Below are 72,089 nucleotides of genomic sequence, written 5' to 3' on the forward strand. Positions count from 1 at the left end.
AAATATAATGAAACATGCAGAATTCACAAATATGTAAGATTTTTATGCTGGATTTCATTGTTGTCCTATGATGCTTTGTTGATGCTTCTCTGATGTCTTCAGCTTTTTCAACATGGAGTACTCATAAGGCTTCCATTAATTCAGCTGTTTATAACTTTGTACATATTTTCTTCTGCTAAACCCACAGAAATCGCAAAAAAAATCAATTTAGATTCATGATGATCATTTGATTTTACTGGATTATATCTAAAAGGACTCTTCATTACATAAAACCCAGTGTATAATTATCGTTTATACAGACTTCTTTGCATAGATAATCAAAAAGGCATTGGCTTTAGTGACATTTCATATACAAAGAAACTAGACTTGCTTTTATTACCTTTTTTTTTGTTAGGGTGTATAATTTATTATCATTGAAGGATCTTTTGCTGCCTCCCGAGAAATATTTGTAAAAAGCAATTTGAAGTTGGAATGTTCTACAAAGGGAAGAACTGGGTTGTCCACTGTGTAACATTTTCACATCAAAACAAAAAGCCATTCTGTAAAACTTAATGTAGTTAGTGGGCTCTAGACAGAAGGAAAAAAATAATTCTATAGCTAGAAAAACACAGAAGGTTGTCTCTTGCAGCTGTAGTTAAGATAGTATTGGGACCAAACATATAGCATATATTGCATATAATGTGTATTTTGGCTATGTTAGGTAAGTTATCCAGTAGTTCTTATAAAAAATGATTTAAAATGATTTAAAAATGAAGTTAACTTAGAGGAGATAGCATTTTCATGATTAGCACTTCAGTGGCTTTTTAGCATCTGAGCAACTTATATGTTTTTAAAATATAAATTATGGTCAAATCCATTCCTTTTTTTACTTAGATCCATCTTTACGTTCAAAAATCTCTTTGCAACTGCTAAAGTTTTCAGGCATTTTGCAAAACTGCTCAATTCTTGATGCTGACAAATACTCGGGCAATTACAGTGAAATGGTTCCCAGACCTTTTTTTAGCCATGACTCAGCTAAGAAAATTGTCAGTGTTGCTTTACACTAAGTACATGTTCTCAGCCTTTCCTCTTTACGTCCATTCACACTAACTCACTGTCTCATGAAAGCTGCACTTAGACACACCTGAGGCAGCTGTGTGCAGTGCCAGGAAAACTAAGGCTCAACTTGACACATTTCATGAGGGAACTATGGCTTCTTCCTTTCTAAATCCCTGGACTGACCAGTGGATGGAACAGAGCATATCCCTCTGAACACACTGGGGTATGTGGCAGAGCACAAAAGTACCCTTCAGGTGCTACTTCTCAGGAAAGAATAGAGATGCATTGATGTATGGAAGATGCTGAGGGGAAAAATAAAAGGAATTAAAACCCACATTTTGTGTATTTCCCTTAAAATTAAATTAGGGAGGTCTTTGTCTTTCCTTCCCTGACAGCTTACTGGAGGTTCTCTGTCAGAGACTTCCTTTTTGCCATAAATTACACCTCAAGTTATTTTCGTTAGAAAGAACCACTTCATGAACATTTGAGCAGCTGTCACTTGGTCTGTTCAGTCTGGAGTAGACTGAGGCAAGACCTCATTGCAGTCTACAACTTCCTCCTGAGGGGAAGAAGAGGGACAGGAACTGATCTCTTCTCTGCGTGACCAGCGACAGGACCCAAGGGAATGGCCTGAAGTTGTGTCAGGGGGAGGTTTATGTTAAATATTAGAGAAAGGTTTTTCACCCAGAGGATAGCTGGGCACTGGAACAGGCTCCCCAGGGAAGTGGTCACAGCCCCAAGCCTGACAGAGTTCAAGAAGTGTTTGTATGATAGTCTCAGTCACATGGTGTGACTCTTGGGGATGGTCCTGTGCAAGGCTAAGGGTTGGACTCAATGATCCTTGTGGGTCCCTTCCAACTCAGCAGATTCTGCGATTCTGTCATATGTCTGTATGTGTGCATATGTATATATGTAATTTATAACTCAAGAATAGCATGTGTGTTTATTTAGTATACTACAACTATTCCCATATAATACAATAAAAGTATTACTTTTTTACTATTAGTATGTGTACTTTCAGAATTTAAAAATTAACCTCTAAAACCAAAGTTTCTGGATATTTTTCTCTTTGTTTCTGTGAATCAATATCCATCAAAGTTTAGACTGTGTATGTGTATGTATATAAGTAAACATATTTTATTAGTTGTTTTAACATATGCAAGGGCAATGTACAGATAGATGGAACCATTAAAATAATTGCAAACTATATTTCTTTTAACCTATATCGATTTGTATTAATATTTTAGTAGTAGATAGAAAAGAAAGTTGGAGGTGATTTGCACAGGAGTCTGTTTTTGCAGATTTTCCCTGTAGCATTGGAAAAGTTTTGTGTTGCATCATTTTATCCAATAAAAAGCTGAAATACGCAGAATGACAAAGAATGGCGGACTTAAGAATTAAACACGTTTGGGTTTTTTTCTTGGTTTTTTTTCCTGTTTTTGTAGCACACGTATTTGTTAGAGGAGTAAGGAAAACTTCCCTTTACCTATTATTGCAGAAATTCCAAAATAAACCACAGTTAGGGAGTGTGACTAGGTTAACTGTTACAAGAAGTTCCATGCAGGAGTTTTCTCACAGCTGATGAAAAAGTAAGCCTTTAAGTAATACCTACTCTTTCAACAGCATGTCTTCTTTACACTGAAATCTTTCAGAATTCCTTCTCAAGACTTTCATCCATAGTGAAATAAAATTCTTCTTATATCCATCTATTTAGAACATAAGCTACTTAATGTGTACAAACTGAGAGGGATCACAATAGTGATAACAAATATTCTCAGTTCTGGTATGGTGTTTGATGTTGCATACAGTGAAAACCAAAAAATATCTCTGTTTTAAGACACATGAACTAGAGAACATGAAAGCACAAAATGCACTTGTGTACATACGAGGGAGGGGTTAGAGAGGAAAACATTTCAATAGCTTTTTATTCTTTCAAAGCAGATTTTGGTTTAATATTAAGAGAGCTTCTCCCTCCCCCCAGCTGAGATCACTGCAGGGTATCTCTCTGACTGAAGTGTGCTACTCCTAGTTTGCAGGAGATCAACATTTGTCTTTTGCACACAGACATCAAAGGGTCTTCAAATGCAGGCAGTAGGTAGAGGGAGAAAGGTAAAATAACTGCCAACTCAGGACATGTTTTCTGAGAAGAAGAAAAACCTAGGCACTGTAAGGGGAGTGTACAGATATGAGAGTCAACAAACCAGAATAAAGTACACAGAGCAGGTCTGAATGTCCGTACTTATTGTTTGCTTATATTGTAGAAACAACACTACAAAAATACACTGCTGAGCTGGGACTTAGCTGGTGTGTTTGGTTCCAGGAAACTTACCTCTCCAACTCCAGAGGAATGGGATTTTAATTTTAAGCTTGTTTGCCATGCAGTAATTTAGACTGTTTGGTTTCTTTCCTTTTTGAATGATTTAATACAGTACTTTTCACTGGCCCTCAGCTCCAAAAGAAAATAAAAGGCTTCCCTGACCCACTTTTTCATGCTATATATCGAAAACATACGGCATATATTTATCGGTTAGCTTTACCGTTAGAACCATGTCCAGTGTGGACTTTGAGGAATTCTAAGGACAAATCTGCTTAATTACTAAGAGGTGGACAGAGATTCATTGTGTGAAGACACTAAGAGAAAACTGCAGGCATACTAAGGTCTTTGACATATCACCAGTAAATATGACTAGATAAGTACAAAATCTGTTTGTTTTTCAAAATTTTCAACGGTTTCTTCAACATCTAATTTTTAGTTTATTTTTTTTACATATTTCCAGGTTATTCTTTTAAATTTAGGAATTAAAAATACCAAATTATGTAAAATTTCTACTTAAAGACTTTCAAATAAATCTTCCTTCTTTCCTATATTTTGACTCATTACTTCCATGGTTTTTTTCTGTTTAGTCAAACAGAAAGAACAGGCAATGGAAGAAAAGAGGAGAGAAAATGAAAAGTGAAGAAGAGTCATTGAATTTTCCTGCATGCACATATTGATAAAAACACAAATTAATATAAAGACATTATTTTAAAGTCCATAACTTTAACTGAAAATACTTTTTAGTTACTTTTAGACCCCTTCTTAGGCATGGAATAAATGCATACTTCTCGATCAAATATTAGTGTTAAAAACTCTTCTGCTTTCCAGACATTATTTGATTAAAATTTTATTTTGCTGGATAAACTGCCACCTTTATACAAGAAGATAGCATGCTCAAAATCTGTGCATTTTGTAACACAAGGATCTTGTCCATCCTTCACTAATAGTGATCTCTTCCCTGCTCATTGACAATCTTAAAAAAGCTGGAAACTCTTAGTGATTGCTTCTTGTTATTTCCAGCTTTTCTGCAAGAGTTTAACCATATACTTATACTAACAGCACAGAGGGAGGAGTCAATAAAGATGCTAATACTACACAATAACAAGAGCGTTACCTTTAGCAACAGAAATGAATACTAGACTATGTAATATTTGGAGAGGGTATTGATACAAAAATATATATTATAATTAAAACATGCTATAGAGGTAAAAAAAAAAAAAACTTGACTAGTAAGAGTAAAAGCATTGAAGTAAAATCTCAAATCCTTTAAAATTGATGAGTCTGGCCTCAGTTATTAACTCCGATAGGATCAGTGTTTCATTCTGTTTCTTTAAAAACTGTTGCTCCCCCTTCTCCTGCCCACCCACAGGGGGTTATGGCTTTACCTACCAGTAAAGGATGTTGCAGACACCAGCTGAAGGATTCAAATGGTAAGGAAACGTATTAACATGATTGTATTGTATAAAGAATTAGCCATGTGCCAGTATCTAATGTCGAATCATAACACCAACACAGCTGTAGAGGGGTTAGAGATTCTGACTCTTCTTTCCGCAATGTTAATTCCCACCTTACCAACACTCCTGAAAATGCTCATGGATGCCCATGAGCTTTTAGCGATGTATCAGTGGCCTGCAAACCTTTTCCCACATAATTCTTTCCTGAAAGATGGACTTTAACTCTCATCCAGCAACAGATACATAAGATGCTGTTGTATTTTGTGTAAAAAATCTGTATATATCCTGTCTGAGACCTCTGCCCAAGGATGCTAAAAGGTGGTTCTAGTTCATTTTCACCCTCCTATGAAATTCCTTCTTGATTCATTAAAATATCAAGGAGTGAGATACTCACATCTACTTTACCAATAGGTAGCAGAATGTGTAGCAATTTGCAATGGTTCCACAAAGAAAATACATTATCTTCTCGTGGTCCTACTTCATGAGCCACTTTTTTTCCACCTCTGTTGTCCATTTTCCCAGGATTTTCCCTTGCACAAAGAGACAGTGAAGGGGCATTGATTTTCATGGGCAGTTGTTCTATAACCAGTACATACACCAGTCCAGATCTTCGCGTGGCTAACACCCATAGAGGTAAGTTCATGAGGGAGATTTGGTTTGCTTTTCTTTTTTTTTTTATTTTCCTTTCTCCCACTTTTCCTTAAAAGAAAGAAAAGCAAGCAAAGCCTTGCTTATACAACAAACATCCAAAAACATGAAAGTAAGGCATGCAACTTTTAAGGATTCTTGACCCTCATTCAGTCCTGAAAAAGCAGAACACAATGAGATCTTAGCGATCATTGTGTTTGGATTTGGTTCTAAAGCCAGGAAGAGTCTTCATACATTTAAAGTACTTCTACCTAACATTGTTATTATACAACTGATAGTTTTTACTTGAGCTATGAAACCCATTATCTCTCACCAGTGGGGAATCCTTAGCTTTTCGTCTTTATGTATTTTATATTTTAGGGTGTGTAGTATAATTCACTATTTCAAGTGCTATGAAGCAAAATGCTTTATAGATTTCAAACTGTGGAAGATGAAATCTGCAGCCATCATAAATATCCATAATCTTAATCTTTTTCTTTTTATAGTAACATCCACATTCAATTCTGTATTGTACACAAAATAAGAGAATGCAGCAGTTTGATTTGGCAATGCGATCTTCTGATCTTTGTTGGTTTACATAGTTAGCTACTTTATCTGAAACTCCTGTATAGATGTAAGCTAAGGTTATGTAAACCAGAGGTCTTGTTTGTTTTGTGTAATTTTAACTTTTTTAGAAGAAACAAGGGGCACTCTCAAAATCTTTAAAGTATATCTGGACATTTCCACAGGCATTAGTAAAAGAAATTATTTGGTAGATAAACATACTTTGCTTGCAGCTCATTTTCCTTATCGGTAATAGAGAAGTTTTAAATGGCTTTATTGTGCTGTCCTAGATTGCTTTAACCTAGATTTTTCACACACATAAGTGTGCTTTTTCTCCTGACAAGAAATACCTGTGGAACATGTGTTCAGATGGAACAACAATTGATGATGAAGAGAGGACCTGTTTCTGCATCTCTCTAACAGACTCATCACACAATTATAGCACAATGTAGTGGGTTTCTGTGGCTGGGTTTTGGTAGCAGGGGGGGTTACAGGGGTGGCTTCTGTTAGAAGCTGCTAGAAGCTTCCCCTGTCCCGTGGAGCCAATCCCAGCCAGCTCCAGGACAGACTTCCTGCCGCTGGCCAAGGTCAAGCCAATCAGGAGTGATAGTAATGCCTCTGTGATAACACATTTAAGAACAGAAGATTGTTGCGCAGAAGAAATTCCATCCCGGGAAGAACGGAGTGAGAACATGGGAATAACAACGTAGACACCAAGGTCAGTGCAGAAGGAGAAGGAGGAGGTGCTCCAGGTGCTAGAGCTGAGGCCCCTGCAGCCCGTGGTGCAAACCATGGTGGAGCAGTTGTGCCCCTGCAGCCCATGGAGGACCATCGGGGTGCAGAGACCCACCTGAAGCCCATGGAGGAGCCCATGCTGGAGCAGGTGGATGCACGAAGGAGGCTGTGACCCCTGTGAGAGGCCCATGATGGAGCAGGGTCCCCCCGAGGAACCTGTGGCCCATGGAGAGGGAAGCCCACACTGGAGCAGATTTTTTCCGGGTAGGACTTGCAGCCCCTGTGGGGGACCCATGTCGGTACAGCTCATTCATGAAGGACTGCACCCCATGGAGGAGTGACCCACGGGACAGCAGTTTGGGAAGAACTGCTGCCCGAAGGATGGACTCACGTTGGAGAGATCCATCAAGGACTGTCTCCTGTGGGAGGGACCCCATGGGAGCAGGGGAAGGACTCCTCTCTCTGAGCAGCGGCAGAAACAATTGACTGCAAATCCCCATCCCCCGTCCCCCTGCACTGCTGTTGGGGAGGAAGGAGAACATGGAAGGAAGGAGGGGTGGGGGGAAGGTGTTTTTAAGACTGTTTTATTTCTCACTCTTTTGCTCTTATCCTATTAGTAAAAAATATAAGTAATATCCCCACTTTGAGTCTTGTTTTCCCTGACCTCTCCCAGCTCTTATCCCTAACCATGAATTCTTAGCTGGTTTTTTTCTCTCTTCTCTGTCCAGTTAGAGAGGGAGAGTGAGAGAACATCTTTAGTGGGTAGCTGGTATCTGGCCAGGGTCAACCCACTACACACATCTAGCACCAATATACTCACTGACTCATATGCTTTTTTAATCTAGATATTTTCTTGTTCATAATGTAGATTTAAGAATTCTATCAATTTCTTCCCATTTCACAATGGTGTAGACAAAGATTTGGTGCTGCTGAATAAGCAGACAGTTTCTCTTTGCTTTCTTTGTCCTTTCAAGAAGAAGTCCAGCAACCTGTAGGGGCCAGGCACCTCTAGACCTTTATTTCTGAACCTACCCTGTGACTGCAGGAATCACAGGCTGTGGTGAAGACTGTGGATGGGATGCCTTGCACATTCCTTATTTGCCCACTAGCAGAGTGAAGGAAATTAATCCTCTGAAATTTATATACATTTGCTCTTGGAAAGGTTCACCTGAGCCAAAATTTGGCATTTAGGTTTGCAAGGTGCATGGCATGGGCCCACTGAGAACGTGCCTGGGAAAGCCTCATGAAATTATTACAAAGAAATAGGAAGACCTGCCACAATTGAATTCATTATTTAGTGTTACTTCTAACTTTATTCTAAGTAAAGTAAAAGAACTGCATAAAGCACATCAAATAAAGTAAAAACAACAAGGATTTCACAGCTACTTTAAGACAGAGAGCATTGTGAGTCTGCCCCCTGCCAAGAAACTAAAATTATATATTACCAAGGTCCGGGGGAGAGGGGAGTGGGACCGCAACACTGCACAAAGGGTCCAAGTCAAGGTTGAAGGTGCAATGGTGATTTACTGAGAGTGCGAGAGGGTTTATATAAGCTCCAGTGTAGAAAGGGCCAGAAAATGGGGTGGAGCATGAGACAGACAACCAGGGGAACGAATAGGAGTAGGGACTCAGGAGAAGAGGGAGGCACTGGGGAGGAACTGGGGGAGAAAAGAACCAATGGTATCTCTCCCCACACTGCAGCTTTTTCAGCCAATCAGAGGGAGAAGCAGGGAACAGACAACTCAAGGCATGCCTGGGCATGCCTCGGCAGTACAACTGTAGGGGTAACATACAATGCACTATTTGAAGCCACATAAGAACTGTAAAATCCAATAAAGTCCTTTTTCAATTGTTGTATATCTTTTTCCATGCCTGGAACCGTTCCCACTCTGATTCCTGCTCCTCCACAATATATTGATGTACGCATCCCTGATTTTGCAGGAGTAGGATTTTGATGAGCTAAAACCATCAGTAGCAGTGAACTGTGTAGGTAGGATGACAGTGTGTTATTTTTAAATTTTTCTCAGTAAACAACTACATATGCTTACCTCTGTTGTACAGGTGAAAACAAGTTCCCATGTCTAAGATATAGAGGAAACCTTCTGTGGAAGCAGAAACAGGCTCATCACAATTGCATAATTATTTTTAAAAAGTTAAATTACTTTTTTACTTACAAGATGGAAGGACAATAAGGAATCTCACAAACTGTTACTTTTTAAAGAAATTACATCTGAGGAATCATCAAGTGGAACTTTTTTTTAAATTTGTATTAATTCCACATTGAAATCTTGTACATCCAGTTTTAACCTAGTGCACATTTTTACAGCTGAATGTACAACTGGAACTTCTGGAAATGAGAGCTTTTATTATGGAAATGCTGGCATAGTTTTAGCTGGGGTCGGCACACACAGTATAGTGTAATGTGCTTTAAAACTTGAGATGGAGACCAGAAGTCTGAGACTCAACAGTAGCAAACCCTGTATGTATGAAAGACAAGACTTCCAAAAAATTCACACAAAACTGCTGCTTCTGGCATAACTCTCATTGCTTTAAAGGTCCAAATGAGCTTCACTGTGTTTGTTTAAAAAGAAGATGGTAACAATGTTCTTTGCACACACAAGCAGAAATCCTCAAAATAATAAAAGATACGGAAGAGCATGACAATCTTCTCTGATATGTATGAAACTAAGTGACTGTAAAAGAAAGTTTTCTTATGTTAAAATGGATAAATGTTAGTATTTTGAAACCACTGTTTTGGTTACTGACAATCATAAGCATATTCCTCAGCTAAAAAAACGAATACTGGAGTGTCAAAGCACTTTAATTTATCCATCTGTATAATTTTAAACTAACAGGTGAGACAGAAGCAGTGCTATAACAGTCTGGTCAGGATGAAACAATGGACTGATACTGCAGCAAATGATCTGAGAAAATGAATTCTCTTTGGCAAGGGTCATAAGGCAGTAGTAAAACAGCCTGATCATCTCACTAATATGGGTTTAAAATGAGAGTTCAGGATTATGAATATAAAAAGTGTTGATTATCTGATAAATGGAATCAGATGGACAATGACGTCCTCTCTAATTTTTACTGTGCTTAATGGCAAGTGGCTTGGCACATGTTTAGTACATATGAATACAGTCCTTTCATTTTCTACCCTTTCTTATTTCTCACTTCATTCCTTATCTCCCTATTCTTCATTCAGCTTCTCCTATGCTTCTAAGCTCAATACAGCTATTCATTACATCTCACTCTCCTGGTCATTTCAGACAGGATAAATTCACACTCTAAGCTGTACAATAACCTGCAGATGCAAAAATGCTTGCCTAGCTGGGGCTGTGTAAAACACTAGTGCCAGTGTAGATGTGGACTAAATCTAGGAGGATAATCGTCAATCTGTCACACAGCTGTTACTGATGGAGAGATGCATTTTCTTGTAATTCTGATGATGTTTGTTGCAACTGATTACTGCACAGAACCGTGGAGTGTCCGCTTCCAAATGGAGGCATGTGCATCATGAAAATATGAAAAGAAATGCAGAATAAATTTTGTGGAACTCTCCCATGTATGTTAAGTGAGGTATTCAGTCTGAGGAGTAAGTCACAGTCTATGTCCACATAGACACCATGTAAGCTTCATTAACTTATCCTTATCTTTATTCTGCTCTGGTTTCATCCTGTTCTTAAAGATGTTTATGATTTTTCCATGTGGGGAAATTCAGGCCCTTTGGATTCTTCCAATGCTACCCTTCTTTTACTCCTCTCCTTCTTCATTCATGCTTGTTTTATCTATTTGTTTTTTTGTTCCTTCCTTTCTTGGCTATGTAGACAACTGCTAGCTCAGCTTTCATCCACAAAAAAAAATTTAAAAATTAATGGTATACAGGATTTTAACTCATTTCTTGCTAAGAATATAACCATTGTCCTTAATTAGAACTGGAGAAAAGGGAGTTATTGAGAATATCTAATGGATTTAAAAGTTCTTTATATGATGTTGATGATTTTCTGTAGTCTGCCAGTGTCTTCCTAAAAAGATTTTTTGATACTTTCTTCAGAGTAAATGCAATTATGAGATCACTGTCAAAATAACAGTAGTACCATTAATACTCATGTCATTAGTGCAGACCAAGCTTTTTTAAATGGACGGATGTCTTCTAGGAGCCTCGAAGTTTCCAGGTAGACTGAAGATTACTGAAATTTGAATATCTGAAAAAAAACCCCTTCATTATTTTGAAAATTACAGCTCTTTTGACTGTTAAGGAAGAAGAATTAGAAATAAGGTGGGCTCAGATATACACTTTTTGAGCAAACTGTGGTGATACCTTTGACAACACCTGCAATAAAAACTCCAGATGTGGCTATCTTTCTGGTTTTAGGAGTGCACTGTGTAATGATTGTACAATTACTTACTGGTGGTGACCTGATCACAGCCATACTTCCTGTGACCAGGAAACTGAGGAATTCAGCATTTTTTTTATCCTGTCTTGTGAGTTTTACAGCAGGCAGCAGCACAGTGATTAAGAGAAAGGAAAACAAGACAGCATTGTCCTTTTCCTTTGGTGGCCCCCAAGAAAATAGAATATGTTTCTTCAGAAAAAAAATAAAACCAAACACATTTTGAATGAACCCATGACCTGAAGTATTCATGGTTTGATTCACCTCTATTTCATTTTATTACACTTCTTTCAGACACAAATCACCACTCAATAATTGGATGTGACTCTGAGCAACCTTGTAGAATTGAAGATGTCTCTGCTCATTGCAGGCGGGTTGGACTAGGTTGTGTTTGGAGGTCCCTTCCAAAGCAAACTATATTATGATTCTATGTTTCTGTGTTTCTATGAATCTATAATTCAATTATTCATCAGTTCTGATTCTAATTTGGGTTCCTTTCTATTAGCAATTGCAACATCGTCTTCTAATTCTTGATTATGGCGTATATTTTAAAGTTCTGATAAATTTTCTGAAATTATTTAAGAATACAAATCTCAAAACATTCTTAAAGGAAAATAAACTGTCATTACTCAACATTGTTGCTATCTTTGTAAAATAAAGGTGTGTTGATGAATTTTTAATTTTTCCTCCTCAAAGTTATACCTAAAAATAGAGAGCAAATCACTACAAGGCAGCTGAAGCCAAAACCTCAGAGGGTATCAGTAGGTTTGATAACAGTTAAAGTTCTGTCAAGGCTGGATGTACTTCATGTGAAAAATTGATTCTGTACCACTGATAAGTTTTGGGTTCTCTGCACATGCTCATCTCATGGGGATACCACTATTAATTGAACAAGTAGTCGATGTCCTTCATTTTCCACACTGCTAGAGTCTCTGATACAAAAGCTCTACAGTTCAGTAGTCAACCTTCTCTTTTTCCAAGTCCCGTAATCGAACCCACAGTTTTGACTCCGAATAGATCTGTTATTTCTTCAATAATGTTGATCTCTGTTCTTATTCAGAACTTTTTACACCAACATGTATTTTTACACATACATGTAAATGTTCTTCATTTCAGGCTCTGTAATGTAATTTAGAACTCAGAAATGTTTGTAATGTATTTCAGACATCATTTATGTTCAAATCTAGAAAACCTAGAACTACAGGGGTTTTTTAATATTTTTAAATGTCATTAATTATATGCTGAGTTTTATCTATTTTTTCCCCATTTCCAAAGCACTGTAGCAGGTACAGTGTGGGCTTAGAACAAATACTATTTGGAATGGCTGCAGCAGATGAGCCTTTTTCATTAATTTATATGCTCCCTTTTTGACCACTACCTTACAGAATCTCCCAGCAACTATAAAATGAATATTTAAATGAAATAATGAGAAAATACTAATGTAAAACTGAAGGTTATGGTTGTGTAGAAATTACTAATGAAATTATTAAGTGTACAGTTTAGATGTTACAGCTGAAACTCAGAGAGCTCTATAAGTAAAATAATGCACTCTAAGGTATTTGAATCAGTATGAACAAAAACTGGAGGCCCACTCTTGTACACTGTAGCATAAATTTCTACTCGGCAATACTTTAACAGAAAAAGAAAGAACAAAAACCCCTTCCAATATACTAAAATACTATTTTTTAATTAAGTGTATAACATTAGTACTAGTTCTACAGATCTGAAAATAATGAATATGGTATCTTTATCATGTTTTTATTATATCTCAAGGAAGATGGACAAGAAGAAAAGGGTATTTATAATATATCCTGAAGGGAGACATATTTTTAAATAGTGGAGTTTTTAAACAGGCAGAGTGAAAATAAGGAAAAGGATATGAAGCTGAAATTTATATATCATTTTTTACAACGCACCAGTAAAATCAATGGTATTTGGCAAATGAGTGTGTAAGTGTGCATGTGGTTGGTTTAAATATATATTCAGGTATTTCAGTGTAAAGTCGCATTTGTGCTTGCCAAAAGCTACACAAATCCAAGCTCAGGTAGGTGATGAAGATGGGGGAGCCAGATTTTCCAAGCCAGAGAACTGGGGTGCTTATTTTAGCCTGGCATGATTTAAAGCGTAACACTACATCAATGCAAAAAGAATACTAAGGCAATATAGACAGAGTCAGCATCTCATCTTGGTTATTTCTAGTAGAAAAGTGCATTGATAACAAAAAAAGGGGAAGTTACTTACCAATAATCAGATTTCTTTGAGCTGTCTTGTACAAATGAATATCTGTAAGTGATCTTGTACCAAGGCTCTTGAATTCACAGAATCACAGAATATGCCAAGCTGGAAGGGACTCACAAGGACCATTGAGTCCAACTCTTAGCCGTGCATAGGACCATCCCCAAGAGTCACACCATGTGCCTGAGGCTATGTGGTGGTTTGGGTTAGACCTTCCTTGGTGACCAGTTTGTAACCAAGGAAGGGTCCAGATTTACCCAGTATTCCCTACGATTTTTACGTAAGCCAGATTATAAGAAGAAAGGAGGAGAGGCTTTCGCTCTCTTTCCTTCCGGCGGCTTGGAGGTGCAGGTTCCCTGCTGTTGAGTCTGCCGTGTTGGGGAGCGAGGCCTGGTAAGGCCTTGTCGACCTTGGGAGGCGGAGGTTGCTGGCGATCGTCCCGGAGCAACTCTCAGTTGTCCCTAGGAGAGTGGTGATATATTTCCTTTGCTAACTCTCTAGTTACTAGATCTCAGGCTACTGATTTGGGATATATATATATATATATATATATATATATATATTATTTTGGTTTTGTTCCCTTCCCCTTTCCCCTTCCCCTTCCCTTGTGAAAATTGTATATATTTTAAATTGTATATATAAGTGTAAATATATTTATATATATCACTTTAGCTGTCTCTCTCATTTCGGGTTTTTCTTAGTTGGTTGTTTTTTTTTCTCTCCCTCTTCTCCCTGAGGTTTGGGGGGGGGGGTGGGGTGGTAAGGTTTGGAGACTTGGCAGGGAGCCAGCTTCAAACCATATCAGGCTATCATACAAACACTTCTTGAACTCTGTCAGGCTTGGGGCTGTGACCACTTCCCTGGGGAGCCTGTTCCAGTGCCCAACTACCCTCTGGGTGAAAAACCTTTTTCTAATATTTAACATAAACCTCCCCTGACACAACTTCAGGCCATTCCTTTGGGTCCTGTCACTGGTCACCACAGAGAAGAGATCAGTTCCTGTTCCTCTTCTTGCTATCACAAGGAAGTTGTAGACTGTGATGAGTCTTCCCTCAGTCTTCTCTTCTCCAGATTGAACAGACCAAGTGACATCAGCCAATCCTCATACGGCTTCCCCTTAAGGCCCTTTACCATCCTCATTGCCCTCCTTTGGACACTCTCCAAATCTTAATATCTTTCTTATATTGTGGTGCCCAAAACTGCACACAATATTCAAGGTGAGGCCTCCCCAGTGCAGAGCAGAGTAGGACAATCCCCTCCCTCGACCGTCTGGCGATGCTTTCCCTGATGCCCTCCAGGACATGGTTGGCCCTCCTGGCTGCCAGGGCACTGCTGACTCATATTCAACTTACCACAGACCAGGAACCCCAGGTCCTTTTCCCTGGCACTGCTTTCCAGTATCTCATTCCTCAGTCTGTAATACATTCGAGGTTGCCCCATTGCCAGTGCAGAATCCCAGCACTTACCTTGTTGAGCTTCATGTGGTTGGTGATTGCCCAGTCTGCTAATTTGTTGACATCTCTCTGCAGGGCCTCCCTGCCTTCGAGGGAATAATCAACAGCTCCTCCCAATTCAGTGTCAACGTGCTTAGTATCCCTTCCAGTCCTGCATCCAAGTCCTTTATAAAGATGTTGAAGAGCACAAGGCCCAAGATAGAGCCCTGTGGAACCCTACTAGTGGCACGTCTCCAGTCTGATATTACCTCATTAACTGTTACCCTCTGTGCTCGACCCGTGATCCAATTGCTCACCCACTGCATGATGTGTTTATCCAACTGTGTGCTGGACATTTTGTCCAGAAGGATCCTGTGAGAGACAGTATCAAAAGCTTTACTGAAATCCAAAAAGATGACATCAACTGGCTTTCCTTGATCAATGAGGTTGATTACCTCATTGTAAAAGGAAATAAGGTTTGATAAACAGGACTTTCCCCTCATTAAGCTGTGCTGGTTGTGATAAATGACAGTGTTGTCTCTCAGATATTTTTCAATACCTCCCAAAATAATCTTCTCTGTAACTTTACCGGGCACTGAAGTGAGACTGAGAAGCCTGTAGTTTCCAGGGCCCTCCTTCCTGTTCTTCTTGAAAATCAGGGCAATGTTCACCAGCTTCCAGTCAGCTGGGACCTCTCCAAATTCCCAAGACTGCTCAAAAATCATTGAGTGAGGTTTTGCAATTACACCAGTCAGACCTTTGAGGACTCTGGGATGAATCCCATCAGGCCCCCTAGATTCATAGGGATCCAGCTGGAGCAGAAGATCCTGCACAATTTCAGGGTTGACTTGGAGTTGATCATTCTTGCAGTCATGGTCTTCCAGCTCAGGGCACTGAGACCCCCTTGGTCCATCATCTGAGTTGAAGACAGAGGTAAAGAAAGTGCTAAACACCCCTGCCTTGGCTCTGTCCTTGTTTGTGAGGTGACCATCCCCATTCTGTAACAGGCTGATGCCATTAATGTATTTGAAAAAATTATTTTAGTTGTGCCACACACGTCTAGCCAGCTCCAACTTTAGTTGAGATTAGGCCACACAAATTTTCACCCTACAGTTGGTAAGCAGCATCTCTGTATTCTTCCCATGTCACTTGATCTTTCTTCCTCTGGCCCTGCACCTTCTCTTTTTGCCTTATTTCCAAGAGAATATTCCTGTTCAGCCAAGCTGGCCTTCTGCCTCATGTGATTGATTTCCAACAATTGGGAATTGCCTGCTCCTGTGCCTTTAGGAGGTGATGTTTGAAAAGTGATCAGCACTGATGAACCCCAGCACCTGCAAAAAACATTTTCCCAGGGGACCTTACTTGGTAATTCCCTGAGCAGCCTGAACTCTGCTGTCCTCACGTCCAGAGTTGAGGTTTTGCTGGCACTTTTTCTCCTGTCAACAGAGATTTTTAACTCGATCGCTTTGTGGTGGCTGTGGCCAAGACGGCCTTCAATCTCATAAGATGTGCTCTGTTGACAAGCAGCAGATCAAGGAGAGCACTCCTGGCAACCAGTGACCTGGAGAGCTGCATCTGCCATCAGAAGCTCTGCCTGGCTGGTGGCCTCTGACACAGTTGGCACAGGGGATCGAGCTTTGTGGCGAGTCACACCATAACTCAGGAAGCTTAAACTAGTATGCTAATAAGACTTAGGCTGGAAGGATCTCTTTGCTCTTCCTTACCAGCTACTTAGTCTGTTTTCTGCCTTAGTTGGATGCTCCTAGATGGCCAGAGAAGAGCCCTTCCTTCTCACCCTGCCTGCACAAACTGTCCTGCAAACTGCTGTGCCATGCTTTCACTGCTGTGCCACACTCTATCTGCCCGCTCCATGTTCACTGTGCTCCAGGTCACTCGCACTCCCTGGAACTGTTTAAATCTTCCTTGATTGCTCTTGGCACTGCCCCCTCAAAGGCTTTTTCTTTTTTCATGCTTTTGTATTATCTGGAGGAATGACACATTTTCCAGTCTGTGCTTGTTTCATTCTCAGGTGTAAAAGGCATGTCTACAAGAAGACCTTCAGTTAGCTATCAGCTACGTATTTCCACAAAACAAAGAGACTTCCAGAGAAAAGACAAGGAGATTTGGCAGTGAACATATGAATCTCAGAAGAATTCCAAGCACTGTAAATAAGCCTTTCTTCTTTCAGTCCTCACTCCACACACATGCATACAACTGGTCATTCCTGCATACTTGCAAGAAGGTATTTAGGCTCCCCAGCAAAGACTGGTCTAATTTCTGGAAATCTGTTTATAGTATTAGTCCAATGGTTAGAAACTGTACTCCAGACTGCTTCAAAGACAGTGAGCCAGACACATAGCTGAATATATGCAGGTCTATAGATTTTGAATGATTGCCCTTCCTCCTTGAATCAATAATGTATGATTAATGTTTTGTGTTCCTCAAGAATTCAGAAAATCAGATAGAATTTTAAACCCAGTTCTTATTTATTTAGAATCTCATTTATCATATATGAACTTAATTCCACTATTTTCTTTCAGTCATTAAGGAAAAAAACTGCCTGCATAAGTAAGAACTGAGGCATATTAAAATCCTTTTAAATTTTAAATGTAGTTAACTTGGTGTCTTTAAATATAAAGATATTTACATTATATAAAATGTTCGTTACACAGATGAGATGGACTTGTCCTTGTCGTTGAGAAGGATTTATCATGCATTTTTAATAGACATAGTTTTGAGTAACCCAAAAGAAATGCTTCTACAATGCCAAGATTCTGAGCAGCTTTTAAATCAGTATAATTTATTTAAACCGTCACCTCAAAGTATTTCTTCACTAACTGAAATTCCCTGATCTCAGTTATGTTGGGCTGGGACACAAGAAAGACTATTCAGTCACAGATTAATAGAAAACTCAAGATCTGTAATTTTTTCACCTATCAGTGTTAAAAAATGTTTTTGTGACATTGGGTATGTAGTAGGTCTCTTGTCTTTAGGCTTATTCAAATATCAGAACTTAATATCACAGTGTCAAAAACTATTTTAGGGCCTCTTGAGATGTTCCTAAAATTCATGCTTACATGTATGGGGTCTGCACAATACACATTTCATTTTATTTTACTTTTTTTAACTTCACACCACTTGTAGTCTGGTTCCAAAGAATTATTGTCTGTTTGCAGCTGGAGTGCATTACGTGATTCCTGGAGTCCATCTTCTGCTTTAGTTTTATTTAAAAAATGGTGAAAAATTCAGTTTCTAGTTTTTCAGAAGGCTTCACCACACAGACAAGAGCACAGTAAATGGGACACCTGCTTAAATTACATTGAAAGTTCTGTTTCTAAGACTGTTTAGGTAAACACGATACATCTTTTCAGATGTACCTTCACGTTTGCAGAGTTAATCCATATTAATTTTAATCTGCTATGCACAGTTTGTTAGTCTGATTTATACATTCCTATAGGAGGATTTCCTTCTAGGATAAGTAACTGAGTTTTGCAGAATGGGTCTGTGGTTTCTCAGTTATCCACATTTCTTGTTCATATAACATAAATATGTTCTTCACTATGCTGTTACCTGTGGCACTGATGATAAAGCAACTGGATAGGAGATGTCTAGTGTGAAGGTTAAGTCCTAAAAGTCATTAAAAAGCATTGTGCCAGTGATAGAATAGCCTCTTTACTAGCAACAAGGTACTTTATTTTCTTACCTTTATTTCAGGCAGTGTGAAAATTGGTTTTTTGAGTTCAAGTCAAAGTTCTGTGAATTAAATTATTCTTTTGTTGATAGCATCCAAACTGATGTATGGCTGAAAGAAATATGTACCAGCAAGAGTTTAGTTACTATTCAGTGGTGAAAGACATTCCTTCCTAAAGTGTTAACCTAGATTTCATAATTTTTTCAATGGGCCGTAGTTAGTTCAATGAGAGGAAAAGATCTGCAGCAAGAAGCCAGTATCCCAGATTACAGATCAAATCTGATTAGCTCAGAGTAATTACTTTGAAATCTTTTTTGAGCTTTATCAGAGTTTTCATTTGAATTTGACTAGCTATTATTCATATATAGGAAAAAAATTATTCTACTTGTTAGCTTTGCTTAAGAGTAGAAACTAAACTGTAAGGTCTACATAGGCTGTCAGTAGTGCTCAATGTAATGCTTTTGCAAGTCTTATAGAATAATAAGCAACATCACCTTTCTTCCTTCCTACCCCTATTATCTGAAAATAAATATCAGGAAACATTTTGTGCATTCCTTTTATTTACATATGGCATAAAAAAAATTACTTACATTTTCAGCATTTATCTTAAATGTTAAATATTTCTCATACTCTTGTCCTCAATTTGACTGGCCACCCATAGGCATCTCTTGCCATTTGAGATGACACAAAACATCTCATGTCCTATCAAGCTTCTAATTCAAACATCTGAATTTTCCACAGGTGATATATACAGTCCAGTCGCTGAAGATTGGCCTACTATTGTAAGGCATCTAAGATACCATTGGATGCTAATGACCAACATGAATAAAATGAAAAAATGAATTAATGAATAAAAACCTTAGTGATCAATGCAGACTTGGTGGCCAGCAACTATGTGTCTGTAAGACTCTAGGCCCCCAGCTGCAAGCTCACTGCAGGGGGTTTACTTTAAATATATACAAGGCTCCAACAATATCTACCCTCTGGATATATTAGAAGAGCTTTCAGTTCTTTTAACACTTTAGGAGAAAGTACAAAGAAGAAACACACATTTTTTCAGGAGGTACATCTACTGGTAAACTTTAGAAAATAAGGGAACTTCTCAAAAGTTTAAAGGGTAAGCTTCAACCAGAATAAAGCATTCCACAAAGCACTGACTTAGCACATGTTAACCCATGCAACACCAACATTCCACCCAACCAGTCTCAAGCTACCCAAAATATTAAGAAAGGAAATTAGGAGAAGAATTAAAGAAAGACAGAGTATGGTGGGTTGACCTTGGCGGGACACAAGGTGCCCATCCAGCTGCTCTATCAGTCCCCTTCCCAGTTGGTCATGGGAGAGAGTAAGATGGACAACAACTCGTGGGTACGGGTAAGGCAGTTTGTTAAAGCAGAAGCCAGGCGGAAGCTTGCACGCGCAAAAGCGATAAGATGGTTTATTCTCTACTTCCCATGAGCAGCGGTGGTTGGCCACCTCCAAGAAGCAGGGCCTCAGCACACGTAATGGTTCCTCAGCAGGCAGCCACTGGAGACAGTGAATGCCTGCCTTTCCTGCTCCTTGCCTTCTTTTTTATCTGAGCTGACGGCATATGGTATGGAATATCCCTTTGGTTAGCACAGGTCAGCTGGCCAACTTGTGTCCCCTCCCAGGATCTTGACCTAGACTGAGAAAGGAATGTTACAGCACTGATTCTATACTCAGCAGTAGCAAAAACACCTGTGTGTTATCAACACCCTTCTAGCTGCCAGTGCAAAGCACAGGATTGTGAGGAATACTATGGGAAAGTGAGCTCCAGCTCAGCTGGACCCAGTACACAGAGAAAAAGAGAATTATAATTACCACCCCTAGATCCAGTGTAGGCCCAACTACAATAGTCCATACGATGGAGAGCTTGAACAAGCATGGAGAAGACATATTGCTGCTTTTGTTTCCTTTGGCCCCCTGTGGCCACACCCCCTGCCCCCAGGCAGGATTTGGGGCCACTGACCACTCCAGAGCTCTGGGGTGGGATGAGTGGCAATGATCCCTGTGTGTTAGCCATTCTGGGGCTGGTTTAAGGAGAAAAGGGGGTGTGGTATGCATCAATGCTCCCAGGCTGGTTTTGACTAACAGCTGCTCTGGGGTTTTCCAAGGAGACTTGCAGGGACTGGGGTATGGGATAGGGCATCACCTTTCCTTTCAATCTCCCCCTCCCCTCTTTCCACTTGGGTTGGTCTGATCCAATAATTAATATAATAATCCAGTGTTTCACAGTGGTTTATTTCACAGGCTACATAGAAATTGAACCTACAACGTTTACTTGAATATAATCCTCATCATATTATGAATACAAATAATTTTCTCTATGTTCTTTACCCCATTTTATTGACATGGGTCAGAGCAATCCCAGATATGAGTACAGACTCGTAGAAGAAGTCATTGAGAGTAGCCCTGAAGAGAAGGACTTGGGGATGAGAGGCTGGACATGAACTAGCAATGTGGGTTTGCAGCCCAGAAAGCTGTCTGCATCCTGAGCTGCATGAACAGAAGTGTGACCAGCAGGTCGAGGGAGGTGATTCTGACCCTCTCTGCAGCCCTTGTGAGACCCCATCTGGAGTGCTGTGTCCAGCTCTTTGGTCCCCAGCACAAGACAGATGTGGACCTATTTGAACAGGTTCAGAGGAGGGCCAGGACGGTGCTCAAGGGCTGGAACACTTCTCCTATGAAGACAAGCTGAGAGAGTTGGGATTGTTCAGCATAGAGAAGAGAAGGCTCCAGGGAGGCCTTCCAGTACTTAAAAGGGGAATATAAAAATAGAGAGTGATCTTTTTGCACAGGCAGATGACGATAGAACAAAGAAGAATTGTTTTAAACTAAAAAGGAGAGATTTAAATTAGATGTTAAGAAGAAATTCTTTACTGCAAGGGTTGTGAGGCACTGATACAGGTTGCCCAGAGAAGCTGCTGGTGTTCCATGCCTGAAGATATTCAAGGCTAGGTTGGATAGGACTTTGAGCAATCTGGACTAGTTGAATGTGTCCCTGCCCATGGCAAATGGGTTGGAACTGGATGATCTTTAAGGTCTCCTCCAACCATTCTGTAATTGTATGATTCCATGACATCAGTGGATACACTTTGAGGCTATACCTCTATTCACAGAAAGAAAATTTGGAACTCTCCACCATCTAATAAAATGCTGCCTTGGCCTTTACTGTGTAATTTAGTGCTTTCAGTTGTCAGGTACAAATATTCCCTATGGATATTTTTTAAGTATATACATCAAGAACTTATTGCAGTATTAAGCAAATACAAAGCCTGTTACTTTTTCAGAATAATTTGATATTTGCAAAAGGAAACTAATAGCCATGATATTTGATTCCATAAGTGCTAAGCAACTGTACATGGAATGAGAGATATAATTCCATTAAAAATTAATGGTAAAGAAGAAATATTTGTCTTTTGTTTCTTAAACCCAAGTTTTTCAATTTTTGGGAAAGATCTACATCTTTGTTGTTGTTTCTGTGACAATTAACAAAAAAAATGCAGATCACTATTAAATTTATTTTTTGAGTCATTTCAAATTCTATATTGAAATGAAATTGATATACAAAATTAACCAAAATAATATATATGACTCCAAGGAGGGCAAAAAAAGAGCTTCACAACTTTTAGAATATTTTTTTGTAAGTTTGCCTTTGAGAACTCCTTTAATCAATTTCTCTGCTCCTGATACAACATCTTTGGAAGAAATAAAAAAGAAATTCAAACAATTTTTCCCATAAGACCAAGTCCCCTAAGAAAAATTATTAATAAAATCCATATTTACTTTTATTTCTCTTTCTGGGCAATAAAATAGGGGTTTTTTGTTCTTTATATAGAAGCGCTTATATTATTATTTCTTACAGAAATAAGATTTGCCTGGTGAAAACCATATCAGATAAGACAGAATATTTTTCTGTACTGCTAGTTTTCAAGCCACAGTGATATGTACTTCACACACAACTGACTAAAAAGAGTTGAAACTACCAAAGAGTATGTTCATTGTCTCCTGTTGATGTAAGTTTTCTTACATCTGATAACACTGTTAGGATATAGTTTCCACCTGTTGAGGGTTTGCACTGTATTCACCCATCTTTCAGTACCACATGAGCAGACTTTAGAGCTTTTCCTGAGCTCTTGTGAGATTAGAGTCCAGTCACAGGAGATTCACTCATTTTGAACAGTAAAACAGGTCAGAGTGTAACTATTTTGTCTGGATAACGTGCTGAGGATTCATCTACCATTGCTTAGTTTATTCCTTTGATATGCATCATTGTATTGTGTTTTCTTTCTCGAAAAAAGTTACATTTATTTTATGACCTTTGGAAATGTACCATTAATAATAGTTGAAATGGTGCCACCAAAATATAATAATGGTTTGATTACTGTTAAAATTTCATTTATTTTTAGTTCCTTTCTTCTAGAACTATTAAAGTCTTATGTACATAAACTTTGCATAAATGAAAGTTAAGCTGCCAGCAGTGATTGTCACAATGTGACTATAAATATTATCAGGTGCATTTTTGATTTATTTATATATTTTTTAAAAATAAGCAACCCTCACCATTTTCAAAGCAGAGTTCTTAACATTAAGGTGCAAAGAATTCAAGTAACTGTGTGAGCAAAAAATATTTTGAAAATATATTTGACAAAAAGGGCTTGTAGAGCTTGGATTTCCTCACTTCCTACTTATATGTTATTCAAGAAATTACAGAAGTTATTTATTATCAAGGTATTATTTTAACCCTAATGTTATTGAATCCATATAAAAGTTCTATAAACTATTTTCAATTGGCTAGTTTTGCTGTCACAATGAATATAATTTCAAATAAGGTACCTTTTAATGTATATTCTTTATTAAATTAAGTATGAGTTCTGAATCTTAGCACACTATTCAGATTCTTTTGAATGCTTACGAAATGTGACTTAAAACCACAGTAACAAATCACAGTACAAACCAGAAAAAGACCTAAAAGCAAACTAAATCAGAGCAATGATGGTCTAGAAGAGGTGGTTTACAGAGAACCACATGGTCAGATAAGAGATGTTCCACACCTCAAAGTCCTTACAAAGAGAACTCAAGTCTTAGAAAATCCTGAGTTGGAAGGGACCCACAAAAATTGTCTAACTCCAGCTCCTGATTCTGCACAGGACAACCCCAAGAATCGCACCATGTGGTTTAGAGTGTTGTCCAAATGCTCCTTAAACTCTGGCAGACTTGGTGCCGTGATCAATTTCCTGGGCAGCCTGTTCCATTTCCTTAGGAAGCCTGTTCCAAGTCACATTTGAGCAGTTCTGGAATTGTTCTGTTAAAGGAAAGGGTCCAATAACAGGGGAACACAACACAAATGAGCAAATGAAGAAATGCGCACATGCACGCACACACAAACATATACATAGACTGCTTTTCGTTGGGTTCTACCCAAAGAAATGACAGAATTTGGACAAACAATGATATAATCAAATCCTGAGATAAAATTTGACTACATTTTAAGTCCTTGTAAATGTTCTCTTCACTGACAAAAAACCAAAAACCCATGTCAAAATGCTGTGAAACCAGAAAATTCAGAGGCAGTTCTATACTTAAACTTTGCTCTCCATGTAATGAGTAGTTTGAAATCTTTGTATCAGTTCATATCAAGGAATTGATAAGAATTTTATCTTCAAGTACAGTTGAAAGCAATTTTTCTCACAAAAATAGTTCCATTTAAGTAATTTGGATGAATAAAGCCTGCAGCATCAGACCCTTAAAATGTGAATTTTGTACCACTAAACTCATTGAGAAAGTTATAATATTCCTTTGAAAACAATATTAACTGTTTTCCTTTTTTCTCAATAATATAATGAAGTTCTTGTGTCTGTCATAATGCACCCACTCTTTTAAGCGTCTTTGTGAGTAAAGGGCAGAGGCACTAACTCAGTACAGAGCAGGAATACTTTACAGGATGTTTCCAGATAGTGGAAAATGGCTCCAGTGTGCCTACTAAGAATGCTATGTTAAAGAGAGAATCAATAGATGTAAACACACTTACTTTCTTCACGTGATTTTCACTAGCCTTTCCATGCAGGAGCAAATATACCTATGGTGAATATTTACTTATCTTTCTTTTCCATATGAATTATTTGTCTGCCCTTGGTCTTGACTTCATCTTGGGGAAGGATTGTGTTAAGCAAAACAAAAAAGATAAGATAATATTCAGTTCTGCTTGGCAACAGCAGCAAAACTAGTGAAAAATGCATTCGTCTTTGTCCATAGAGCAGTTACAAGAACAAAACATATTTATGTTTTTCCTATGTATGTTAATAAGCCCAGGATGAAAAAAGTATTTCTTTGTCCCTGATTCTAGAAATGGCAAAGAAAAAAATACAGAAATCCCAGTGTTGCTTGCAGTAGGCAGCAATGATTGAAAAAAAATTAAAAAAAATGCAAGAATTTTTTACATTTTATTTATAAGATCACACAGTATTTATGGTATTATTAACTGCATCATTCTGCTAGCATTGAGTCTCAATATTATTTAAATTACTTTGAACTCAGCATGCAATTATGCCTCAAATTTTGAGAAACACCTGACCATATGCCAGCAGTCAAGAGATCTCAGAAAATTTAAGTAAAATTTTACTGAATCAAGATTTCAGTGTTCTGTAATTGCTCCTTTCAATATGGTTTTTGATTGTGCTGCAGACTGGTTGACCTGACGTACTCTGACTGTATTGTAATTGCACTTGCAATACTTTATTAATAAGTTATATTAAATCATTATATTTTAATTCTAATCCTTTACTTATTTGTAATATAATTGAATGACTTCAAGATAAAATTGCTGTTCAGCCAGAGTTACACATAGGAGGACCAGGAAGCCTGTAGTACTTCTTTTATATTCAAATTACCTGGAGGTCAAATGAGTCCCTGTCTTAATGGATTTTGTGTTTTTACAGGTTTGTAAAGAAAGAATACATGATTTCTTGTAACAGTCCTAAAGCATATGTTCTGCACATAAAAAACACCATGAGTAGCATTTTACAGCTTCTCAAGATGTTAGAGATCTTTGTTCCACCTGTCATGTCTCAAAAGTCATGCCTCCCTTCAACTTCCCCAGCATCAGCCTCTCTTGACTAATTATTGTCCTTGAATGGAAAGCTGATGTTTTAAAAAACAAAAAAGCTCTTCATCCAATTACTGGGTCCCCTAAGTCATACCTGTGTAGCCTGTTTTCCAGGAGGTAATTTCTGGTGATATTTTTCTGCTAAGGTCACTCTACCTTTAAAAATCTGAAAACACAATAGGAGGAATCTCTAACAGGAAGAATGTGACTCTGTACTCAAAATCTATTTCATGGAAGAAATTTGTTAATTTAGTTTTGTTTTCCATGGAAACTAATGGAGATCTTCATGAGACTTCCATGAGACAATATCTCGACAGGATAAATTTGACTATAAGCACCTTGATACCAAGGTATCATGATCTGAGTCTGCTGGAATCTAATAACCTTCAAGCTTTGAGTCAGCCAGACGTGTGCAAGCTCCATCTTGGAAGACACACAGGTAACAGTAGTGTTGTTCTGTGCCCAAGCTGACATATCTTGCCAAGCACTGCAATGTCTGTTAGTTTCTGCGGTAAAAGTTGATTTGTGCTGGTGAACTCAGGCTGCTTTTTTGAGAGATAAGAGCCATTGAAAGAACTGTCAATCATGTGAGTGACCCAAATTGTATTCATACCCTGTGTAAGTCTTTTTCAAACCATTTAATCACCTTCCATTAATTAAGATCTGTTTTAGAACTGCAATTAGAAAAAATGGGAAAATTATGAAGGCGGAAACATTTGACAATTAACTAGTCTTAGACATTTGAGAATATTTTTCCTCCTATCATCAACAATTAAGAAATTATTTACATGTCAGACATCATGATATTGGCTTAACAGGCTGGAGAACTTGGTATCGTGGTCTCCTGGAGATGCTCTGAGGATGATGTTTTCAAAGTCAGTCTGAAGAGCCTTATTTGCCATGTCAGATGCAAGGGGCAACTGAGTAACTCAGTGTAGTTGATGAAAGACATCTGTATTTTTCTTCATGATTATTTTGAAGAGAAGTCTTTGACAAAAAGCATAAAATCTACTGCTTATCACAATACAGATATTTTTTACTTTACACAGTAATTTTAATATTCATTGCAACTGTACAAAACATATGTACAGAGAAGGCACAGAAAATTGTATGCTTTCAGGAAGTAACAGATTGACTGCGTGTGTGCACTACGCCATTGATGTGGCAGCAGCACAGATACTTCAGCGTAGCTCTAACAATATTTCCAGGTTTCTGAAAATTACATACTATTTTATATATTCCTAAAATTCTCCGGGATGAATTTCACAGACACAAAGGCCTCAGAAAGTTTGGTCTGTGAAAGCACTAAATCAAAGAGGGAAGACACCACATATTAATGGTCATAATCAGGTCCTAAGTATGGGAGGGTGGTGTGTATTTTTATTTCAGACTTTAAACCAGTGCTCAATATGCATTCCATTAAATCTAGAATTCCATTAAATCTAGATGAGATCTAGAAGGTGGATTATATTTCTGTAAGACCTTTTTTTTATTTTTTTTTTTGGGGGGGGGGGCTGGGAATATTAAGGTTCTTTCTATGTATCACAAGTGTGATTAAGGGCAGCATGAGTCCTGTTTGTACCAGAGGGGAAGTACAAGTATTTTGGCTAGACAGAAATGGAAAAATCAATTCTATCCAGAACTGGAAATACAATTAGAGTTGGTTTCTTTTCTGTTCTACCTTACTGTTTCTCTAGAGTGTATGAATGTTTATCTGTAATAGTAAAAAAAAAAAAAGGTGGGAAATTATAATTCTGATTGTGTTCTACCTTACAAAAGTTTCTAGCTTACAAATATTTGACTTTTTTTTTTGCTTTGAGTTGGAACAAACACTTAAACCAGAGAACTACTTATAGTTCTTGCTGATTGAAAGAAAAGTGTAGAAAGGCATACAAACATAACTTACACAAAAAATGTGATAGTATATATTCTAATATTGGAAAATTCTGTCCAAATATTATAGGCTAATGGTTTACTGGTCTTTTACATACTTTTGTTTGTTTGTTTGTTTTGGGGTTTTTTTTAGTTAGTAAGGTTTCTAAGAATATTAATTTGTTTGGTAAAATGATACTACTGAATATTGCTAAAGAAAAAGAAAAAAGTTTATTGCACAAAGATCTTCCTCAATCTATTATCTAGATTTTTTGTTCCTTTGTTTGCACTAATTTTTATTAACAACTATGGATTTCATAAAGAATTTTTTTCATTTTAAGCCGTTGAACTGAAAACAGAAATGCTGACACAATGTAATTAACAGAGGAAACAAAAGAGATGTAAAAATAGTAAAGTTACATAATCTTCTGAAGTAATGTCCTATTCAACTAAGAAACCTAGTATGACAAGGAGAACACTTTGAGTCTTAGTAGATAGAGCCATGATTTTCTTTTTTTGCACTGTATTTTAATTTGTAAAGACAATATATTTTCTGTCTCTTAGCCAAAGTAAATCAGTAGTGTTATAAATTTAAAAGGTAAAAGGAGTGTTGAAGATTACTCATAGTATTTCCAATGGATCTGAAATCTTCTGAAACTTGTAAATTGAAAATACTGTCAAGTCAGAAAGCACCTTAATTAATAACAGTCGTAGAATCAAATTCATCGAACAAGATGATAATTTGATTAAAAATACAAAAGATTTTATTTCTTGATTAATGAATAGGAGGTCAGTACTGGCTGTCATAATGGCAAACAATTTGTTCTTAGGACTCTTGGAATTTTATCAGGACAACACTTTCAAAGACAAAAATACTGAACGAATACGAACCACTTATGACCCACATTTTGAGCTTAGATATATGAAGGAGCAATTTACACTGAAACTGCTTAGGAGCCTAAGGATGAGTTTGTCCCTCTGTGTGCAACTCCAGATGAAATATACTGTAGTTCTGTGCATCTTTATTTTAAAATTTGTGAGGATGATTTAATGCTTTGAAGTTCCAGTTTTTCTGAAGGGGTTTTCTTTCTGCTTTTCTCTGTATTTATTGTCTGCATATGCTAGCTGGACCCAACCAGTACAAAGGTAAATTGGCTGATTGACAGCTCCTTCAAGAACAGATTAAAGCACCAAGATAGAGCATTATCTAAAACTCTGGTATTAACAAGAATAAAAATGCAATGCCACTCGGAAAACTAAACCTGAAGTTACTGCGTTCATGTTGCTACAGTTTATTCCCTTTTATTTGTGGTAATAAGCAACTGATTTGGAGAGTGTATAATTTGTGGGGAAAGGAACGGAAATCAAGATGAAATTTTGATTTACTATAAATACATGTAAGCTACTTGAACGGCTGATATATCACACACAGAATATTCTGAGTTAGAAGGGATCGACAAGGATCATCAAGTCCAACTCCCAAGAGAATATCCTGTATAGGGATTGAACCCACTACCTTGGCATTATTAGCATCCTGCTTTAACCAACTGAGCTAATATCTTTTTCAGTACATTAGTAGTGTTCAAAACCCAAAATATTTGACCTTTTATGTATATTAGTATGTGATCATTATCCCTATGAGAAATAGTAGCATCTAAGGAAATATCCCTTCCTGTTTCTGTTTCATTTGCTTTTCATCACTTTGACATAGCTATAATTATAGCTTCCCCATATTGTCTCTGAAAACTGCTTCAGAGACAACTAATGTGACCATTTGGCAATGTAATACGCAGAAATGTAGGTAACTTAAAAGCAAAATGAAGTGTCTGTGAGCATTTGTAAAAATCTAATGTGCTGATCAAACATTTCTGCATCCATTTTAATTTGTTTTGCAAATGCTTACAGGTTTATGTGTACTCAAATGTTTAGGAAATTATTGGGTTTTGTAAGTACACATATTTATATGCTGGCTGGCTGTGCAGAAATGGCAGTACTTGCTTGTATTTATTAAAGATTTTTCTGTTTAAAAAAGACTAGTGTATTGACTGGCAACATAAAAAGAGGTGGGAGTCTCAGTAACTAGTCTGAAGTGGAAACATAATATTTTCAAACAATTGTGAATGGTGTATAAGGATCATTCCAATAAATTTATGCATAATACAGCTAACATGCTAATTGAGTATTGGAATAATATGGTTAATTTTAATATTGATTTGACTTTGGTATTCAATAGGTGTATGTCTGGCAAAGGTGGAATCGATGAATTCTGAGGAATTTGTCTTTTTGTCAGTTTTTGGTCTTCTCATAAAATCTAAAATGTTTTCTGGTAACAATGGTGGGATTTTTTTCTTTTTCTTTTTTGAATAGAGAATATTTTGGTAATAAAACCAGGTGGGCTGTAGTAAAACTTTCCATCCTTGTGTTTGATCTTTGATCCAGGGGTGTTTTTTGCTAGTATACCATCATAACAGAGCTGTTTGGAATACCAATAAGCAGTAAGTTTTCTGAAATACATTATTTTCCAGGACGCATTAATTGGGAAGTTTCTAAGACACAAGAGAAATTATCTCAAAAAAAGTTGGTACTTGAAATCTATCCTACAGCCTAATGACTGTAGCATTCCATCCATATGCAGGATAACACAGTTACTCTGGGGAAAAAAAAAAGAAAAAAAAAAAAGAAAAAATCGACCTGAAAAGACTAGACTTTTAAAAGATATAAAGCCAAAATGAAGGGCTTTTGTGTTTACAGGTTGAGAGGAAGACTTGGTTTATTTTTATTTTAAATATAGAACCTAATTGTCCTTTCAATGTCCTGGTTGTTTCTGAGGTGGCTTCAAAAGCATTTATAAGAGCAGTAAGGAAAAAGTCTGGAAATGCTGATATTTTAGTCGCACCATATATGTTTTATAACACTTTGAAATATAATTGGCTACTATAAGTTTTCCTTGCAAGTGGTATGAAAAGCTGTTTACATCTGAATTAATCTGTCCAAATCCGACTAACTGGAACAGGTTTTCAGCATATTTAAATCCCTGCTTTAATTTAGCTGTGCAGACTGGGACCTCTGAGGGCTGTATAATGGTTTATCTGGTATGATTCATGTAATGGGTGTTTTCTGTATAACACTCATATATGAATATGTTTTTGTTTCAAACTTTAAGAGGTTATTTTTTAACTTGGTTGAGCAGCTAGAATGCTTCTTCAGCTAATGATATATTTGGTGTGCTATTTGCTTTTTAAATTGGATGCAGATTTTTGGCTTGGCTAAGTTGCTTAGACTCTAAAGTAAACAGTTTTCTCATAAAAATCTAAATCAGCTAACTTTGTTTGTATTTCTGTGGTTTTAAGAACAGGCAATATATTTAGCTCATCTTATACATATTATATATATATACTTAGAAATATGTAGTACACTTTCATGTGTGTTTTGGATAAATATTTGGATCACATCCTAGCCATTCAGAAAAAGATGTTTATGTTACAGCCTTGTTTACATTAACATTGAATATGTTTAGAAGAAAGATTGTAGGACAGTAATTTTACTTGCTGTCTAGGAAAGAGTTAATATGGTTTGGCTTGATCTTGATTAAAACCTCTTTGCTATATCAGTGCTAGACCTAGATGACTCTTTAATGACCTTATAGTGTCATTTATTGCATGCATTTGTCTGACAGGCTGCTACTCCATCTACTTATGTTTACTATGGACATTACAAAACTTCTTTCTTTCCTCTCAGTGCTGCACAGGTTTTCTTTCACTCCCTAGTCCGGACATGCAACAAACAACCACCTCCACCTTTACCTACACTGAATCCATAGTGTTAAAGCTTCAAGTCTTGCTAAATTTAATCCTTGTTACTTTAAATGCATTTCAGGATATTTAGGTTAGAAGTGGTCTACCAGAAAGGGAAAAAAAGAAAAGAAAAATGCCTGCATTATCAAGAATGAGACACTTGTTGCCTGATTTCCAGAACAATCTTTCACATCCAAAAGACATACATAGCCCAAGGAAACTGAAAAGATCACCCACAAGCACTGATGTTTAAACAAACTAGCTCAAGTAAATGATTGATTTGATATTCAGCCAACTCATTGTTTCAGTGTTGAGAGATAACATATATTGCCCCACCTTGCACCTGTGATGAAAGATGCTGGTGACACAACCTCAGGTACGATCATGTAGCCCTAGCTGGGAGAACAGAAGTTTACTATCTGTGTAGAAACTCAAAGTTAAGGCAGCTGCCTGGAAGATATAGTTCATAAAGTCAAACAAAACGAACTCAAAAAACCAAACACGCACCTTACAGAACATCTACTGAATATTACTTATTCAGTCTCAAGTCCGTCAGGTTTACTACAAGTTTTTGTTCAGCTGCATAAAATACCATTCCATCAACACCCAATGCTATTTAATTTATAAACACATTAGTAGGCTTGTTAATAATAGTTTTAACCAACTATATCTATGGCACTTAAAAAATACTAGCCATTTTAAGGCTGTCATCAACTGGATTTTTAGCAAAGTAGGTGGATTACAGGTAACTGTCAGGTGTTTTGAGAAAATAAATGTACTTTTTAAAGTCCAGTTTTCTCACTCTGCTGTAATTTATGCTCCATGTAGCCTGTAGGCACAAGAACTTCATTGTTCTGTAGAAAACTGGCTTGCCATATTCTCTTTTTTTTTTCCTTTTCCTGAATGAATGCAATTGACCGTATTTAATGTAGCTTTTGGCCACAAATGTTGGGATAAATATCTTTTACTTTTGCACTACAGAACTGTAACACACTTCATCTATGAGGACCCACCAAAGAAAACAATTACAGCTACTGAGAAAAGTACATCAAAGTTCTGTGTAGTAGCTGTGAGCACTGTCTTGTTCTGTGAAGCTCAGTTGCTCTTCAAAGTTCACAGTAGATTTATATTTGTTGTAACTTAGTATTTTCCTGCTACAGATTTCTCAAGAACATTTTTCCTCTAAAAGAAATGCTCAGTATGGGCTAAGAACAGACTTTGTAGACATGTTTAATAACAATTTATTAAAACTTCATTATTGAACCCTCATGTACTTTGGGTATGTGATGATTATTCTTATATTTCAGGGTTGTTTATTTATTTTATTTTTCCAAGCAATTCTTACAACTTGCTATTTTTCTATATCAAATTGCTCTACTCATCTTCCTAAAGGTCTCAGGTTTTGTAAATTGATTTATGTGGTAACCTTGAAACAAGGAGAGACATTAATAGACTGTTCCATTTTAATGAATGGCTTGTCAGGTACTGCTTGACTACTTCAGTGGCCAGAAACTCTCTTCCTCCAGGCACCGTTTAGAAGCGCAAGGCTTCAGGCTCTTGGTCACATCTGTGTCTAGCCTCATTTAATATTCAACAGCTGTCAGGAACAGCATTGGTTTGAAGGACTCATTTGATTAGTAACACCTGTGATATTTCCAAACCCCTCTCTTAAAGTTGCTTTTAACATTTTAGATTCAAGGAGGAAGACCTGGCATGGCTTGGAGATATTAGAACTTGCTGAATGCGTGATGTCAGCTCTCTGGGTCAGAAATGCATGAGGAACTCTGTTAATGTAAGCACGGGAAGAACTTATCCAGATCCTTCAAAGACAAATGTCTCCTTATCTGCTTGATAATTCCTGAAATATGGCTGCTTTCTTTTCTTCAGCCTTTTCATTTATTATGCCATTCTCCTGGTGACTTGGCTCCCAGAAGGGAGTTGCATGTTGTGAGTTGCTCTGGAGAGCAGCTCCATAAAGCTTAATCATTCCCTGAGAACCACTCTCCTCAAGTAATGCAGTGAGACTTTGAATCGCTTAAAAATCCAGATTTGAGCTGAGTGTCATCAATAATCATGGATTCATTTCCTATCGCTGTTTTTGTGGGTGTGTGTGTGGGGGTAGGTGTTTGTTTGTTTGGGGGGTTTTGTGTGAGTTTTGTTGTTGTTGTTGTTGTTGTTGTTGGGTTTTTTAGGGATTGCTTGGGGCTTTCATTTCTCCCTGCAAGAGCTAAAGGTTACAGTGCTTGTTATACCCTGCTGTAGAAGGCAGTGGTAGAACTCTGGCTGCAGCATCTGAGCATTTCAGAAAATAGTACCTAAATGTGAATTAGAATTATTTCTAGTTTTCAATCTTGTTCTTGATGGAAATCATTGTTAAAATAAAATAGACCAAACACAAAAAACTTGGAATCCTTGCACACATCAGTATTGCTTTCCTGCACTTACTGGTTCATTCTTAACCTTGTGGTTGTTGGTGCATGAAATGTTCCTGAGCCCCTTTTTGACAATAGTAATTTGTTTGCTTCTCTTTGTGTATGATTTGAGTATCTGATTTTTAATCAACACTGTTGTTTCCAGGGCCATCTGTCTGGCAGACTTGATCTGAAAAGAATATTGAAATTATTTGCATGTCGCACAATTGTCTGTAATGTCTACTCTTTTTTTCCGAAACATTCTGAAAATATGAACTGCATGCATGCAAAAATTATTAAATGCAGATATAGAGAGAATATACAGAGTTCTCACTAAAATAAACTAATAAAATAAAATAAACTCATATCATCAGAGAAAAGTGAGCTGAGTTTTAGTATCCTGGAACGTGGTCCCTAATAACAAATTGCACTTATTAGTCAGGTTTTCATGAGTTGTTTTTAGAGTGTCATACACGGTCAAGTGATGCCTGTATTTTATTTTCATTATTATTGTAGTTTTTGCTGTGATTATTTTAGTGTGAGTGCACTCAAGCAGATTTCGTATGCCCATACCTACAGTTAGTTTTAGCTGGAGTCCTACTTTGTTTTAAAGTAGACATTAAATTCAGACAAATACACATAGTTGTGCGAGTGAAGAAGTTCTTCAGTTGCACAGAAATGGATTCTGAAGTGGAGAAGCTGGATTTAATAAAATTTGTTGCTTGGAAAATAAGCAGCGGTTATTCATAAAGAAATTTCTCAGAGCTGTAGCTCTGAGACAATAATTGACAATAACTATATCTTTTGTAAATCAGAGTATCTCCATTTTAGTCATTAAGTAGCATCGACTGTCACCAGTGGTAGCAACATAGAATCGTAGAATCACAGAGTCATTAAGATTGGAAAAGACCTCTAAGATCATCAAGACCGACCATTAATGTAACTCTACCACCTTCACAACTAAACCATATCCCCAAGTGCCTCATCTACACATTTTTTAGTACTTACAGGGATAGTTATTCCACCACTTCCCTGAGATCTTTGTTCCAATGCTTGATCACCCTTTCAGCAAAAAAATTTGTCTAATATCTAATCTAAACGTCCCCTGAAACAATATGAGGCCATTTTGTCTGGTCCTGTCTCTTGTTACATCAGAGAAGAGACACCAAGCTCTCTACAACCTCCTTTCAGGTTGTAGATGATAAGGTCCCCTCTGAGTCTGTTTCTCTTCGGGCTAAACACACCCAGCTCCCTCAGCCACCCTTCCTAAGACTTGTTCTCTAGTCCTTTCACTAGCTTCACTACCCTTGGTCTTAAACATCACCTAAGGTATGTTATAATATATAATTATACTTTGATACTGCATTAGCAGTGTGTAAAGAATTCCTTAGGGAATATTTGCCTAGGCCTCTCACACATAGGCACAAAAAATTCACCATATGCACATGTAAAAGCATTTATATGCATGATAAATCAAGTCTAAAGGTCAGAGTGAACCCACTGAATTTTTAAGAGGAACCCAGAACTTATGCATTCACAGAATTCCCTTCACAAGTGTTTCATGCATGCAAGTTAGAAGTTATTTGACCAAATCTGATCCAATAGAGTTAATGGAAGGTATCCTAAATAAACTATGTGAGGTACTGACATGATGTGTGCCAGTGGTTGTTGGTGCCACTGTCTACAGTGGGCTTGCATGCATATTGGATGGTGTTTTCACGTCTACCTACATGTCTGCTCAAGTAATCTGTAGGGTAATGAGAAATGTCTCTCAGGACAGCTGAAACGTGTCTAATAAGAACAAGTGTAGAAGGTTTCACTCAGGTAAATGCTCATTTTTCCTTCAATAGAAGTTCTTATCTACGTGAAGTCCGAAGAATTTGCCTAAAAAAAATTGGCAGATGTATCCCAGAAATGTGACTGAGATATTGCATGTAATTTTGATGATATATAATAAATAAAAAAGACAGAAAAAGAACAGTATGAATAAATTTAATCTTTTGTGCATGGCTCTTGAGTTCCTAACTCTAATGATTTATTTGCAATTCCTGCTAGGCTGACGCATTGCTACTATATTATTTTTGTTAAAATGTGCGGCTTATAATGCTGTTACTGATATCTCCCTTTTTACATTCAGCAAAAGGGATGTGCTTGCTCAAAGCTTCACTGGCATTGGGCATATTGTGTTAGTCACTTGGGAAGTATTTCGTGCACTCATAACACTTTATCAGCACGAAAGGAAGCACAGAGAATCAAAACAAAAGATTTCACACAGAGCAATAGAAAACATGACGTACGCTGTAGAATATTCATGAAAGGCTTGCAGTAGAGCCAAGAGGTATCTGAAGATAGAAGGTATTGTGATAGCATACACATTTCTCAGTCTTTAAAACTGCATAAGCCCTCAGGTACAATTATTCATAGTCTTGCACCGTATCATTCAGTAGTCTTGAAGTATTAAACACTTGTTTATAGAAGACAGAACTCCCTGGGCTTCATTGATTGTTCTTCTGATGCCTTGAGGACAGTGCTAACCATTTATATTAGTAATACTTGCAACTCTATAAAAGACAGTTGCATATTTTCTGTGACACACAGCTGTAGGAAACAAAATATCATTGATGAAAACAAGTTAGAAGAACTAAGAGTTTATAGTAGTCCACGTGATGGCTTCAGCTTTGATTCAGCAGTGTTTGAGACACAGGAGAACAATTTATAAGCTTTAGCAGAGCCAAATTGGAATGGTGCAAATTGGTGTAGGAGTCTTTTACGTGTCTTATTTCATTGACATCTGTCATAGTTTGAAATTGGCCCCCTGAGAGGCTGGGGGGGCTCAGAGGTGATCGGGTGCCAGGGCAGTGTTCCCTGGAGAGCCAATCACCACTTATGTTGTTCTCTTCTGCTCAAAATCATATATCACAGCACTGGAAGCGGTTGACAGTTCTGTCTTGGTTGTTTTGCTGTTGGTGTCTGCTGCATGTAGGTGGAGAAGGCCAGGGAGTGGCTGGGCTCCCTCTCTCCCCCTCTGGGAAGAAGAGGGGAGCCCTGCGGCCCCACAACTCTGCCTGGGCCGGAGTTAGAGTCAGCATTTGGAGTGTGTGCTGTGAAAGAAGAGATTCACAGTACCTGAGGTAAGAGAGGCAGGCTTTGCAGCCAAGACCTCTTCCCCCTCCTTTTCTGCAGTGAAGCTGTAGAGGGGGCCTTTCTTCTTTCCCTCCGCTGTAAGTGGAGGAGAGGCTCATCTTGAAGCTGAGCCAAGGGATGGGCCATGGAAGTAGGCTCGGCGCTCGGGAGAAGAATCCCAGGCGAAATTGGAGGCGAGCCAAGAGCTCGGGAGCTGCCTGCCGAAGCTGACGGGGGGCAGCTGAGAACTGACGCAGAGGAACAAAGATTCCAGGACACAGACGCTCGATAAGCTACACTGCAGCAGCCTACAAACTGAGGTATGAGAAATCACATAGCAGAAGAAGAGCAAGGACTCAAAGCTATTTTCTTGGACATCATGAGGAGAGAAAATGCAACAAACTACTGGAACTTGGTGACGGGGGAGCGTTCAGGAGCCCAGAACACTCCCACAGCAAAAGACTGTGTTATGTATCAGCCTTGAAAAGCTGCTTCTGGACTAAAGTTAAAGGAGGGGCTTGAAAGGACTGACTGATAGAAATGTAATATGTATATAGTTGCCTTTAGTTTGTATAGTATTTATTTGTGTAAATAAATGTATATACTTCCCTCTTCCCCTACAGAAGCCTCTGATCTGAAAGTTTCTCTCCGGTGTTAGGATCAATTGTGGGAAGGGGTGGGGGAAGCCTGGAAATTGGATTTTGGATTTCTAATGTGGCTCAAACTGCTACACATCTAAAGTAAATAAAAATGAAAAAAGATAGGAGGGGATTATAACAAAATACACGTGCTAAAATTCACTTACTAAATTCTGCTTAAAGTCTTGTAATCTTAAAGCTGATTTAATCCAATCACTTTTTAACTATACTGTCTTGCTCTAACTTTCAAATACAATGACTTTTTAATATAACTTGCACTGTTCTGTATCCAAAGTTGGATTTACTCATGTAGTTTGTTCAATCAGAACCAACATATTTTATAAATAAGCCTCACACATGCACAGTCTCTATATTACAATATTAATAAGTCTATCTTAAGCTTTCACAGAATCATTTAGGATGGAAAAAAGCCTTGAAGAGCATCAAGTCCAACCTTTGACTGACTGATCACCACCCTGTCAACTAAACCACAGAATTAAGTGCCGCGTCCAGTCATTTCTTGAACACCTCCATAGACAAAAGCTGGCTGGGAGTTGCTGATCATGCTCATGGGCAGACTGGGTATCATTTAGAAGGTGGTGAGCGTTTGTATTTTGCATCACTTGTTTCTCAGGTTTTGTTCATATCTCTCTCTCCTTTTTTATTATTTATTATTAACATTATTAGTATGCTTTATTTGTTTCAGTTATTAAATTTTTCTTATCTCAACCCATGAGTTTCACTTTTTCTTTCTGATTCTCCTGCCCATCCCATTAAGGGGGTTGCCCAGGAGGTGGAGGATGAATGAGCAGCTGTGTGGTTCTACAGTGCCAGGAGCTCCCTTTAACATATACAGCCATGCAAAACTTTCTCCATGGGAAAACAATCTTATGGTGCATAGTATATAATTCTACATCTGATAAATTGAGTGTCCTCTTTTTTTGCTTCAACTTAGTATTAACCTCCATCCTAAGCTTAAAAGTAATTAGTTTTTAGAAGTTAACAATAATATAGATTTTTCCTTGTATTAAATGTTGCTCAGGAGAGGAATTTTCTCCTTTTATCCTATTCCACCTTCAGTAAGCCGGTTAGCAATAGGTGAGATATAGTAGGTGAGCAAGCTGACCTGAGATTCGTTGCATTTCCACCAGTGTGAACACCATGTAAATCCTGATGCAGATTGGCCTCACTGATTTTTGCTGTTGACAAAGTGAGAGAAGACACATGTCATAAGAGACCTGAGATGCTCTGAGGAAGCTGAAATGCATTTGAGGGTGAGTTGAACCACTCTGCAAGCTCCACGGGTGGAGTGAACAGTTCTAGGACCTGGATATATTGAATAGTTCTGGGATGACTATAGGGAGTATTCAGAGAAAACACAATCAGCTATGTGTAGACACCTAATTTCAGGTCTCTAAACTTGAAGCGGTCACATCCACATCTAAAACATTTTTGTGGGCCAAAAAAAGGTAAATGCAAAGAGCAAGGATGAATTTATAAGAGAATGAGGCTGCAGAGAATTTTCAGATCTTTTTCCTAAGAGAGACAGGGCAAATTTCTTGGTATGTGAACCTTCTTTTCTCCTGAAGCCCAGTAGAAAAGCTGATGCAACAACAACAAACATTTGCCAGCTAAACAGATAATTAAGCTAATATAACTGTTTCAATAGCAAGGAAGATATATCCAAACATAAACAAATCAACAGGAATTTTTGATATTTTTAAATCAAGGAAATACTGACTAAGAGGATGGAAAGACTGAGGGAACTGAAGCATTCCCCGACAGGCTAACACTAGTCCAAGAGGTTGCTACTGTAAATACATTTGCCTGAACTGACTGTTTGCTTACAGATTAAGAAACTTAATGTGTTGTCCTTAGTAAGTTGAAGTTCGAATATTTCTACTGTCAAAGTAGTTATGCTTTATAAATATTGTTTTTAAGTTCTCATTTTTAGATAACTTTCTCCTGCCTGCTGGTCAAGGGCTTGCAGAAAGGCCTGATGTCAAAAGTCCTTCTTAATTGACGGTATTTTCTCATTGCCTCACGATCCAGTATAAAATGTTATGTACAGGAACTGCTGATTCTTAACCACAAGCTCTGCACATTGGTGTAAACTTCCCATTTTTCATCTCCATGGGCTGCTTTACAGAGTAGGAGTAGGATTTTTTTATGATAGCCAAAAAAGTCATGGGATGGTGTGGGAAATACTCGTAAATGCAGTCAACCAGTTAAATACAAAAACAATTGTGCATGCACTTTGTCAGATTTGAAAAAAAAATGGTATAAACATTTGTGTGTACTTTTGCACACTGATCATCGTGCCATTTTTCCTGTTTGATTGCTCATTTACTCTCCCTAGTTTTACACGTCAGCTTTGGACTAGAGGAGAATATGTATGTTTTCTGAAGCATTTTGATAAGTCTGCAAGAACCTATGGAAGGCCAAGTTCTCACAATTTCTACACTTGCCACTAGTGAGTCAAAGGTTGATCCCAAGCAGCATATCACTTAAAAATCAGAACAGAAAGCTACTGATATGCTTTTTCTTTGAAAACCATAGTGCAAAAATGTGCTTTTAAGTGGAACTAGGCTCTGTTTAAAACTTGAAACCTGGTTTGTGGTTGACTGTACTGGTCTCTAAATACCTGTGTGGTAAATGCCTCCTAGTAAAAATTGCTGTGTTGCTTATGCTGTAATTTGATCCTTAAGTGGGTTATGCCAAAAAAAAAAAAAAAATGGCTGAGAAAGAAAATGCATCTCTAATGATACCAAGATACTATCACAACTCTTTAGCACTGACCCACTTCATCTGTGTCCCTTCCAGCAGGAAGAGAGAATTGGAAAAAATATTATAGAGAAATAAAACAAATAAGCACTGTGGAAATTGTATAGCAGAAGAAAAGTAGTCTTTAAAGGAGACAAAAGGAAGTCAGAAAGTCGAGTCACAATAGAAACCAGGACTAATACTCTCTGTATTAGTAATCTGTAATCTTATGTTCAGGATATATCTTATAACTATGAAGGATTTGGGTTAAAAAAAAACCTTAAGGAAGGATAAAAAGCTATAATATTGGGAGGGAAGGAAAAGATTAAGGTGTTCACCTCAAAGAAGAAAAAATCCAGTATGCAAACACCTTTGTAGGTGTGTAAAAATATTCATTTAGTTTTAGCGTAAAATATCTGTGTATTTTTTCAATTTTTTTTTTTAATGGGCTCTTTAGGGAACAGAACAAACAGTGTAATGGGAGATTTATGGTAAGTGTTACTACACTTGCAAATGTTTATTGATTAAACATGGAACTTGCAAATGTACAACCAATCATCAGTCACAGAAATAAAAATTCAGTTACCTTGTATGATTTGCCCTGTAGCCAGTCTACCTATATTATACACTGTATCCTTTCTTCATGATCTTGAAATATCAGTGTTATTGTAATTGGAAATTATAATTCACAGCTAGGAAATTCCCCTATCATTGATGCGTCTATCATGCAAGATTGTTTTTCAAAAGAAAAAAATTAATAATGCAAGACCCCTGCTTTCCCTCAATACAAAAACCTGTCAACCTTTGCACAGATAAAACTCTGCTTTTAGGTGTTCACTGTTTTTAAGGATTTCACCTTAACAGAAATAGAAACAGTAACAGAAAAGAGAGATCAAGGTAATGTAATAAATAAAATCTACAAGGTTTTATTTATCCTTGCTAATGCCATATTTTGATTTAAAATATGGTAGTTATGATTGAGAAATCTATAAAATATGATTTGAGATGGTTTAATCACCCTACAGTCTTGTAATGTGTGTTGGAATCGTAACAAACACCCTACTTTCAAGTTGTTTTCAAATCTGGTCCTTGATTTTTTATTTTTTTTTTCTTCATAAAAAGGACTTAAAGGTCTGAAATCTGAGAAATTCATACTAGGAATTTCCTATCAAACTGCATGGGTTGACCTTCATCAAAATATCAACATTTAATATTTTTCATATGTCAAACAATCTAGCTGTCTCATCTAATAGGATCTTGTGTGGCAATTTGTACAAGATACAGGTACAATAAAAATGAGACTTAGGAATGAAAAGGTTGTCAATATAAATTACAACATTATTGAATTCCAGTGTACCCAGCTGCTAAAATATCATAAAGTTATAGACTAATAAACTGAGAATGATACATAAGATCCCATAGATCTTAACTTTCAAAGAGGCAAAAAAAAAAGACAGAAAAGAGTTGCTGTATGTATATTCTTCATATAGTGTGTTTTTTCCAGAAACTGTGTGCATTAATTTACCTATTTGCTACCATTCAGAGAACATCACACTAAAAATATTAACCTACTTGTTTAATTTCTTTTTATAGTTAGACACTTTTAATTGAAATTGTTTACATGTCTACAGGGTTGGGGTGGTTTTTAGAGTTTCATCACGAAAACAAGTAAAAGACAGTCATAAGTGATATATGTGTTTACAATAACTGTTGGTATTATGCTATTGAAAGCAAAATATTCACCTTGTGTACTTGGCAAACTATATATTTTCAATGTTCTTTCCTTGATCTGCAAATGACAGAAAATCTGATGGTGTTATCCAAAAGCAAAAGTGAGAAAACACTGGCTTCACTGATGTATGTCAGTGCTGAATGTTTAACATGGAGAATATAAAGAAATGAAAAAATCAGTGCTTCATCATGAGGTGGAGACCCATGACATTAAGAAAGGTGAAGACTTGATGTTTGCACTGGGCAGAATGTATCAGGGAGGCCAGGAAACAGTGGAATACAAAAAAGTGGTCTGATATGTTTTCTTGAAATGTTGCAGGATTAGACTGTAAGGATATGAAGTGCACAGGGAAATAAAGCCTCAGATCAATACCAAGCTGTATCACTTAATGGACCAAAGCAAAAATATCTTCAGAGACCAAATCTAGGTACCTTGCTGAGCTCAGATAGAGAAAAAAAAACAGCTTCCAGAAAATATACTTTTTCTATCATCTTCTCAAAAAACCTTTTTTGGAAAGGTCTGTTATTTGAAGTAACGATTGTAGTAGAGTTTCTGATCCAGAAACGGACTGAACCTTCAATACAGAAAATCGAGAATCTGGTGAGCATCCTTTTAAGATTTTCAGTGTTGAAGTCATACATTCACACCAGAAATTAGATTAATGAGAAAAAAATAACTACCAGAAACTCCTGAAAGGAATTAGAAAATCTGTGCAGGGCTTGTGCCAACCTGTAGAAATCAGTAATGCAAACAGAACAGTTCTCTGTGATTTTTCAACCTCACAGACTAGAGATGCTATTCAATACCTCACTGATGAGTAGGAGAAATTTCAGAGAACATCTGAAGGAGATTTGTGTCTCACCAGTTTTCTAATGAAAATGGATGAGAAACTTGCAAGTTTTCACAAACTTCTCTTGAGTCTTTGCCAGTTTTCAGAACACAGTACTATAGTAATTGCACTGAGCACTGAGATTGATGTCAGGATTAAAGGTTATGAGCTATGAGGGCAGGCTGAGAGTTTAGATCCATAAGGTCTGAGAACGAATCCTGTTGAAATGCTGCATTGAATGCTAACTTGAAGCTTTGGGAGGGGGACTTGTTTTTTTCCAGTATAACTGTGCTAATTGCACAAGTGGGTGTGAATAGCAATTACAGGAAAAGCAATTTAGGATAGGTACCAGAAATCATTTTTTCCATGCAGATAGTCTGTAGGTATGAACCGTTACAAGGATGGAGAAAAAATAGAATCACTAAAAAAACCCAACTCACACACAAAACTGATGTCATACAGAACTGGACTATTGCTTATTCATTAGCTATGGATGTGGGGCCAATTGTTGTTCTAAGCCAAGTTGGCTGTACATTGCTTTAGCAGTTCTAAGCAGAATTAAACCTGTTCTGACTAACTGGGGATTTATCCCACATGGGAGAAATCTCTGAGTAGTGTAAAGCTGTCATTGCAATAACCTGGCAAAGGAAATACTTATTGGAAATGTACTGGGGCAGGAAGGACTATGCTTGGAACATACCATGCTCCAGTCATCCCTGCCAATATAATTGCCTCTAAGGGGTTCTACCATCTGGTGCAAGCTACAGAAAGCCTGAGGCTATTTTAACTCATACTGGGATTTAACCTATGAGCAGGAGAGCACTTAATTGGCTTTAAGCCCATTTTACCTTCTATTCTGCATTAAGCAGAGTCTTTCTGTAATTATGAAATCTACTTAAAATCCATTGAAGTTCAATTAGTTAATGTTGACTAGATTCTGACATAGGTGGGAAATAGATCTTGGAACTGAATGAACTTCTGTGTTCTCTGTTTTTCATGCAAATACTCTTAAGAAGAAAAACAGGCAAATGTCAAATGCATAAGTAAAATGTTCTCAGAACAGGTTATTTTTTTTTTCAAATGTTTCCATTAAGTCAATTAGAAAGTTTAACTTGCTGAAACTCATCCAAACGTAATGACAGAAATACCTAAATAAATAGAAGGTGTACATATGCAATTCAATAGGAATGATGTATAGATACAGACCTGTCATCACTCCCTCACTACATACTTTTACCTATTCCACACCTGTGGAATGTGGTAGCAGTGAAAGAGATAGCCAGGTTTAATGTTACAGCTGTACATATCTGTGTCCTTTGGAACCCTTTTTTAAAATTCATTTCTTATTCTTCAATCAATGCTCTTGCAAGTCTCCTATACTGTCAATTTATCATGACAGTATATTCCAATTCTGTTCTATGCAAAAAGAGTCACTGTGGACACTCAAGCACATCTTACTGAAAGTCAGACATCACCTAAAAATAATATAACTATAGTTCATAACCATAATAGCATTTGGTTTATTTCCAGTTATAAACAAACCTTTATTCTTTTCCTGCTTTTAATGGATGAAGAGATAAGTAGCCGTGGAATGATATTGAGGCTTTTTTCCTTTGGCTTATTATTACTTCTGAGGTGGATTTTTTTTCTTATTTCAGCCATATCATGTTCATGAGACATGGGGTTTGTGATTTGTTTGGTATTTTTTTTGTTTTGGTTTTGTTTGTTTTGGTGTTTTCGTTTGTGTTTGTTGTGGTTTTTTGTTTTGTTTTTTTTCTGGGGATGGGTAAAACACATATGCAAAACATTGTGGAGTAACCATCATCTGTGTGATTTCTTGTGACTGCCAGAGCTTGATTGCCTTAATGCCCCTGGATGTTACTATGAACTGACCACTGTAGCTAAACTGTACAAGTGCTCAAGAAATAGATACTTGGGCAGTGAACCATACTTTTCAGAATGTCTTGGTACCACTGTTATCTCATAGCTGCGATCGGAATTTGTATTGTTAATGATTATTAGTGTCATTGTGTTGCCAGTAAGCTCATTGATTAGAAGATAAAATCTATATACATGCATTGTGGAGCTTATACAGGCATCATTCCAATAAGGATAGTTCAGAGATTTTTTACCCTTGCAGGAAAGAGATCTTCAGAGCTGCTCATGTGACTCGTACGTACAGTCCCTTTGGCAAAAGTAGTTTTCTTAGTTTACGTTAAAGTATTGCAATTTTTTCTTACACACAATTTTCCACAAGAAGCAGTGACTATATATGGATGTAAAAAGAGTAAACTAACAGTGAATATACTGAGAAGAGGCTCAATTTTAACAAGTGGAGCTTTTTCAGATGTTATAAAAAATCTAAAATAAAAATGAGACTTGCATACTACAATGTAATTAATCTTTTTAAACATTCATGTGTCCTCTCATGCCATTTTTATCATAATGGGAACATCTTTTATCAGAATAAATGAACATATTGGAAAGATTTTTTTCCCAAGTAAGTCCAATCCAATTTAAGAACAGAAACTATCTTAAATTAAGCAGAATAGGCAATAGATTGTGCCATTGGGAACTGTAAAAACATCAGGATTTAATTAAGACTAAAAAGTATTGTTACAGATTTTAGCAAGAATATAATAGAAGTTCAGAGGTGCAGATGCATTTTTTGAGCCTTAGCAATACCTGCAGTACCAGTATCAAATTCTAGTAAGCAACAAAAATGTGTCAATGAGATACATAGGTATATTTATTGACCTCATATGTTTACTGACTTACTACTCATGAAGTTTGATAAGGCAATCACTAGATTCATAAAAGCAGTATCGAGCCTATAAAATATGGACTTCCTCTCTAGAAAACAGATAAGGCAGAATAACTGTTTAGAATGGTGATCCACTCATAAAATAACTGTAAAAAGGAAAAGGAAAAAGACAGAAGAAGAGACAAACAGCAAAGAGAAAATGAGTATTAAATAAAAAATTAACATTGCTCTTCCAGCTGATAGGTTACCAATTGAATGATAGTCAGGTTTGTCCAGTAAACACTCATGAGTTGTTATGATCAGCTAAGGCTAGTGGTTGAAGGTTGTGTCCTCTTTTCACCCCATAGAAAAGGAAATTAGAAAATGGTCATTATAAATTCACATAACAGTGTACAACGTGATATGTGCTTTTACGTTCAGACAAGTCATTAACATTGTAAGTCTATTGGCATGACATGTTGTAAAAACATTGCCAAAATCAACAAACAGCATAGCGTGTGCCTGTCAAATACTAAATCACTTCTACTCCCAGAAGTAATCTCAGGTTCTTATCCCATGAGTTTGTTTTGCATCATTGCCCATATATGGTCCAGTAGCAGTTTGTTACATATTATTTTGGGCTGGTTGGGCTGCCTAATACCTTCTTTCACAGGATTACTTTGCTTCCCACAAGCAGCATTTTATCATGATTCGCAATATTTAGAGGAATGAAAATACCTCTCAAATAATTGGCAATCTAAACAGAACATAAAAATCAACATGATTACATTTATGAATGTTGAAACTTAATTGTCTTCTTTACGTTATCACATAGAATGTCATTTTTAGATAGGGTTACTCCCAGCCAATTCACAGTTTCTCGTACATTGTACCATTGCCAAGCATTCACTGATATACACATTCTGAGAAACTTTGGGGAATTCAGAAGTAATACTCTTAATGCACAATTGCAAATGAAAAAGATTAAATGATTTTAACTCACAGAAATGAATCCTAAGTAGGGCTAAACAAACGGTATGTTTGCTGATATTTATCAAAAACCATAGTTGGGTAGAACTGAAAGTGATTTTTTTGCTATCATTTTCAATTAATCTGATTTTTGAATTGCTGAATTTTGAGCTCTCCTATATGAAAGAAAATTTCATAAAAGCAATTTCAAATACACTTCTGGAAGATTTCACTTGAAATCATTTTTTCATGCTGTTATTTGTGGGGGGAAAAACCCTCAGTTCAATGAACTGAAAATTAATTTGTGAACATTTTCCTCTTATCAAAACTTTCAGTTTTTTCCCACTGAAATCTCTTTCAAATTACATTCTAGTTTTTCATATTATTTTATATTCTTTTCCCCAATTCCAACCTTTTCTATTAATAGATATATTCTAGCTATTTGTGATTTCATTCTCCTCAGTTTGTCTACATTTAACAAAATCAAAGGAGGGATATCAATATAAACAATTACACAGGGTGTGCAAATGTTTTGTACTCTAGAAGTAACACAGAGGCATTCAGACAACCATCCAAACATCTTGTCTTCTCATGGTTTTGTGCAGTGCAGACATACTGGTTTCAGAGGAGACACTGTATTAAGGTTAGTTAGACTCTGCAAAACTGAATTAACAAACATGCTTTTAGAGAGGTTAATTTACTTAGACAGAGGACCAGACATATATAAAGATACTGCTTTCCTTCTTCAGCCAGCTTGATCCTGGCTAATTGCAAGGACTCTGTACGGGGTATTTCATCATGATGCCCAAAAGTGACGAATCATGATTTCTTTTTCACTTCCATGTTCGTTAGGTTTCTTTCCCACATACACTTTTCATCTGCTTCTCAGTACATTCATGTTGTTTTTAAAAAGTAATCGTTCCCAAGACTGATTTTGTGGTCAAAAAGCACATTTTACAATGCAGCAGTTCTTTCTGCAGCACAGGAAACACTGTATATATCAGAAAATAGAACTCAGCTTAATCATCACCTGACTTTCATTTTGTGGGATTTTAGATAGAAAGAAAATGAATCTTTAAATTTATAAATTTTAGGAAGGAGGAACTAAGACGCTCATTAATGAGTCCAGCATAAGTAATCTCACATAATGTGATGGAGCAGTATTAAAATTCAAGTTATTTATGTCTAATTCCTTGCTTTTTTCATGTTAAGAACTTGATATCATTGCAAATCTGAGCGCTTTTCTCCAAATGATTCAGTAAGATATATTTACTTTATTATACAACTGAAGTAATTTAACTTTGCACAACGCATACATGGTACAATTAGACAATGTCATGTATTATTTCCACTTACATATTAATTCATTAAGTTTTCTTAAGGAATCACCACAAGAAGTTTTTCAAGTCCCTTCTCAAATATTCTGTGTCTGTAATCGCATAATAATTTCTCTCGGCACCATAGTAGAGTGCCAAAAAATTGCAAGTTTCATACTAATACGTTTTATGGCAATGTCATCTATCTGTTCAACTAAGCAGTCTGCTATTTTTGTCAGGATCCTTCTGGGGAATGGTATATATGGGATCAGAAGGGTTCTCCCTTATGGCTGTATCATAAGCACAGGTTAGAAGAGATGACGCAGCCCCTGTGCACTTCTGAAGCGTGCTTAGACCCTTACTTGTCCCAAGTACGGTTTTCCTTTGTGTTTTTATAGATTTTTCCCCAAACACAGAATGTTGCACTACCTGTTCTTACCAAATCACACCTGCAGCTATTCTCTTGTCTCATTTTCAAAAATCCCTTATCTGTTAGTGAATAGCTATCTTATTTTGCCTTATCTATCACATAATACGAAAGCTGGCAAAACTGTTTGTTCAGATGTCTTTCTGTCACTGAGCAAAGACCAGTTAAAGGGATCAGGAAAATTCTACTATAATTCCACGATGCTGCTGAACACGATGTGTTTACTGTACCGACAAATGGTCAGTGTATTCATCCAAGCGAATGCAGGATTTGTTTGACTAGCTTCTCTGTCCTTTGCTTACTTTAACCTAAATATTTAATGTTCTGGGATTTGTAGATATGGGGCTCAGTGCCAAGTTTAGCGATGCCAAAACTGTGGATAAGAATTATTACAAAGCCATGGAGAGTTCTGTATATAAAACAATGTCAGGATCAGTTGCAGTAATCAGTGGATTTTTTTTCTCTTTTTGCTTCAGTACTCAGTCTGGCATCTGCTCTATCCTCTAACAGAGGATTGTTGTTTGAAGATGATCACTGTATGTTTATTGTTATTTGAAAACCTATATTGCTGCACACAATTGTGTGTTTACATGCAACTGGTTTACACTACTATCATTCTGCTTTCTCAAATTGGCTTATTTTAAATTACAAAAACTACTAGCATTCAGTGTTGTTGCTAAAAACCTGTAAATGTAAACATGCATCTAAACCAATTTTTAAAAAACACCTCCTCCTGACTCACAAAACTAATATGTTCCTATGGGATATTATAGGCTTGTCCATGAAAATTGTAGAGACACTTGTCCAGGAATCATAGAAAGGAAGAAAACTCTGTCCTGCTTTCATCTCCTCATTTGCCATTTGCTTTCCACAATCTTCCCTGTGCTTTTTCATCTTCACAATTCACAGAGAAAGATGATGCGATACTTACCTAGCTTTGAAAGTACTAATAGTTTACTAGATTTTTGTGCAACATGGACTCCTAATGCAACTTTTACTTTCAGAAAATCTCTGAAAAGAAGAATCAAACTGTAACAGTAGAACTTAGGAGGAAATGGGAACTCTGGACTAAAATTAGCCTTCCCGAACAAAAAGCGAGATTTATAAGATAAAATATAAGTAATACATGTGCAAATAATAGTTATCTAAATGGCTTCATGTTCTGTGCTATATAATTAGATATTCCTGTCTCCCCATTCTTGAGTCTGGTGAAAATCTGGGAAGCAGTGAATACAGAAAGGCACTGTGGAAAGTTATACTAGGAAGTGACCTCTGACTTAGTCATTCTGGATTTTAGAATTTCTCCAAAACGTGGATATGTGTATGCACCATTTCTGGCACTTAATCTCATTCCTACAGGAGAAAGAACAAGTCCTACTGAACTCAACAAAAAAATTTTACACTGTTAAACCTTCTTTTGCTTCCATTTCTGCTTTGGAAATATTCTAATAAGGATACCATGATTCAGGTTATGTATAATTTCATTATTATACAGAGAAAAAAACAAACACTCATTTCCTATTTAAAAAATTCATTCAGTTATTGTGCAAGAAAAATAGGGGTTTTTTTTGTTTTCTTTATTTCTTAGGTGCTTATAATTCTTGACTTACATATGAGGAAAATTGTTAGTATGTCAAGAGTATTAAAGTCATCATGACTGTATTGTAGAAGATATGAATAGAAAAGGCCTTGTCCCAGCCTAGCTCCTTCCATTTTCAGAATTGTTTTTATGATATTGGCAAAAGGAATGTAGGTAGTGCGGTGACATCTGAATGAATTGACAAATGCAATACTGATGAATCTTTTTAAATTTTAGCAATTTTTTAGTCAAACGTTATCATAAAATCACAGATGTTAGACCGTCTGTATTTATTAAAACTCTTTCAATGTCTTGACTTTGTGCAATTTTCTATTCTTTTTACAGATGTTGTCATAGAAATGAAAAAAAGAAAACATCTGAATCTTAAATATTGGGTAATTTCCAGATAACAATGTGCAATTCAAGTATGCATGCCATATACCTCCATCTCCAGCATCCCACTTCAATGGAAAGAAAAAACCCATCAAATTACCACTGGAAACAGCAAGTGATCAGTATGACATGGCTTTTGTGGTACCATGTTCCACAAGGCACATGACTGCATGATTATGCACATTCTCCGATAGCTTAAGATCTTAGTTCACTGTCTAAGAAAACAGAAAATTGTTGAAGTAATTCCAGCAGTACACAAGTATTCATTACTGTAAAAAACTAGAAAGTTTATTAAGTTTAGTCCCTTAGATGACAATCAAATACACTGATTAATCTTTTTTAAGTTTTACCTCTAAGTGAAAGAGGTTTTCTGCTTCAGTGAGGCCATTTTAACACTGTTACAGATTTAGCCCTTTGGTGAGTAAAATTCTTCAAATTTTCAAGAGTCTATTTATGGTCAGTTTATACCTACTTGTACTTGTGCCAGATTTTAGATAAAGTACAGTTCTCCTATGCTCCTCTTTTCCCTGGATGAATTAAATGCCTCAGTGGAGCTCAAAGAGAAGCAGCATACAAAACACATAATTATACATAGCATGATGTCACACCATTTTCTGTTCTTGGTACAACTTATGTCACCAGACTGAAATATCATAAAATTTTATCTTTGATATTCAGTGAAGGATTGTCATTTACAGTGCATAACTTATTTTTTCTCTCCTTTCAGGTTTTTGTTTGCTTGCCTTAAAAGGCAAATCTTTTTTAAGGGATGTTAATAATTTATCTTTTTTTTTCCTCTTCAGAATTATGGAATACTCAGCCGTCTATAAGACTTTTGATACTTCCCCGTCTCAAATGAAAAGGGCTCACATGAAGTATTATGAGAGGGATCTGCACTCTTCTGAGTTCCATTGTGTTACTGTGTCATAATTACTTATTGGTTAATGTACATCAAATTCCTCCTTTTGTCCTAGTCAGTGAACTCAAAGTCAATATGAGGCTGGAGTTGATAATAAAGAGGAGCTCATCTAGTACTGTCATCTCAGACCTTGAATTTGATATGATTATTTTAATCCCATTTCTATTTCTTTATTCCTTAGTCACCCTCATCTTTCTGTCAAATATTTTTCCTACTTTTATGAACTTTGCTAATGAATTTGTTCAATAGAAATCATCCTACACCAGATCATTAAGAAAATGGTATGTTAATTTCTCTTAACACATTACTCAGCTTTCAATACAGCCAGCTGACTTCTGTCTCCTCTCTTCAAAGTCTCAGCTGAACCTCATTATCTCCAATCTAGTTTCCAAACTTCCCAGTATGCAGTGCTTGAGATTCAGATAAAATATAGTTTTAGATAAATGAAATGTAACAAATTAGATTTTTCCAGAAAAATAAATTATCAGGATACTGTTCTGCTATGAAACAGCCATGGTGAATACTTCACATTTTCATTCCTTGTCCTGTACGTCTCCAAAATAAAATCAGCATTTGCATGATGCTACTGTAGTTTGAATAGTATTTAAATCATTCAGTAGTGAAATCATAATTTTACTGTCAGTTCATTTAGAAGTGTGGCATAGAAAACATCTATATCCTCTTTCATTAGTCTCATGCTCATTCCTTCTCCTCTCCCCAAAGCCAAAAGGAATCATTTGACATACTCCAAAAGAACATTAAAAACAACTTACACTAACTTTTGGGCAGCCATGCTAGAAGCCAATAAGGACTTTTATTCTGACTTTTCATCTCTTTTCCTTTCATCCATTCCTAGATATTGACTTCCAGTATCTTCTTATTCTCGTCTTCCTTGCAATGAATTTCTTTCTGCAAATCTGAAGTGGCTACTGAAAAAGGAATCATGACACTACTTAGAAGTGCAAGAAGAAGAATACTTTTCTTCGCTATAGGTGAGGCATGAAGCTTGGTCTGACCAGGTCTGACTGTCTGACTGTCCCCTGGAATACGAGGCTGCATCGTCTATGATTTTTGATTTGGTCAGGTTTATTTTTTGATTTGGTCAGGTTTATTTGGGGTAGGACAAGAAGTATTGGGTACAAATCAAAAGAGGGGAAATTTAGGTTAGATATTAGGAAGAAATTTTTTGCTTTGAGGGTGGTGAGACACTGGAACAAGTTGCCCAGGGAGGTCGTGGATGCCTCAACCCTGGCAGTGTTCAAAGACAGATTGGATAAGGCCTTGAGCAACCTGGTCTAGTGGGAGGTATCCCTGTGCATGATAGGGGACTTGGGACTAGTTGATCTTTAAGGTTCATTAAAACCTCTTAATATTCTATGACTCTATAATAGCTTCTCTGCCCCATTTCCAGATAGTCAAACTTCAAGTACTTAATTTCTCTCCTAAGCACTTAGTACTATGATTGTAACCCATATTATAGCTCACAAATGGCATTTTAGAAATGACTCAGTGGCTCATCTTGGATTACTTACCAGCATAGATTCAATCAAAAATGACAGCTACAGGAACAAAAATCCACCAGATATTGAACCTTCTCAGATTCACTGTATTTACAAGCATCCTTCAAGGTGTGGCCAGACGTAATATATTACTATGCTGCCTTAATTTAAAGTACCTTTCTCATTTTAACTCAAATTATAGTTAAACAGTAAAATGGCATAATTGTAGATCCAGACCTTCTCCAGTTTTTGCCAAAGTAATTAGACATTGGCAGGACCTTTGCAATTTTTTTGTACCTAAGGAGAGTCTGTACCTACTTAATAAACAATTTTTCTTCAGCTTCTCCTCAAATAGTACAGTTTTGTAACTTACCAAATTTAAAAACCACATTTTATTTTCAGTGTTGGGAGCAACATGATCCAGTGCCTGATTCTGGCCACAGACAGGTTTCTCCCAGCTTTTCCACATACTCTCATACATTCATTCTAAATGTTCTAATTTGAAAGGCTTCCTAATATGAATAATCAAGAATGTTATAGATATTACATGAATTATTTTCCTGGGTTCCTGGAAGAGAGACTTGTCACAGAAAACTTTGGAACAAACTAGAATTCCAAAGTGGGAAGCCATTTAACACAGCTGAATGGAATAACTGAAATAAGATGAACACATGACAAGTATGATGGGTGTATTTTTCTTGGAATGTGAGGGAATGCAATCTGCTGGTAGAAGGTTAGGGGCATTATCACCTTTAAGTAGAGAATTAAGAACTCATTTGCCAAAGTATACCTAACAATTTCTGCAGAGAAGTCAGGAAAAAACATTAGAATAACAGAATTGCTTGCACCAAAAAGCTGTTTCTAATCATATTCCCCTGATCAGGAGTTATTGAGACAGTATGATAATTTAAAACCACATGTAAAAATAAGATGTCTGTTCTACACCCAATATAGTAAGAAGGGTCTAACCGGTCTCCTATTGATATAGGGGGTTTAATTCAGTCCTGCCTCATATATCTCTGCTGAATACGTATTAATCTACCGATTTATCACCTCTGTAATAGTCTTCATATTATTCAGTGAATTAATCAGGAGATGAATTAAATATTTTAATAGCATATGCCTAGTAAAGGTAGAATGATTTCCCCTTCTAATTATAATATCTAATTTTCTTCTTAGTATTCTTCAGCATCTGTACTGTTGTCATGTTGGGTTTTTTAAATTTAATTTTCTTTCTTGTATGTAACCTCTCCACCTTAAAATGATCTTTTATCTCTCATGAAAACAGATGACAAGACTATTTTTCAGTTCAGAACTTTTTCATAATTACATTTTGGGCCTCAAGGGAAAAACTGTATACATTATCAAATCCCTTAGCTTTCCAACTGAATAGCTTTAACAGTCCTGCACACTGCCTGCAGCTATTGTAATTTATTTTGAATATTAGAAAATCCTCAAATTATAAGTTCTAACAAGGTAGAGTCCTGTTCAAACTGAAATTTATTATATGTTTCTTAGTCCCTTGTAAATTGGTCTTGTAGATTCATACAATGGCTTATTTCTCCTCCAGTCCTTACAGCTACCACTAACTATTCATATTATGGTGGATCTAACAGTTTTTATTTATCAGTATAAAATCCACTGGCCATTTTTCACTTACACCTGCAGAAGCATTGCAGTGCAGTCAAGGAATGCTCCTGAGCAGTGCAGCACTTATTATGTAAGCGTGAGATGCATCCTGAAACTAAGCTCAAACTCTGTAAAAGAATCACAGAATCACGGAATGGGTCAGGTTGGAAGGGTCCACAGTGGGTCACTTGGTCCCATCTCCTTGCTCAGACATGGTCAACCTAGAACACACTGCACAAGGTTGCATCCAGATGGTTCTGGAATATCTCCAGTGAAGGAAACTACAACCTCTCTGGAAAATCTAACATTCTCAGGGATACAGAAGTGTCCTGTAGTAAGAGAAAAATGGGTTTTCCCCTCAAGTCTTTTAGGACACCCATTCATACCTAGAGGACCAAAAGTATTTTTAAATGCTTCAGGTTTGACTTAACTATACACATATTTATCTATGTCACTCACCTAGACAGAAGGTAATTATGCATATAGTAATTGAAACAAACATCTCAGTAGCATTTGTTTTATTTTTTTAATTCTACCTTCATATTTTTGTTCTGACATGAAAAAGGGGACTCCTGTAACTGGTTTCAAGTCAGCATCTTTTACAAGTGTTACCAATGAATGCAAGAAAAAGAAACATACATCAGTACTCACAATCATTATGACATCTTCACCAACCTAAGTGCTCAGTTACATTTAACTGATAAAGGGGCTCTAACTCTGCATCTGGCATTATAACTGTATCTGGAAGTCTCCTATTGAGGTCCTTCCCTGATTGGCTTGATCTGCTCGAAAGCCTTTGATTACTTAATTATCATCTGGGATCTAAATGAAGTGAACTGTGCATTATCTCTGGTTCTTGAGAACTTGTAATTTTTTTCTATGGCTTTTGGGTATTGGGAGAGGCTCTCACATATGCAAATTTTTCATTCTGATTTTTCTTTCAATTTTTTGTTTAAATTAAGATAAGCTCAGAAATAAGGTTGAGATAGCAGTTGCAATCCTAAATTTTTCGTGTGAGTGCCTGATTTGAGAACGGCTCTGCACCAAAATAAGGTCTGCACTTTCCAGGCTATGTCAGCTCAGAGCTTTTCCATTTTTCTGTCTTAAATCTTGCTACAATATTCGGGAAGTCATATAGGTTGTTTGTGCAGTTGGCTATACTCAGTTCACAGAGTGAATGGAGCTGAGACCTATAAGAATTCTGAGAGCTCTTTTTTAATTTGAAGGCGTTGAAGGAACTCTGCTTGGATTGTCCTACCAGTTGCAGATTACTTCTACTTCATCCAAAATAGCTTTCAACAATCAGTTTCAAGTTTGATTGGTACTTCATGCAATTTTAAATACATCTACAAAAAGTTATTACAGTAAAGCTGGTTAAGGTTTATTGAGGTTTTGCTATGTCCTTACTTCATGACTAACCAGTACATCATAAAATCTTGCAATGGAGTAAAATCCTACTTACTAGTTAAAAACAATGTTTATTTTGGTATAGTGTGGAGTGGCTCGCATTCTAACTGTGTATCTTTCCCTTGGCAGCCCGGGAAATCTCTGTGTATATGTTTCCAACAAATATAGAAAACAGGCCTACGTTTCCAGTCTCTCATCATGTCCTGCATGACTTCTGTCATGCAATAAAAATACAAGATTTTATATATCTTTACATTTTCTTTCATTTCTCAGCATGAATGTGAAAAACTAAAGCACGTTTTATGTTTCTTGTGCTGCCCAATATTTTGTCTAAATATTTTGGTGATACTGGCCAGAAAAGAGTTCTGAACAGAAGACTAAAAGTCCAGTATATACATATCCATTAACAATCTATATATAGAGGGAATAAGCATGATTTATTGCAAATCCAACATGCTCCTGAATGCTATTCCAAAGACAAATGAAGAGTTTTAAAGTAATTAAATGTGAAAGAGAGTCTCACAGCAGTAACTTGAAACAAGGAAATATAGTGTCTGGGCGACACAAAAGAGAATAAATGTCTGTTGAAATAATTTTATATAATGGCAGGATTTCTTTATGGTTTTCAAAATAAATACAGGTAATTAAGGAAAGTTTACATTTGCTTCACAATCTAATCCATGTATCTATGACACAGTAATGACAGCTACAAGCCACTACATCTGTGGTCCCTCTTACTGAGGAAAAGTTATGCGTGAAAATAACTCTTAATTTAAACAGAAGCTTTTATTATTCTTTGATGGAAACCAGTAAACTGGAGCTTGAGAACAGGATTAAGAGTGAGAAAAATGCTCAAGGGTGTGAGTTTCCTTATTCTCCAGGGAATTGGAAAAACAAAAATAAAAAGGGAATGAAGGCACAAGGAATTACGAAATGCGGCAGACTACAAATGGGAAAAGGTGCAACTCAGAAGGGAATTTTCCCATGATGGAAAAATCTACAGATAAGGAGGTGGATGTTTCAAAGAAGAAAAACATATTAATGTAAGAACAGGCACTCCTTTTTGCACCTAGCCAGCCACTTTCAGTGAAATCAATGAGATCTGAGTCACGGTGTTTGAAACTTTAATGGGTTCAAAAAAGTTATGATTTTTCTGTAGAGTGCCAAAATAATAGCTAAATGTTATATAGGGCTGAGTTTAGTCTTGATTTGAGCCTTATCAAGTGTTATTTGAGCTTTTTTAGGTCTTTCCAGTAGATTCTCTTCGCCCTTCATCTCTAAGTGTAAAGTCTGGTTTTGTAGCTATTTTAGGATTTTACAGTGACAATATTTTCTTAAATCTTTGATCTTTTTAGTTCTTGAATGTTTTGAAGAAACAAATGCATTTCTATGAAAAGATATTTAAGTCCTACCACATTAAAAAAAGACTGAACACATTACTGTTCTAATGTTCTAAAGCATATCAAAAATAATAGTGAAAATGGCTCTTATTACCTTTTAGAAGCAAAGATATTCTAACCCATGTGTTTTTCAAAAAGGTATTTTTGTGCACAGTTGCTGTTTTTAAGTCTGCAGGCTGTACTACATAATGACCTGCTATAGTGCATGTGAGCAGTATTTCAAGTTGCTTCATCCACATAAATATTCTTGCCTTGTTTTTAAGTGTTGTCTAAAAGTGACAGGTATTAATATTGTAACACTTCTAATATTTATTTTTCATTTCAGTGCAAAACACATAGTTGAAGCTTAATAATAATCACAACAGTAAATAGAATTCTAATCATTAGTTCTAGAAATTTCTGTAGGTTTAGGGACAATCTATGCTTTACTACCTTTATTTCTGAGATAAAATCCTGAAACATTATGTAAAAATAAATTTCTCTCTCAAAATAATATATTTTCACTGAAACAAAAGAGTGATTTTTTTTTAAAAACTATATTAAGAAAATTCCATTCTGTCCTATAGAGCCTAACAATACTGCAGCAATCTTAAACTTCTGAAAGAACAGTGAATAATCTCTGCTTCCCAGAGATTGTATGTAATTATTTCAGGGGAGCTTGCCTTCCAAAACAAATTTTTAGTTCTTTCACCACTGCATCCACTTTTAAATGCATTTAAATTACCTAATTTCTGACCAGTATCTACATTAGATCCTAGGTACTTAAAGAGAGCATCAACTTGTACAATGACAATTTGACAAAAGTATCATCAAAAAGTAGGGGATTGAAAAAAACAAAAGTCAAATCTAATTCCCTGTTCTGATTACCACTACCCACACCACTTCTTACAGTAATGCTACTTTAGTCAGGACATTCTACTTGCTGGAGGTAAGGATGGCCAATATAATGATGCAAGGAGCCACAATAACCCTAGTATTGCTTTCAGAAATAATGATTAGCCCTTGATTTTTGATTCCTTCAGAGAACTGATGTTTCAACTAGAGAAAGAATTCACCAGAGTTTTGGAAAATAGAAACATAACGGAACACAAAACTTTTCAGCTTTGACCTGATTGTGTCTCTAAATCCTTGTGAAGATAGACATAACTATCTTCACGAATGTGTGAAAAAAGTAATCTGCAAAAGGGTTTTTAGAGTCAGATGCAAAAATAACTTTGTGAAATTACACCTACTGAATTTTATAGGACTCCTATAGATGAATCATGTAATTAATTCATACATAAAGGCTTACCAGTGTGTGATCTCAATTAACTTAATTTTTTTCCCTACTGTTATAAACCGTGGATTCATAGTAGTTTTTTTAGTCCTATGTTGCAGTATTCTACATTAGCTGTCTTACTTATCCGAAATTTCTCATTCTAGGCTTTTTCAATGCAGTGCAAAAGTAAAATTAAAATTATACACTTAAAAAAAGTTTGAAATCATTTTCGTGTTAGTCCTATATAACTATGTCATCATGTAGCCTAAAATATTCTCTCTAAAATTAACTGGCACACTGCAGAAAATTGTTCTCTGGGTGGGCAGAAATGAATTCTATTAAAACTAATGAAAATTGCACATCTGTGGCATAAGACCATATGTCCAAAAGAGAAGCAGTATGTGGAATAACATTCTTTCAAATTTAAACCAAATCACTGAGCTCATCAGACTTGTGAGAGCTCTGAAAATTTGATGCTCTGAAAATTTTTGAATCAGTTCCCTAGATACAATAGTAAGCAAATCAAATTAACTGGAGAATTAGATTATTTTAACATTTCTGGAGTCTAACACATCCTTCATATGTATATATATATATGTATATATATATATATGTATTTAATTTAAAATATTCTGAAAAGGTAGCATCCAGTCTTCATAAAACAGAATGACATTCTTAAACCTAAGTATCTGGTTTCAACACATTAGTAGGTATGTTAGGTAAATTAAATGCACATGAAATAATAGCATGTAATTGTAAAGAAGGACAGAGAACCCTTTAGTATCATCAAGATCTGTGCTTTCATTAAGGAAATGTAGTCTTGGTACAATAGAAATTGGATTTACAAGTGGAGCTGAGTAACACGTCTCTATTTCACTGCATTATTTTTTTTGGTCCCCTTTTCCAAACTAGAAAAACAGGAACTAGTGGAACTGGGTGAAGAACACTAATCTCTTCCAGTCAACTATTGCTAGTTAGGTTTTTTTTGACTATGATTTTTTCCTTGTCAAGGAAAAAAAAACAATGATGTCTTTAGTATAACCATTATTTTTGTGATGATTTTGTTTAATACAAAAGGTTTCTTGTCATTCTGTGGGACCTGTTCCTGGCAAGTACATTTATATTACAAAAATATTATTCTTCCTACCATATCTTCTTCATTCTCTCATGCTCCAAGATTAACTCAGAAGTCTTTGAAATGGCCAAAGAACTGTTTTAGCTAGATAAAGAAACAGACTTAAGCCCTACAACTGGACCTTGAATTAACTTCTGGACTTATGAGGAAGAAATTTATAACTCCTAGAGATTAATTTTGGTCTAAGATGACTTGCAAAATGAATGAAAAATGGTATATTTTTTCACAGTTATATAAATATGTTGATCCTCATGGAGTGAGATGATCATTTTAAGGAACTTGGGGGGACAACCTAAACGTTCCAAAATCTGCCATAGACCTTTTCTGCTCACAGTATCGAAAGCCTTGGTGAGGTCAACAAAGGTTACATAGCGACCTTTGTTCTGTTCCCTACACTTCTCTTGTAGTTGTCTGAGAACAAATACCATGTCTGTGGTGCTCCTATTGGCTCTGAAACCACATTGGCTTTCAGGAAGAATTCCTTCTGCTATAGCGGGTATTAGTCTGTTCAAGAGTATTCTTGCCAGGATTTTGCCAGCAATGGAGAGCAGAGTAATACCACAGTAATTTCAGCAGTCTGATTTAGTTCCTTTCTTCTTATACAGGGTGATGATGACTGCATCTCGAAGGTCTGATAGTAGTTTACCTAGTTCCCAACAACGCAGTACGAACCTGTGAAATTTAACATGGAGTGCAAGGCCCCCATGTTTCCAAACTTTAGGTGGAATTCCATCAGATATGGCGATGCACTTTCTGAGCCCTTTCTAATAACTAATGGTGTGAAACAAGGCTGCGTTCTCGCACCAACGCTATTCACAATCTTTTTCAGCAGGATGCTCCAAAGGGCCATGTCAGACCTCAATGATCAGGACGGGGTCTACATTCGATACCGTACTGATGGAAGCCTTTTCAACCTAAGGCGACTGAAGGCCCACACCAAGACCTTAAACTTCTTGTCCGGGAGCTGCTTTATGGTGATGATGCCGCCCTTGTGGCCCACACAGAAGCAGCTCTGCAGTGTTTAACATCCTGTTTTGCAGACGCTGCTGAGCTCTTTGGGCTGGAAGTCAGCTTAAAGAAGACTGAAGTTCTCTATCAACTGCCACCTCAGGAAGTCTTCCATCATCCCCATATCACCATTGGCGAATCAGAGGTCAAGTCAGTCCAACAGTTTGAATACCTAGGTAGCATCATCTCCTCGAATGGAAAGATTGACAGAGAGATAGACAACAGGTTAGCAAAGGCATATAGTGCTTTCGGAAAGCTTCATAAGAGAGTTTGGCGAAATAAAGATTTGAAGAAAAGTACAAAGATCAGTCTTTACAGAGCCATAGTGCTGTCTACTCTCTTATATGGATCTGAATCATGGGTAATCTACCTCCACCACCTGCATCTCACAGAATGCTTCCATCAGTGCTGCCTCTGTACAATCCTAAACATCCACTGGTCAGATTATGTGACTAACACGTCTGTTCTAGAACAAGCAGCAGTCACAAGTATTGAGGCCATGTTGCTGAGAACACAGCTGCGCTGACAGAGCACATCCCAAGGATGAAGGACCACCGCCTCCCTAAGATCTTGCTTTATGGTGAACTTGCCACCAGCTGCCGCAAGAGAGAAACCCTGAAGAGAAGATACAAGGACTCCCTGAAACAACATCTCAGCCTTGGCCATATTGATCAACATAACTGGTCTACTCTGGCCTCCAATCGGGAGGTCTGGAGACACACCATCTATAACGCTGCTGATGCTTTGAGAAAGCACGCAGGATCACTCTTGAGGAGAAAAGACAACGCAGAAAGAATCGTGTCGTGCGGAATATACCACCGAAGGAGTCTTTTTGCTGTACCTTTTGCAACTGGACATACCTATCTCATATTGGCCTTTTTAGCCACCAGCGCGCTTGTAATAAACGTGGGTAGAACCCTCCCCTAAATCTTCGTTCGCGAAGCCCAGCCATGATGATATAAATATACCTCTTACTTTAAGCATCTTATACAAACATTTGTCATACACAGCTTATGACAAATGACAAAAAAAATTTTCTTCCTGATAGTGCCAAGTGACAACCTTCTGAATATGGGGTTTTTTTACTACTCTCTCTTCTCTATATTCATGGTTACCCTATCTGTAATTTCCTAGTTTAGTATCATCTTAGGAATAAATACACTAATTTTAGCAGAACCAAAAGTGAGAATCACCACTGAATATTCCTGTCACTAAGATTTCCTTTGCCAAGGTTGCCCACACACTGTATTTTCAGCAAAAATTGTATAGCACCTTTCCTTGGATTACAGAAGTGAATCACTTGAAAGATGTTTCTCCTTCCTTCTGGCACTATTCTAGATATTTGATCTTATGCGTGTAAGACTGGGGTGATTTGACCTTGTCTGGATGCCAGGTATGCACAAAACCTGCTCTACTACTCTTCCATGGGAGAGAGATAGAATGAAAGGCTCATGGCTTGAGACAAGGGCAGGGACAGATCACTCAGCAGTTACTGTCACGGGTAAAACAGACTCAGCTTGGGGAAATTAACTGCATCTATGGCCAGTCAAATCAGAAAAGAATAATGAGTAGTAAATCCAAACCTTAAATACACTTTCTACCTGCCCCTCCCTCCTTCCTGGGCTTAACTTTATACTGGAATATCTACCTCCTTCCCCCCCCCCCCCCCCCGCCCGGGGAGAGAAAAAGGGGGGCCCCCCCCCCCCAGCAGTGCAGGCAGAGAGAAATAGGGGCTGTTCATCACATGCTGTCTCTGAAGCTCCTTCCTCCTTGGAGGGACGACTCACACTCTCCCCCTGATCCACCGTGAGGGACCTCCTGTGGGAGGCAGTTCTCCACAAACTTCTCCAGCATAAGTCCTTCCCACAGGCTGCAGTTCTTAACAAACCGTTCCAGTGTGGGTCACCTGCAGGGTCACAAGTCCTGACAGCAAACTTGCTCCAGGCTGGGCTCCTCTCTTCATGGTTCCACAGGTCCTGCCAGGAGCTTGCTCCAGTGTGGGCTTCCCATGGGTCACAGCCACATTCAGGCATTTACCTGCACTGGCATAGGGCCCTCCATGGACTGCAGGTGGATCTCTGCTCCCCTATGGTCCTCCATGGGCTGCAGGGACACATCTGCCTCACCATGGTCTGCACCACGGGCTGCAGGAGAATCTCTGCTCTGGCACCAGGAGCACCTCTTGACCCTCCCTCTGCACTGACCTTGGTGTCTACAGAGCTGTTGCTCTCACATGTTCTCACTCCTTTCTCTGAAATTGCTTCTGCCCAATAACATCTTTTTTTTTCTTAAATTTTTTGACTGGGACAGAGTTAATTTTCTTCACCTGAATTCACTAATTGTCACTATGTTTTGGATTTGTGCTGGAAACAGTGCGGATAACACAGGGATGTTTTCATTATTGCTGAGCAGTGCTTACACCACCCCACCCCACCTGTGAGGAGGATGGGGGTGCATAAGAGATTGGGAGGGGACAGAGCCAGGACAGCTGACCCCCTCTGACCCAAGGGATATTCTATACTATATGACAATATGCTCAGCACATAAAGCTGTGGGAAAACAAAGGAAGGGGTGGGGACACAGGGTATTTAAAGTGATGACGTTTATCTTCCCAAGTCTCATTACATATGAAGCAGCCCTGCATTCCTGGAGATGGCTGAACAACTGCTTGCCTATGGGAAGTGGTGAATGAATTTCTTGTTTTGCTGTACTTGCTGGTTTGGCTTTTGCTTTCCCTACTAAACTGTCTTTATCTCAACCCATGAGTTTTTTCGCTTCTAAACTTCCAATTCTTCCTCCCATCCCATTGATGAAGTAATGATCAAGGGGCTTAGTTGCCAGCTGGGGTTAAACCAGAACAATAGAAAATATTCTGTTTTTTTTAAAAAGAAGACTGAAATACAAGGAAAGGAAAATAGATGCATAACTTATGGTACATGTATCATTTTTTCCATGGTAGCTTTTTATCTCGCCTTTCTCCTATGTCTCTTCTGTTCATATAATGAGACAATTTTGATGAGATTGTATTTGATTCCATAGTTGTTCATTTAAGGACTATTTTTTAATTGTGAGAAAACAGGAATAGAAACAATGAGAAATATAATTTTACAAGCATAGTACGGGCTCTTTGTTGCTTGTGCGTTTTGTATTATTTGGTTCTGAGAAATTTGGTAAAATTATTAAGAGCAACCATAAGTTAAAGAGTTTTAATTTTGTTGAAAGTAAACAGGATTCAAGCTTGTACATTTTCAAATCACTTTTAAAACTGCAACTGAGATCTGTAAATGCTTTTTGTATTTTACTGCTTGTCTCTTCTGCAATATTAAAGAACTTTAGCCAAAAGAATTCAATCTTACATTTATTATAAATCTAATTAAAATACTTTCAGACATTTAAAAAAAAAGTCTATTAATTTTTCTAGTAACAGTTTAACTTAAATTAGAATAATGATTAAACAAGTATTTGGGCTTCCTGAAAACTTACTATGTGAAATTTGAATGCAAATACTATTAATTCTAAATGTTCACGATAATTTGATGGCTGCTTTGTCATCTTAATGTCCTCAAGGTACAGAAAAAATAAATGAAAGAAGGTGTGTCCCCAAAGGAAATACACAGTCTGGAATTAAAATCTTGGATGTTGACTGTTTCAGTAAATCAGCTCTACCTCTTGTAGTATCCTGAATAATACCACTGTTTATATTTTTCAATAATCTTGTGTTTACTACATGAACTTGGGAACTCAGAAACCCCTACAGATGTACTTTATGATGTAATGAATAAAATAAATGCATTAGGTATTATAAATAATAAATAATTAACATAGAATATTAAGTAGTACATAATTAGAATATATAATATGCATGGCTATATAGTATAAAATATGTACAGTCTAGAATTTATATGGCATATAAAATGCATGTAGCTTTTATATAGATATCTTTTTATAGATATCTTTTAATATATTTATATAGTTACATTTAATATATATGGTATAATTTGTAACATTCAGACTCTTCCCTTAAGAAGACATTTAAGTATATAGCTTCACATCAAGCTCACAAATTAAATATAGACAGTACACAATCTGGTCTTATACCAGACAAGATAAACCTCAATTAGTGAAGAAAATTTAGCTGTGATGGGGTCTTTAGCAACTATTGTTTCACCTTTTAATTTGGTTGTAATTAATAGAATGTCAATGTTAGAACTGAATTTCACAAAGGAAAATTTGGTTTTAATTGAAAAATATTTACCTGATTCTATCAAGTTTCTATTCCTCTTTTTCTGCCATGAGTTCAAGCAGGAGAAAAGAAATTGTCTGGAGGAAAGCTATAGCTCTAACTTTCAGATTTATATAACGTGCTATGGCTGTTTTCTGGCTAGCCACAGATCATGGAAGTTCAAATAAAGTTGATATCTCAGGAAAACAGTCAAGTTGTTTTTAATGTTCTTTTCATGATATGTTTTCAACACTATAGTATTATGTAAAAAAGACTTTTAAATGTGTTCCTTTACTGAACACTACATAGGTGTAATGTAATTTTTTTCACAAAGTACCTATAATGAGGTAGGTATACAAATGCATGGTTTTGAATGAAGAGCAAAGTGTGTATAGTTTAGATGCTCAAAATAAATGAAAAAGGAATATGCAGAAGCTCTGTCTCTAAATATGCAGAGTTTTCCATAAATTCTCACTTGGGTATCCAAGTAAAATGTCTGAGCATACAAAGAAATATTACTATACAAGCCTTTGAGAGCTTTAATTATGTTCTTTACTCTTGAATATGAAGGTCGATGAAATGAAAAGTTACTTATAATTTCTCATTTTAGAACAGTGAATTATTTACTGCTGTGAAAAATACCTGAATAATATTGAAAATACTTTAAAAACCCATCTTGAATCATGAGCTCTCAACTTGTTTTATGTGTTTTTTTTTACCCAAGTCAAATATAAAGACATTATTATTATGGGTGAAATATATTATACTCTGATAGTACTATTTTTAACAAGCACAAAGAAAATACTGTGTTCTTAGCTGTAATAGACTGTTCTTTGCAACAATATTGAGTTGAGTGAAATTTATTTTGTGGGATTTTCCAAAGCTATAATCAGTGGGGTTTTTTGGTACAGAAAAATTGTATTTTAGAATTAGTTTGTTAATGTCAACAATTTGTATTTATCACTTGGTATTAAAAAAAAAAAGTCTTTTGAAATCAATACAAATTTTTCTATCATCTTAAAACAAGGATAATGGCCTCAATGATCCAGTTTCTGTTCTCAGTGTTCTCAGTGGCTTGATATAAATCAAAACTAATTTGAAGTAAATTCACTGTAATTAGAATGTGCATACTGCTCTACATACTTGAACATCTTTGATGCTGAAGGCTCTCTTCCAGATATCTTGATGAGTTATGATTTTATAGTCTGTGGGGGTTCTAACTGTTTTTACACCTACTATGACAAAATAACTGAAAAAGCTAAATATTTTTAGAAGGAATTAAGTAGGCAATGACACTTATAAAAAATAAATCTGATACTAAGTACCACCTTCTGGTTTATTCTGGTTTTTACGAGGGGTTTATTGACTATCCAGATAATTGTCTGAAACTTGTCATTCATAGTAATTTGTGTTTTTTATGGGGTACAGCAGTAAGCCACTTAAAGAAAGACTTTGGCTTTACTGTCAAAACCTCGTCTCTGCAAGTGGTGATTAGTGCAGATGGAGTAGCAGATGCAATCAGTACACAAAGAAGAAAAAGGCTCTTCCACACTAGTTAGCATCAGGAGTCTGAAGCTTTGAGAGAGGCCTCTCTTCAAAAAGTTTGAAGATTTCTAAATAGGCACCAAAGAGGAACAGAAAAGTATCTATATTATAGAACTCTGGCAGCTCATCAGGATATGATGCTCACATTCAAGACAAGTTCAATAAGAAAATATTTTAGAGTATTTCTTCTTACTCCTATTTGCACAGAAGCTGTGTCACAAACTTTAAAATACTGTTATTATTCTTTATTATCCTTTAGTGTTCATTTTGTTGCCTTTCACTTATTCTCATACATTCTAAATCCCATTATTTTTCTTTTTAGTTTCTGACATCATTCAATGAAAGAGAACGATTGGATATTGTACAATGCCTTCATGATAAACAAAAGGTACCTAAAGCCACGCAGACTTATGGTCAAGGGCCATTAGAAAAGATTTCTTTGCATTATTTCTTAAATAATGACATTGTTGGGTTGTTGCCTTCCAAGCCAAGTTAAAACATTATCAACTTGTAGAAGAATAAGCATGGTGTCTTGTTTTATCTGAGACAGAGTTAATTTTCTTCTTGTCAGTGCTCAAAGACATGGGTGCACTTTGTGGATAATGAAGAAGGATGGGGAAATCTGGTGTGTGCCAAGGGGATTTGATTTTGGGTGATAATAGCCAATGAATAAAATGTATGATGTTGCTTGCTGTGTAACACTGTCTAATACCACTTCTATGGCCTACCACCGTACTGAGTGCCTCACAGTGTCTGTTTTTTCCACTCTGGATCTGTGGATCAGAACCTGACCCCCCTTTAATTACCACATCAATAAAGAATGAACTTTGATGCAACCAAAAAGGTGAAGCGTCATCTGAGAGGAGACCTCATCAGTGTCTATCAGTATCTGAAGGGAGGATGCCAAGAATATGGAACCAGGCTCTTCTGAGTGGTGCCAAGCAAGAGGACAAGCAAGATGCAGTAGTCAGAGACTGATGCACAGAAAATTCCACTTGATTATAAGGAAGAGCTTCTTTACTGTGTAGGTGACCACACACTGGAACAGGCTTCCCAGAAAGGTTGTGGAATCTCCCTCACTGGAGATATTCTAGAATTATCTGGATGCAGTTCTGTGCAATGTGTTCTAGGATGACCCTGTTTGAGCAGAGAAATTGGACCAGGTGACCCACTATGGATCCTTCCAACCTGATCCATTTTGTGATTCTGAGTCTGTAAAAGGTGATGGGGTATTAGGAAGTGTGGGATCTGGTGTGATGTAAGTGGTATGGAATAAGGTGGGATAATGTGTTTCTTTTGGCTGGGTCTGAGTTTCTGTGTGAGAATAACGTTGATAACACACTGATGTTTGGTTGTTGTTAAGCAGTGCTTGCCCTAAGTCAAGGAATTTCAGTGTCCCATGCTCTGCCAGCAAGGAGGTCCAGAAGAAGCCAGAAGGCAGCATAGCCCAGACAGCTGACCAGAACTGATCAAAGGGATAGTCCACACCACAGAACATCATGCTCAGTATATAAATTGGGGGAGAGCTGGCTGAGAGCCACCAAAGGCTGATTGGGACGGGCATCAGTCAGTGAGTGATGAGTGATTGTACTGTGCATCGTTTATTTCTGTTAGATTCTGTTGCTCTCTCCCTCTCTTTATTGTTACAGCTATGAGTATAATCACCATATTTCATTTTATTACAATTATTCTATTATAGTTGTTATTTTCATTAGTTTGTTTCTTTTTTTTTTTTTATCCCAACTCACAATGTTTACCTTTTCTTCTTATTCTTCTCCACACCTGGGAGGAGTGAGGGGGAGTGACTGAGCTACTGCATGGTATTTCATTACCAGCTGGGTTTAATCACAACATATAGGAATGGGAGAAAGAGAGACAGATTTTGCTGACATCAGTGATGAACATTAACTTACTTAAAAAGTCATATTAACTTTCTCTGAACCACAACTCAAGAGTATGTATATCTAGTTCTAAATGCTTTTTTGCAAACTTTTTCCCATTGTCTTCTTACTATCAAAGGGTATGTGTTTTAGTTTCACTATGTCTGTTTCTGCTTTTATTCCTTATACCTTCTCTCCTTATTCTTGCCTAAGGATTTCTCTCCCATTTTTTTTCCAGGGTTATGAAATCTCCACTAGAAAATGCTGGGAGAAAAGCTGCTTTTACAAACATCTTTTTATATTACTCTGAATTTTTACAACTTGTCAAGCATTTTAGTTTATTTTTTGCTGATAGTGTGCAAATGACTGCCAAAAAACATTCTTTGTTGGTTGGGTAATGATAAATTTGGATTCTGGTCTTTCAAACTCAAACTCATGCTAAAAATAAGCAGAATGAACATCTGTGACAAGAAGGTAATTTTTAATAATATCAAACAGTTCCTTTCTGTGGAGAATTACTACTCTCTCATCCCTAATCAATCTTTGCTGTAACAGCAGCTGCCAATTAGGGATATTGTCTCTTGACAAAGTGCTCAACCCACATTTAATTTACTTTAAATGTGTTGTGTTTCTCCATGGAAGGTGAGGGGTGTTTTTCAGTATTTCATGCCAACAGAGGCTCATGTCATGTTATACAAAGTGGTAAGATACTCCCAGATCACAGTGGAACACTTACAGATTCAAGCAGATTTTCTCGGGGGACAAATTCTCTCATCTAAGCTTATGACAATGTTGAAAAAGAGCAATAATTATTTTCCCTTTTTTTTTTCTTGGTTTTGTTTTTTTTTTTTTAATACAGAAACCCCCACATTCCTCTATGTAGAAGTACCCTTATTGATTTCCATGAGAATTTTTTTCTTTGATATTACTAAACATATTGATCTAAAAGTTAGCTGGTTGTGTTAGCTACCTACTACATAAAAAAAAAAAAAAAAAAGAAAGAAGAGAATCCGGTGGAGAATCACACTAATTTAGACTGTAAGTTTTGAAGGAGTGAATCTATTAATGTAAATACACCTTATATTGTTACTGTTGAATTTTAGCTGTATATATTAGAGAATATAGAAGCAATTCTTATGATGTTTAGTTCACATTTTATTGAATGTCTCCCCTTTGCTTGCAACCTTCTTTTTCCACATCCAAACACATATATAGAAATTCACCATAATAAATTTCACAAAACCATTGAAGCTTTGGTGATTTGATTCAAATTACAGTAAGTATTGCTGGATGCAATTTTAAGGGCTATCTGATGTTTATCAGGTTGCAAAGAATGAAACCCATTCTTGTTCTTCTTGTGATTCTTCTCCATTCAGTTTCAGGGTTTTTTGAGTTTTATTACTAAAAGGCAACTAAGGTGTATTGAATAACTTCGTAACCAGGCAGGCAGAGACTGGCAAAGACAAAGATTCTTTGGTTTTTTTGTAACAAGCTCCTAGTTTCCTTTAGTGATGCGAGAAACTGAATGGTTAAATAACAACTCGTGCTACCTGCAAAACAGACCATTAAATTTTCCTGTAAATCAGTCAGTATGTTCCTAATCTTCACAAAGTATGAAGCTTGAAAAAACCATCAACCAATGCTTAAGGAGACTGTACAGTTCTCATGTTATTTTGATTCTAGACTTTTGTTTGGCTGAAAAACCACATTCATGGCTGCAAGAATGTCTGGATAATTAAGAGACTTGGAAAAAATCTCATCTCCTGGGAGTTTAAACAGTATTTAGCTTGTCTTATTCTGTTGATGAGCAAGGCTTTTTCTCAAAAGAGAAAGACCCATGACCAGAACAGTATAAAGCTGATGTATTTAAACACTCCCAAAATTAACTTATGACTGGACCTTCAATTTAGAAAACCAAGAGGTTACCATTTGGTTGTTTTTTGGTTTTTTTTAAACACAGTTTGTTCTGACTTATTCTATTTCTAATTGATGGATTACTAGATGGGCCTCACAATCTGAGGAATGAGCAGCCTGTCAAACCATACAATAAATTTTTTTTAGGTATAAATGACTATATGTAACATGTGCAAACATACATCCATACATAAAAAAACAAAACCAAAACTCTACAAAACCTTAACAGAGTTTATATTAAAGCTTTTTTTTACTTGTGCAGTATTCTCATTCTAGTTTGTATCAGAAAACACAACATGTTTGGAGTTTATTAACTGGGTAATACCTATGCTTTGTGCAATGTATTCTAAAGAAATACAAATAAAAAACAAACAAACAAACAAAAGAACAAAAAAAACCCAAACCAACCAACCAAACAAAAAAGATAAAGAAGAATAATGGGAAATAACTGAATGTGAAAAAACAAAGATGAAACATAGAAGAGGAACACAATGGGAAGGGGAAAGATGAAAAAAAGGTATATGGGAATTTTGGCTTCTAAGAAAATGATGGATAAGTGTTAAACTAGTTTCTCTTCAAGCTGTATCATTTTCTGGAAATGCCAGAAGGCACAGACATAGTTATCAAGATGATAGATCTTTCCTTCCCTTAGCCTTGAAGCTAGAAAATTTTGTTTGACAGGACTTTTGTTTCACACAACTCTTGGAATTTCACTGTGGCTGTTGATGACTTCCTTTTCTATTTCGTAAATACTTGAATTTTATCAAACAGTCTTGCTCCTTGAAAATATTTTCTGCTATTGGTTCTTTATTTGTATCATAGTAGTGAGCTTCTTGCTTGATGCTTCCAAGAACAATAAACACTGCATACTGGGTAATTCTGAAAAATTCAGTACTTCATCTTAGAAACTCCTTTAGGATTGGATCTCTGGGAAATCTTTGACTTCATGCAGTAACACATCTTCATGATGACTTATTGCTGTTATTTTACTATATCCCTCCATTCCTCAGCTTTTCCCAACTATGCCACTTCTTTGTGTTGAACATAGAGCTTGCTTACCTTGTTTGACATACCTCAATTCTTCCTAGTTGATAATCATCAAAGTGCCTCTAATAACTTATGGTAGATAAATTAGCAATAAAAAGATCATGTAAAATAAGACATGTTTTATCTTGAAATCTTTTTAATGCAGTTTTGTATCAAAACAACTTTTTTCACCAATTCTGTCACATACATTTCACTGGCTTGTGCCAGGGTATAATTTTAACATTACCATAGTATTAAAGAGAGATGAAGAATTACAAGTTTTCTCTCACTAAATAATTCTTGTTTAATGTATTACTGAAAGAAAAATGTCCCTTTGAGACACAAGAGTGGTTTAGAAGGGATCTTTTTTGGGGTCAGGTATCCAAAATCTGGTCAGGTTCTTACACCAAGCTGCTCTCACAAGGACACATATCTCCACTGGCTATGGGCAGAATCCAAGACCACTCTCCTGGTCCAAAAATGTCCTATTTTCTCTACCAGTAGCTCTTCCTCTTCATTTTGCCCTATTTTTCCTTTTGTTGGCTGCATGGCTCTGTATTTGGAGCCTGCAGTGGTGATATGGTCTTGTTACAATTAGAGGAAAATAATGTAGTACATATTTATGTGCACACACATATTTATACACAAATATGCATATACTACATACATTGTGTTTGACCCTCATCAATTTGTCTGATTTTAGAACTCAAAACAAAAATTGAGCTATTGACTTTTTGGTCCAACCCATGATAGGGAACAAGATTTGAAATTCCAAAAATGTCCCTATGATAGAAACAGATATTTCCTGCTCAGCTCCAGACTTTCTTACTTTTCCTTTCTTTCCTTAAATGTACCTCTTGTTCACCAATATCACAAAAAACTGCAGTGACCTTTAGTTTCTGTGTATTTGACCTTCTCTTTGAAGTTTTGAAGGCATGTTATTAAACAGAAATACGGTTCAGTAACTAGTGATGTTTCTAACAGATTCCTCCTTAAGAGTATCTGAGGTTAAATTGACCATCTCCAAAAATGAGAAATATTTTC

General features: G+C 36.7%; 2 long non-coding RNA genes across 3 annotated transcripts; one reads left to right on the top strand and one right to left on the bottom strand.

The window, feature by feature from the left end:
* Positions 1-23,347: 23,347 nt before the first annotated feature.
* On the bottom strand, positions 23,348-30,264 carry LOC113943779. The gene is made up of 3 exons (XR_003526444.1): positions 30,072-30,264; positions 25,709-25,780; positions 23,348-23,814 (listed from the first exon to the last, which is right to left on the bottom strand). It is a non-coding gene; the product is annotated as an uncharacterized LOC113943779 (long non-coding RNA).
* A 7,437-nt stretch (positions 30,265-37,701) lies between these two features.
* Positions 37,702-50,233, top strand: LOC113943778. 2 transcript variants are annotated; one of them, XR_003526442.1, is made up of 4 exons: positions 37,702-38,051; positions 38,604-38,726; positions 48,044-48,175; positions 50,156-50,233. It is a non-coding gene; the product is annotated as an uncharacterized LOC113943778 (long non-coding RNA). The 2 variants fall into 2 exon arrangements; XR_003526443.1 differs by lacking the exon at positions 48,044-48,175.
* The last annotated feature ends 21,856 nt before the right edge of the window (positions 50,234-72,089 follow it).

This window comes from Corapipo altera, unplaced genomic scaffold, assembly GCF_003945725.1.
Source record: "Corapipo altera isolate COAL_440 unplaced genomic scaffold, ASM394572v1 22b, whole genome shotgun sequence".
In the NCBI taxonomy this organism is placed as follows: domain Eukaryota; kingdom Metazoa; phylum Chordata; class Aves; order Passeriformes; family Pipridae; genus Corapipo; species Corapipo altera.